Source organism: Pezoporus wallicus, unplaced genomic scaffold (assembly GCF_028554395.1).
Source record: "Pezoporus wallicus isolate ANWC-B61680 ecotype Strahan unplaced genomic scaffold, APGP_CSIRO_Pwel_v1 contig_14547, whole genome shotgun sequence".
Lineage (NCBI taxonomy): Eukaryota > Metazoa > Chordata > Aves > Psittaciformes > Psittacidae > Pezoporus > Pezoporus wallicus.
In genome coordinates this window covers 583-67251 of record NW_026639781.1, presented here as the reverse complement: position 1 = coordinate 67251, position 66669 = coordinate 583, and the positions used below count along the sequence as shown (strand labels likewise).

The 66669-nt window shown below is 52.7% G+C and overlaps 6 protein-coding genes across 10 annotated transcripts in view; 3 read left to right on the top strand and 3 right to left on the bottom strand.

Moving 5' to 3' along the window:
* The window catches only part of ARHGEF10L (Rho guanine nucleotide exchange factor 10 like), a 23016-nt gene extending 20644 nt beyond the window's left edge, over positions 1 to 2372 (bottom strand). The window contains exon 1 of one of the 3 annotated variants that reach the window (XM_057416248.1): positions 2263 to 2372. The gene's annotated coding sequence lies outside the window, so the exon portion shown is untranslated. Of the gene's footprint in view, positions 1 to 1558; positions 1801 to 2262 lie in introns of those variants that run through there. The other 2 variants (XM_057416247.1, XM_057416249.1) reach the window with 2 other exon arrangements.
* A 4758-nt stretch (positions 2373 to 7130) lies between these two features.
* RCC2 (regulator of chromosome condensation 2) lies at positions 7131 to 16701 on the top strand. Its single transcript, XM_057416251.1, has 13 exons — positions 7131 to 7228; positions 7893 to 8218; positions 11038 to 11131; positions 11771 to 11914; positions 12016 to 12147; positions 12253 to 12341; positions 12624 to 12738; positions 12992 to 13158; positions 14531 to 14711; positions 14790 to 14895; positions 14998 to 15070; positions 15205 to 15282; positions 16557 to 16701. The coding sequence occupies exons 2-13, from the start codon at positions 7898 to 7900 to the stop codon at positions 16659 to 16661; spliced, it is 1605 nt and encodes a 534-aa protein (XP_057272234.1). The 5' UTR covers positions 7131 to 7228; positions 7893 to 7897; the 3' UTR covers positions 16662 to 16701.
* Positions 16702 to 19316: 2615 nt separating this feature from the next.
* Positions 19317 to 25940, bottom strand: LOC130602934 (protein-arginine deiminase type-1-like). 3 transcript variants are annotated; one of them, XM_057416266.1, is made up of 16 exons: positions 25150 to 25939; positions 23380 to 23560; positions 23236 to 23308; positions 23101 to 23162; positions 22889 to 23006; positions 22677 to 22802; positions 22231 to 22424; positions 22052 to 22155; positions 21870 to 21981; positions 21685 to 21792; positions 21338 to 21486; positions 21053 to 21197; positions 20880 to 20973; positions 20513 to 20592; positions 19732 to 19860; positions 19317 to 19653 (listed from the first exon to the last, which is right to left on the bottom strand). In XM_057416266.1, exons 1-16 carry the CDS (start codon positions 25239 to 25241, stop codon positions 19420 to 19422), a joined length of 2001 nt encoding a protein of 666 aa, XP_057272249.1. In that variant the 5' UTR covers positions 25242 to 25939; the 3' UTR covers positions 19317 to 19419. The 3 variants fall into 3 exon arrangements, with proteins under 3 accessions (XP_057272249.1, XP_057272250.1, XP_057272251.1); XM_057416267.1 differs by having other exon boundaries at positions 22231 to 22409; positions 25150 to 25934; XM_057416268.1 differs by lacking the exon at positions 19317 to 19653 and having other exon boundaries at positions 20513 to 20620; positions 25150 to 25940.
* A 698-nt stretch (positions 25941 to 26638) lies between these two features.
* LOC130602929 (protein-arginine deiminase type-1-like) lies at positions 26639 to 37278 on the bottom strand. The gene is made up of 16 exons (XM_057416254.1): positions 37155 to 37278; positions 35021 to 35195; positions 34499 to 34568; positions 33124 to 33185; positions 32310 to 32427; positions 32094 to 32219; positions 31295 to 31470; positions 31106 to 31209; positions 30667 to 30790; positions 30042 to 30149; positions 29806 to 29957; positions 28218 to 28362; positions 27877 to 27970; positions 27708 to 27787; positions 27071 to 27196; positions 26639 to 26975 (listed from the first exon to the last, which is right to left on the bottom strand). Exons 1-16 carry the CDS (start codon positions 37244 to 37246, stop codon positions 26742 to 26744), a joined length of 1986 nt encoding a protein of 661 aa, XP_057272237.1. The 5' UTR covers positions 37247 to 37278; the 3' UTR covers positions 26639 to 26741.
* A 5911-nt stretch (positions 37279 to 43189) lies between these two features.
* Positions 43190 to 53654, top strand: LOC130602930 (protein-arginine deiminase type-2-like). The gene is made up of 16 exons (XM_057416255.1): positions 43190 to 43411; positions 44780 to 44966; positions 45045 to 45114; positions 45285 to 45346; positions 45428 to 45545; positions 46152 to 46277; positions 47015 to 47193; positions 47483 to 47586; positions 47672 to 47783; positions 47862 to 47969; positions 50132 to 50283; positions 50564 to 50708; positions 51785 to 51878; positions 52614 to 52699; positions 52859 to 52987; positions 53382 to 53654. The coding sequence occupies exons 1-16, from the start codon at positions 43320 to 43322 to the stop codon at positions 53613 to 53615; spliced, it is 1998 nt and encodes a 665-aa protein (XP_057272238.1). The 5' UTR covers positions 43190 to 43319; the 3' UTR covers positions 53616 to 53654.
* Positions 53655 to 54024: 370 nt separating this feature from the next.
* SDHB (succinate dehydrogenase complex iron sulfur subunit B) lies at positions 54025 to 65478 on the top strand. The gene is made up of 8 exons (XM_057416252.1): positions 54025 to 54164; positions 55679 to 55806; positions 57075 to 57160; positions 60015 to 60151; positions 60446 to 60562; positions 62580 to 62681; positions 62861 to 62983; positions 65253 to 65478. The coding sequence occupies exons 1-8, from the start codon at positions 54090 to 54092 to the stop codon at positions 65328 to 65330; spliced, it is 846 nt and encodes a 281-aa protein (XP_057272235.1). The 5' UTR covers positions 54025 to 54089; the 3' UTR covers positions 65331 to 65478.
* Positions 65479 to 66669: the final 1191 nt, after the last annotated feature.

The following is a 66669-nucleotide window of genomic DNA, read 5'->3' as shown; positions in this document are numbered from 1 at the left end:
TCCCCCCAAGATAAGCCAAAAGATGGTTTTTTCCTCCCTAAAAAAAAGAGGGGGTTACCCAGAAAAAAAAAAGCCAAAAGAGGGAATTCCCACTAAAAAACTCCATGAAAATTCAAGATTCAAGGCAATTTTGTGATGATATCTGAAAAACTCCCACCAAAAGGCATCATCTTCCAGGAAAAGCTTTTCCTCAACACCGTGTTTCCCTCTTTCACCTCAAAATGGTTCTTCTGGGCAAATACTCCAACTAAAGACCCAAACCCTGGAAAACTGCCACCGTTTTCCTCCTGATTTTCCTTTTCAACATCACTGATGAACCGGAAAAAATCTATCCCTTGCCCAGCTCGTGCCGTGAGTGCAAATGCAGGGGAAAAGGGGGGAAAAATCAGTAAAAATTCAGAATTACAGCACTTAAATAAGAAAAAAGAGCCCATTCCGCAAAGATTTCTTATCAAGAAACCCCAAAAGCAAGAAAAAGCCTAATTTAGTGCCAAAAACCTCCCCAGTTTGATGCTTATCCCAATCTCCGCCCTTTAATGCTTTGCAAAGCAATTGCAAAGTTCACCCAGTGCAAAACTATCCTGGAAAGGAATTTGGAAGGGGAAGAATTTAAACAGAAACAACAACAAACGCATAAAAAATGGGGTTCCCCCCCCCCCCTTATTAGTGCTTCCCAAACAATTCCTAACACTTTGGGGTCTGCTTTATTGCAAAGCACCAAATTAAAAGGTTTTGCACCCTTTAAAAGTGATTTTAACTCCTCCCACTGCTCAGGGGTCACCTTCTTATGGCTAAAAAGGGACGCAAAACCCAGCACCAGGCATTGGCACCACCAGATTTGAGCTCATGGACCCCACTATGCTTCATGTCTCACCCTGTTTGGCAGAACCCCCTTCTGCTTGAACTATCAAATATTGTTTTTTTCACCTTCAAAATGCATTTGTGCCCCTTTTTAGGCGGTATTTTGGGGCAAAATCTGTTCTTTGCAAGCTGCCATCTCCCTAAACCACATGTAATACATTACAACCCCCTTGAAGCAGATGGGAAATGATATTGCAGGCACTTCACCCCCTTTGCAACCTTCCAGCAACGCAACCTCGTGCCCCAGTGCAACCAATATCCAAATAAATCACCAAAAAGGGGGAAATTCCCATGATTTGCCAGCAAAATTATCCAGGAGGAAGCTCAACCCCCCCCCGAAATCGTGTTTTCCCGCAGGTGCCGCAAATCCCAGCTGGGAAAAACCCAGGAGAGATTTTCACCCATTGCAGATTTGGGGTGAAAAAGCCCAGGAATGGGTGTGGAATTAGGGTGATGCAGCAGGAACCACCTCCTCTCTCATTGCTGCTGCTTTGGGCTTAGGTATTTAACAGCAATTTAACAGATTTAAGGTATTTCTATAGAAAACCAAAGCCCTGAAGCCCCGGCAGCCGAGGGGAGGCAAAGGGCGACCTCCTCCTCCTGCAAGAGGATGTGAGCCCCTATAGATATGAGGTTTATGCATATGGAGAGAGGGCTTTATGGGCAAGCAAGGGAGGGGAGATGGGGTTTGGCTGACCTGGGAAGGCCGCGGCTCCTCCGGCTTTGTATCCGCATCGGCCGAGCAGGCCCCCGGCGGGGAGGCAGCGTCAGGGAGAACAAGGAGAAATCCCCCCCTGGATAGGGATGGATCCCACAGACCCCTCCAATGGGGTGCCCAGGGTGGGTGACACCCAACCGGTACCCACGCACCCACCCCAGCACCCCCAGATCCCAGCGGCCGAGGGCTCGCAGCCGGATGGCAGCCGCGGTCCAGCGGCTGCACCGAGGGATGCCGGGATTCTGGGCATCTCCCCCCCCCGCCTTCTCCTCCTTCCCAACCAGCTCTGATTTACACCCCTGGTGTTCCCTATCCTAATAAATAACCCCCAGCAGGATTCAGCCCCGTCCTTGCCTTTTAACCCCTTATACGCCAGAGCAACCCGTTAACCCTCTCATTGCCAACAGTGCAAAACCAGCCTGGACCGAGGGGGGGGGGATTTTGCAGCAGGAGCTTCCAAAATGGCCAGGAAAAGAGGCATTTCCCCGGGATATTTTACACCAAAGCCATCAGCTGCAGGGCTCAAAGTCCCAGAAGGTGCCTCCACATCCCCATTCAGCTGCATTTCCCCCACACCACTAAGAAAAGACCCCAAAATACACTATATATTAAATCAGCGCAAGGACCCCCCGTTTGTATGCACTTAAAGGCAATATCCCGGCTACAAACTGCCCCCACCTTACCTATTTCATCGGTGTTTGGGGCTGTTTTCCCCACTGGGAAAGGAGTTTCCTGCTGCTGCCAAGGCCAGCACACCCCAGCTGCTGTTGCCCAGCCCTGCTGGAAAACACCCCTGGCAAACACATTCAGTAGCTGTCAGGTTTATTCCGGCTTGGAACCAGCCAAACAAGCCAGGCAGAAGTAAGCAAATAAATAAACATATATATATATATATATATCCCTATATCCTGGTGCCCTTCGCATGGCTTGCAGGTAGCCAGAAAAGCCCACCTTTTCCTTTGGGATTGCTGCTTATGGAGGGGCTGAGCCCTGCCAGGAAAACCTCTTTGCCAGAGGGAACAGCACCCCAGCATCATGGTGGAGAGGGCTTTATCCCCCCTATCCCAATATCTGGAAAGGGGAGGCCCTCCACAGACCATTCTTGGGGTCTGGGTAGCAGGAAAAGCATCTCAGTGGCAATGATTGATAGAAATTGAAGCGATCAGTTCTAGGTTTTCAGGTGGCATTTGAATCGTGAATCAAGCCCTCCCAAAGGAGCAAAGGGGGGGCATTGCACCCCAAAACCAGCTCTGCACAGCCAAAGAGGAGGGAGCAAAGAGCACCCAAAGTGCCCACCCCTTTTGCAGGCAGAAATGCATCCATGGGGTGCAGACAGCACCGAGGAAGGTCTCAGTGCACCCACAGCTCTACATAGGTACCATGTACCCACAGATCTATGCAGATATACAGGGACTGACCCTCCAGTGAGTCACTGCTGGCTGGCAATTACTCAGTTTGCCACCATGGTTGCATTGGCAAAAGGAGTGAGTTTATGCATGCACCGATTTAGACTGCATCCCCCCCCACCTGGGTGCCCTACACCCGCAGCAGCACCCTGCAACCCCCCTCACCAGGGTGCACCCTGGTGCATTCACCACCCTGAACCCCCAAACACTCACCCCGTGCCCAGCAAAACTGGGAGCAAGTTGGGATTTGGGTGCTCACAGCCGACGTGTGGGTGCCTGGGAGCACTGAGTCAGGCAGGGCTGGGTGCCAGTGGCAGCAGGGCTGGGCCACCCTGGGGTGCTGGGAGCTGAAACACCCCCCCAGAATAAACCCATTCTAAATCAAAGTAGATTAAATATAAACCATCACCCTGCAGAGCATCTCCTCTGCGAGCCAAGGGGCTCGGACCAGCAAAGAGCCCCATCAAACCCCACTTGCAGGGCTGCATCGTTGCACCCTGCAAGGATTAAGGGTGCTTTTCCAGCTCCTTGCATGGAAGGAATCTCATGCACCTCCTGCTTATACACAGAGCAACCTCCTTTTAGCCAAAAGGAGTCTATCAACTCAGTTTTATGCACCCACAAGACACCAGGGATGGAGGTTGTGGGGCTGGAGTCACCCCCAGTGATTTACCCCTGCCTACCAAAGGGTGCTTTTTGCATCAAGGACCCAGACCTTCACCCCTCCAGAGACGGCTCCATAGGAGATTTAGGCAAGCAAACAGCTTACACCCGTTCTCAGCCCTTAAATAAGCATCAGCCTCCTCCCTCTCTTGCAGTGATGCTGATGGAGCCCAGCTGATGGACCCTCATCCTGCCCCCATCCTGCCCCAGCTGCTGGTTCCGGGTTTAAAATGCAAACCCCATGTAAATTACCCCTCCTCCCTCGCTAGGTTCACACCCTCCCCATAAAGCTTTACAATACCTAGCAGAGGAACCCAATAAACCTGTTTTTATGGGTGCGAACAGAGGCTTTTTCAAGGGACTTGAAGTATTCGGTGTTTAAATATCCGCTGGAGCGCACTGGGTGCTGTGTGTGACTCAGGTGATGTGCACGGAGGGAGGTGGTGGCTTAAATGTAATCAATCCGTGTGAATACATACATATATATATATATTTATAGAGATCGATGTAATTGGGGTGATGGAGCCGGTCCAGGGATGCCCTCTGCTGGCATCCTCCCCTGTAAGGCTTTGGGACACCTTCTCCAAGAGGTTTCCCAGCTTCTCCAGAGCTTTTTCCTTGGGAAAGCCTTGCAGGGAGGCCCCAAAAGCTGCTGCCCATGAAGGGGCCGGAGCTCTCGGTGCATGGCACAAGGACGCAGCAGAGCAGCTGGGCTGGTTCTCCCACCGGTGTCCCAAGAAAACCCCCTCGGAGATGCACAAACCCGCCTTGCAGGGCGTGTGGATGCAAGCTTGGGAGCACGCACTCATCCGTTCAGCCCATCCCTTGCTTCCTCCACATCTCCCAGCCATGCAATGCCCAGCAAAATCCTCCTGGAGCCCCATCTCCCGTCAGCATCCCGCTGGCCGGAGGCAAACCAGACCTTCAATTCCCCTCTCACACCTAAGTGCTCGGGGTGTGCTTCACCCGGAGGATAAATCCCCTCCCAAAGCACCCAAAACACTCGCTTAAAGACCTCGGCGGTGCAAAAGGAGTCTGGAAAGGGACCTGGATTCATTGCAGCACCTCCCATGGGATGCACCAGCCCGTTTCTGGCTCCCTGGCTGCGGGCAGGGCATGCAAATGCCCCTGGATCCCATTCCCACGCCGCACCCTCTCCCCTGGACAGCGGGATTCCTGCAGAGCTCTTGCTGCAAACCCCCTTTTCCCATTGCTGTGGGCGCATCCAAGCATCCCCATCCCCAGGGATACCCCAAATACCATTGGCTGGGGATGCAAACGCGGCCGGATCGGGGATTGCAGAAGGCGAAACAAGGCCAAGGTTACCCAAGGTGAGTCGCTCCCCACCCCAGACTCCCTTGGGAATTGACAGGTAAGACCAGTTTTTCCTTATCCAAGTTACAAACCAGTTTAACCCGCAGCCTGATGCAACCGCCTCCAAACCTTCCCATCCACCCTGTCCAACCCAGTGGCCATTCGGGGGGGGGGGGGGGAATCCCATTTTTAGGAACAACAGCCCAGGTTGCAGCACTGGCAGCGTTTGAGTTACACTGTGCTGCTATCAATGTCATGACAAACCCCTAAATAAAGCAAGTCCCCCATCTGCTACTTGGGAGCAACGCTTTTAAGTTTCTTTTTTTGGCCAGAATTAGGGCTAAAAGCTGCCAAGTAATTCCCAAAATATCCCAGATTTTCAGGGAAAGGGGCAAGGAGGTGCCTGGGAGGGGAATTTGGCCGGGCACTCAGGCTGCAGGCTGCAACACATCCCATAGGTGAGAGGCATCCTCACCACCAAATTACTCCTCAGCAGCAAAAACCCTTTTAAATCCACCAGGTTTTTTGGGATGCTGAAGGTCTGAGGCGCCTCTTTCCCTCCTTCCCTTGGGAATACATCCCAGATTTTACCTCATCCAACCTTTGATCTTCCCAACCCAGCCAGAGCATCGGAGGTTGCCGCGCTGAGATGCTTCGTGGATGATCTGGTGAGTAGATGTTCATTTATTTCTCCCTTTTAAAGCACTGAGGAGGTTCTGTTCTGAAGTCACACCAGGGTTTTCCAGCGGTTGGGAATTTCAGGGTGGGATTCGCAAATGGTGCCCACCAGCATCCCGTGGGCCTGGGCCTTCACGTTTGAAAATGCATCACGAAGTGCAAATGCATCAAATATCCATCCTATGGATGAAGGTTTGGGATGAAGGGACCTTAAGGCTCCTCCAGCTCCAACCCCTGCCACGGGCAGGGACCCCTTCCACTAGAGCAGCTTGCTCCAAGCCCCTGTGTCCAACCTGGCCTTGAGCACTGCCAGGGATGGGGCAGCCACAGCTTTCTTGGAATCTTCCCTTGCTTTGCAAGGAGATGAACGTGACTTTGCTCCTCTAAAACAGCCTCCAATAAAGCAAATCATGCAAAATGTGTATTTCTTGGGGGGGGAAACACTCAGCAATAACAGCAGTGAGTGTATTTATTTATGGGGGGGACACTCTGCAGTAAAGGCAAAATGTCCATTTCTTTCATAGGGAAAAATCAGTGCAATAAAGACAACATGCCCATTTATTTCCCAGGGAAGTATCAGTGCAATAAATGCAGCACGTCCATGTATTTCATAGGAAAAAAAAAACAACATTGCAATAGAGATAATATATCAAGTTTATTTTATAGGGAAAAAAAATCAGTGCAATAAAGACAACATGTCCATTTATTTCATAGGGAAAAAAAAAACATTGCAATAGAGATAATATATCAAGTTTATTTTATAGGAAAAAAAAATCAGTGCAATAAAGGCAATATGTCCATTTATTTCATAGGGAAACTTCAGTGCAATAAAGGCAATATGTCCATTTATTTATATGGAAAAAATCAGTGCAATAAAGGCAGTATGTCCACTTATTTATAAGGAAAAATCACTGCAATAAAGGCAATACGTCCATTTATTTATAAGGAAAAATCACTGCAATAAAGGCAATATGTCCATTTATTTATAAGGAAAAATCACTGCAATAAAGGCAATATACACGTTTATTTATAGGGAAAAATCACTGCAATAAAGGCGATATGTCCATTTATGTCGTGGGAGAAAACCCCTTTGCACTAGGGGCAATGTGCTCATTGGGGGGGGGGGGGGTGTGTGAAATCCCTTTGCAACAGAGCCTATTTCCCCCTTCCAAACCCACTCCTGCGCTTTCCCCTTTGCGAACCCCCCTTTTCGCTCTCTTTCCTCCTCCGCTCTCGTCCTCGCCGAGTCTTCCTGTCCTAAAGATGGAGCTGTGCGTGCCGCGCCGGACCCTGCAGCCTCTTCCTTCCCTAAAGCAGGGCGATTTTTGCCCCCCCCTTCCCTTTCCCCTTCCCCTTCCTGCCCGTACATGTGTTTCTGTTTTGTATCGCAGCGTTTTGCGCTGCAGGCTCGTATTTACATTGCAAGTGCATCTGGTGGGTGGGCGCTGAGGGAGGGCGAAGGGGGAAAAAGGGAAGGCGAGGGGAAGATTTACCTCCTTTCTCTCTACGACAGGAAACACCGCCACAAACATTGCCGAGGCCCCGAGGTGTTGCTTGCTTTATGCTGCGCCCATCGCCCTAAAATCAGGTTTGGAATTTGGGGGGGGGATAAGGGGGGAATGGGAGGAGGAGGGGGAAAAAGGGATGGGGGATGGGGTAAAATCCTGGGAAAGAAAAGGAATGGGGAAGGGAAGAAAGGAGAAGGAAGGCGGATCCACGTGGTGCTGGGGCCAGACAGGGATCCCATTGTTCCCAGCGATAATAAAGGGGAAATCAAAGAGTTAAAGTAAAGGGGGGGGGGGGGGGGGGGGGGGGGGAGGAGAAAGCGGGGCCGCGATCGGGTTTGGACCCCCCCCCCCCCCCCCCCAACACCAACCCCTCCAACCCCCCCCCTCCGCCAACCCAAGCCAATAGCAAAGGGCAGCGGCAGCCGGAGCACAAGCGGGGTCCCCCCCGCGAGCAGGTGGGGTTTGGGGGGAGCGGGGACCCCCAACACCATCCCCCCCACACCGTGCACTGTTGGGGGGCGGGATCGCTGCCTCCGGGACGTTTTGTTCCCACCCCCCCGTTAACCCCCCCATCCCCTTCCTCCCAGCGTACCCCCAACCCCCGCCTTTGCCCCCCAAAATCCTCCGTTCCCCCCCTTTCCACTTCCCCCCCAGTGCAGTTGGGGTCTGGGGGTTCCCCCCCCCCTCAGTTCCGCACGGCCTGGGCCGGGCCGGGCCTGGCGGTGACGGCGGCTCCCGCTGCAGGCTCCATGCCCCGCAGGAAGGCGGCGGGGCCGCCCTGGGAAGCGGCCCCGGGGAACGGGGCTGCGGCAGCGGGGAGGCGGCGGCCGGGCCCGGCGGCGGGAGCGCGGCGCAGGCCGAGGCCTGAGCGCGGCGGCGCAGGAGGAGGAGGAGGAGGAGGCGGCAGCAGCGGCGGCAGCAGCGAGGAGGAGGCGCCCCGGGAGCGGCGGCCCCGGGACGGGAGCCCCGGCGGGAGGAGGCCCGGCAGGCCCGGCGGAGGGGGAGCGGGAGCGGCGGGACGGGGACCGAGCGTCGTCATCTGCGAGCCCGAGCACAGCAAGGAGCGCATCGTGAGGGAGTCGGCACCCCGGAACCCCCCCTTGTGACCCCCGGAACCCCCCCTTGTGACCCCCGGAACCCCCCCCTTGTGACCCCCGGAACCCCCCTTTGTCACCCCCGGAACCCCCCTTGTGACCCCCGCACCCCCCCCTTGTGACCCCCGGACCCCCCCTTGTGACCCCCGGACCCCCCCTTGTGACCCCTGGAACCCCCCCTTGTGACCCCCGGAATCCCCCTTTGTCACCCCCGGAACCCCCCTTGTGACCCCCGGAGCCCCCTTGTGACCCCCGCACCCCCCCCCCGTGACCCCCGGACCCCCCCCTTGTGACCCCCGGAACCCCCCTTGTGACCCCCGGAACCCCCCTTGTGACCCCCGGACCCCCCTTGTGACCCCTGGAACCCCCCTTGTGACCCCCAGAATCCCCCTTTGTCACCCCGGAACCCCCCTTGTGACCCCCGGAACCCCCCTTGTGACCCCCGGAACTCCCCTTTGTGACCCCCGGAACTCCCCTTTGTGACCCCCGGAACCCCCCTTTGTGACCCCCGGACCCCCCCTTGTGACCCCCGGACCCCCCCTTGTGGCCCCCGCACCCCCCCCTTGTGACCCCCGCACCCCCCCCTTGTGACCCCCGGAGCCCCCTTGTGACCCCTGGAACCCCCTTGTGACCCCCGCACCCCCCCCTTGTGACCCCTGGAACCCCCCTTGTGACCCCCGGACCCCCCCTTGTGACCCCCGCACCCCCCCCTTGTGACCCCTGGACCCCCCCCTTGTAACGTCCCCTTGTACCCCCAGCACCCCCCATTGTAACCCCTCCTTGTACCCCCTTATCCCCCCCTGTACCTCCCCTTGTATCCCTGGTACCCCCCCTTGTACCTTCCTGCACACTCCTTGTACCCCCCACATCTCCCCCCTTGAAACTCCCCCTTGTACCCTCTTATACCTCTTGTGTCTCCCCTTTATCCCCCCTGTACCCCCTCATAACCCCCCTTGTACCCCCCCGCACCCCCTTATACCCCTCTGTACTCCTTTATACCCCATTGTACCCCCTTGCACACCCCTAATGCACCCCTGTTCTGTACTCACTAATGCACCCCTTAGCACAGCCCCCCTTGTACCCCTGCCTTGCAGCCCCCCACTGAAACCCCAATACACTCTCCAATGCACCCCCCCATTGCACCCCTAATATCCCATATGACACCCCCTTAGCACCCCCAGTGCACCCCACCATTGCATCCCACCATTGTACCCCCATCCTATCCCCCATTGCACCCTCTTATAGCTCTCCCCTAGAGCATCCCATGATGTACCTCCCCCTGCACCCCCACTGCACCCCGTTAACACCTTCCAACACCCCCCTAATGCACCCCCTCTTTTACCTGCCTTCATCATGTGCCCCCAGCCCCTCTCCCAAGTTGCACCCCCAAAGTTGCACCCCTTCTTTTGCACCCAGTGCTCCCCCTTATTGACCCACTTCATTGCCCCCCCCGAGCCGGGGTTGCAGAGGAATGGGGTGCCCTGGCTTTGGGGATGGTACTGCAGAATGTTCCCCCCCCATGTCCCTACATCCCCCATGTCCACAGCATCCCCTGCATCTGCCTTGTCCCCAGAGTCCCACATTTCCCCCCATGTTCCCTACATCCTCCACATCCCAGATGTCTCCTGGTGTCCGCCGCATCCTGATGTCCCCCACGTCCCTCAGATCCCCGGTGTCTCCCATGTCCTTGATGTGCCTCGTGTCCCCTCTGTCCCCCACATCCTGATGTCCCCCATGTCCCTCAGATCCCCAGTATCTCCCTTGTCCTTGATGTGCCTCGTGTCCCCTCTGTCCCAGATGTCCCCTGCATCCTCTTTGTCCCCCACATCCCTGATATCCCCCATGTTCCCCCACATCCCCAATGTCCCACATGTCCCTGATTGTTCCTCATGCCCCCCCATCCCTTTTGTTCCCATGTCCCTACCTGCACATCCCTGTGGTCCCCCATGTTCCCTTCATCCTTGATATCTCCCATATTTCAAATAATCCCCATGTCTCCCATGTCCCCTACATCCTTGATGGTCCCTCATGTCCCCTGTGTCCTCCCAGTCCCCCATATCCCTGATGTCCCCCACATCCCTGATGTCCCCATGTCCCACATGTCCCCCTCATCCCCAATGTCCCCCATGTCCCCTGTGTCCTCCCAGTCCCCCATGTCCCTGATGTTTCCCCATGTTCCAGATGTCCCCCCCATCCCCAGTGTCCCCCATGTCCCTTGTGTCCTCCCGGTCCCCCATGTCCCTGATGCTTCCCCATGGCCCCCCCATCCCCAGTGTCCCCCATGTCCCTCCCGATGTCCCCCATATCCCTGATGTCCCCCATGTCCCTGATGTCCCCCCATCCCCAGTGTCCACCATGTCCCTGATGTCCCCCCGATGTCCCCCATGTCCCTGATGTCCCCCCATCCCCAGTGTCCCCCATGTCCCTGATGTCCCCCCTGATGTCCCCCATGTCCCCGATGTCCCCATGTCCCTGATGTCCCCCCATCCCCAGTGTCCCCCATGTCCCTGATGTCCCCCCTGATGTCCCCCATGTCCCCGATGTCCCCCCATCCCCAATGTCCCCCATGTCCCTAATGTCCCCCCCATCCCAGATGTCCCCGATGTCCCCCATGTCCCCGATGTCCCCCATGTCCCTGATGTCCCCCCATCCCCAATGTCCCCCATGTCCCCCATGTCCCCCCCCGATGTCCCCCATGTCCCCGATGTCCCCCATGTCCCCGATGTCCCCCATGTCCCTGATGTCCCCCATGTCCCCTCTCCCTGGGGCACTGATGGTTTCCTGGTTCCTTGCAGAAGCTCGAGGGCTCCAAGAGCCGGGGGCAGCTCCTCATCTTCGGGGCCACCAACTGGGACTTGATCGGCCGCAAGGAAGTGCCTAAGCAGCAAGGTGAGGGCTGTGCCTGGGTCCCGTTTCCCAGCTCGCTGTTGTTAATTGATGGTTAATTGTGACTGAATTGATACCTGGGGGTTGTTCCTGCTGCAGTCAGGGCCAGCACTTGGGGCTCCTGCAGAGCAAAACGGGGGCGTTGCTGCTTCTTGATGCCTTCATAGGGAATTCTTTGTCCTGTTCATTTCCAATGTGCTTCTATTTAATTGCTTTTATTAATTAGCATCTTGGAGGGGCTGTTTTACAGCTGCAGCCTAAGGCCAGAAGCTGAGGTGCGCCACATCCCCTGCAGCGTGAACTAAAGGCGCTGCTCGTTTGGGGGGCATTTCTAGTTCATTACTTTTCCTGCTGCATTTTAGTGCAGTTCGGTTGCATGTCTTTGTTTCTGCTTATTTTTAGTGCATTTAGACCTGATTAATTCCTTGATTAACTAATTGGGAGGGGAAGTTGCAGTTGCATGTCATAAGCTGGGCCACAACTTGGGGTGCACCCATCTTCTCCAAAGCCGGATGAAGGCGCTGCTGGTTTTTGATGCTTTTCGATTGAACTGTACATTCCCTGCTCCTTTTTGATGCGCTTAATTGGAATTATTGTTTCGTTAATTAATGGCTTTGGGGTTGTTTTGGGTTCCCTTTGCAGTTGCCTATCGGAATCTGGGCCAGAACCTGTGGGGGCCGCACAGGTACGGGTGCCTCTCAGGTATTCAGGTGCGGAGCGTGGTGTCAGGACCCTGCGCTGCTCACAGCCTGCTCATCACCACCGAGGGCAAGCTCTGGAGCTGGGGTGAGCACCGGTACCCCAAAACCACCCCCAGCCTCCCCTTTGGGCACACCAGGAGGCTTCGTCTTCCCGTTTTGCTGCAAAAAACACTGATTTTGGGTTAGGTCGCAATGAAAAGGGGCAGCTGGGACATGGGGACACGAAGCGGGTGGAAGCGCCAAAGCTCATCGAGGTGCTGGGGGGTGAAGCCATCGTGCTGGCAGCCTGTGGTCGAAATCACACCCTGGCACTCACAGGTAAGGAAAACCCTCTCGTGTTTAGGATCAGTTGGCTGAAATCAGCTCATTTTGCCCCAAACGCCTCTGCTTTTTGGGTGTTCAGTTGGGTTTTTTGCCTTGCAGAGAGCGGCTCCGTGTTTGCCTTCGGGGAGAATAAAATGGGGCAGCTGGGGCTGGGGAACCAGACAGACGCCGTGCCCAGCCCCACACAGGTATCACTGCCCCTTCCTGTGCTTTCCCTCACCTTTTTGGGTGAAAAGACAGCAGATTTGGGTTTTTTTTCCGCTGAAAAATAGCCTTAGCAGAGGCCAACCCCCTTTTGGGGCATCCCACTGCGGGAGAGGTCCATTTGCAGCTGCAGTTGGAGAATAAACTTCAGTAATTTAAAATAACTCCCCAAGGTTTGAGGAATTTGGGGGTTTCTGTGTGGAAAATCAGCTTTTTGCCTTTCTCTGCTTGTTTTTCCTACCCTCTTTTCTTGGCTTCTCCCGCAGATCATGTACAACGGGCAGCCCATCACCAAACTGGCCTGTGGTGCCGAATTCAGCATGATCATGGATTGCAAAGGAAACCTTTACTCCTTTGGGTGCCCTGAGTATGGGCAGCTGGGTACGGTGCTCTTTTGGGGTGGGGTTTGCTAATTCCTTGGGCTATTACAGGGTTGGAAGAGGGGGGAAAAGCTCCCCATCTGGGCAAGCAAAGCATCGCTCCTCCCATTCACCCCCAGCAAAAGCAGTGGGGTGGGAGCTGCGAATAAAAAGGGGTTTGCAAGAGAAGAGGATTAATGCAGCTGGTTTGGGAGTAGTGGGATGCGGGGTGGGGGATACCCCGTGTTCATCCCAGTACTCATCCCCCCTTCCAGGGCATAATTCCGATGGGAAGTTCATTGCCCGGGCGCAGCGGATCGAGTACGACTGCGAGCTGGTGCCGCGCCGCGTGGCCATCTTCATCGAGAAGACCAAAGATGGGCAGATCCTGCCCGTCCCCAACGTGGTGGTGCGGGACGTGGCGTGCGGGGCCAACCACACGGTAGGCATTGGCTGCTGCAGCACTAAGGGATGGCGTGGATAAAGGTTTGAGGCCTGGAAAACGCTTGTGGGAGCTTTTAAGGCTAAACGTTAGCAGAGGGCATGTGAGGATAAAGATCCGCAGGGTGCATGGGAGGATAAAGATCTGCAGCACATACTTGAGGCTGGAGATCTGCAGCGTGAGTTAAGGAGGAAGTTCTGCAGCGAGCATGTTAAGGATGAAGATCTGCAGTTAAGGGTAAAGTTTTGTGCTGTGGATTTATGGATAGGTATTGGTAGGGTGCTTTTAAGGCTTAAGATTTGCAGGGTGCATTCAAGGGTCGAGGTTTGCAGCCTGCATTTAAGGATGAAGATTTGCACTGTGCGTTTATAGAGATCTGTGTTGAGCGTATAAGTGTAAATACTTGCAGTGTGCATTTCAGGCTGAAGATTTGAGGCCTGCATTTAAAGATTGAGATTTGCAGCTTGCATTTCAGGACAGAGATTTGTAGCATGAATTTAAGGCTACATTCTTGCGGCTTGCATTCAAGGACAGAGATTTGTAGCATGAATTTAAGGCTACATTCTTGCGGCTTGCATTCAAGGACAGAGATTTGCAGCATGAATTTAAGGCTGAAGATTTGCAGCACAAATTTAAGGACAGAGATTTGCAGCATGAATTTAAGGCTGAAGATTTGCAGCATAAATTTAAGGGCTGAGATTTGCACCCTGCATTTAAGGATAAAGTTTTGCTGTGTACATTTATGGATAGAGATTCGTGTTGTCCATATAAGTATAAATACTTGCAGCCTGCATTTAAGGACTGGGATTTGCAGCCTGCGTTTAGGGACTGGGATTTGCAGCCTGCATTTAAGGACTGAGGTTTGCAGCCTGCGTTTAAGGACTGGGATTTGCAGCCTGCGTTTAAGGACTGGGATTTGCAGCCTGCATTTAAGGACTGGGATTTGCAGCCTGCATTTAAGGACTGAGGTTTGCAGCCTGCGTTTAAGGACTGGGATTTGAAGCGTGCGTTTAGGGACTGAGATTTGCAGCCTGCATTTAAGGACTGGGATTTGCAGCCTGCATTTAAGGACTGGGATTTGCAGCCTGCGTTTAAGGACTGGGATTTGCAGCCTGCATTTAAGGACTGGGATTTGCAGCCTGCATTTAAGGACTGAGGTTTGCAGCCTGCGTTTAAGGACTGGGATTTGAAGCGTGCGTTTAAGGACTGAGATTTGCAGCCTGTGTTTAAGGACTGGGATTTGCAGCCTGCATCCAGCCCTTGCCATACTCTGCCGTCGATGCCGTTTGCTGTGGCTGCCGCAGCTTTCCCTGCACCGAGCCGGTTGGGTCTCAGCTGCTCACGCTCAGAGGTGATGTTTCTCCATCCCCAGCTCGTCCTGGACTCTCAGAAGCGCGTTTTCTCCTGGGGCTTTGGGGGCTACGGGCGCCTGGGCCACGCCGAGCAGAAGGACGAGATGGTGCCTCGCCTGGTCAAGCTCTTCGACTTCCCAGGGCGCGGAGCAGCGCAGATCTACGCTGGGTACACGTGCTCCTTCGCCGTCAGCGAGACAGGTCAGGCCTTGGAGGGGTTTAAAGCATCAATCTGGGGTGGTTTTGGGGTGCGCTGACCGCTGATGTTGGGGTTTGCAGGCGGCTTGTTCTTTTGGGGTGCCACCAACACCTCCCGGGAGTCCACCATGTACCCTAAGGCTGTGCAGGACCTCTGTGGCTGGAAGATCCGCAGCCTGGCCTGTGGGTAAGTCCAGCCCCCTCCCAAACCACCCCAGCTGCGTGGGGTTTGGGGGTGTGGGGTGGAATGGGGGGGACACGGGGTCACCTTGCCTCGGCTCCACTGCAGGAAGAGCAGCATCATCGTGGCAGCGGATGAGAGCACCATCAGCTGGGGGCCCTCACCCACCTTCGGGGAACTGGTGAGAAGGGTTTAGTGGGGACCCCCCCACCCCCTTGATCCCCAATCCCCCCTCAGCCACTAGTGGGAGGGGCTGGGTGCTTCCCACAACTCCTGCATTGATTTTCCCCCCTCTCTATGGGATGCACTTGACAGGGCTATGGGGACCACAAGCCCAAATCCTCGACGGCTGCCCAGGAGGTAAAGACCTTGGATGGGATCTACACAGAGCAGGTGAGCAGGGGGAGCCCCCAGTAAATAACTGCAGTGGCTGAGGCTGTACATAACTCATCACACCCATGGGGTGCTGGAGAGAGGCTGTGTGAGTCCTCCCCTTAAATAAACACAGCAGCTGAGGCCATACACAGCTCCTCACACCCATGGAATGCTGGAAGGAGGGTACATGAGAGCCTCCCCTTAAATAAATACGGTGGCTGAGGCTGTACACAGCTCATCACGGCAATGGGGCGCTGAAGGGAGGGTGTGTGGAGGCCTCTCCTTAAATAAAGAGGAGGGCTGAGGCCGTACACAGCTCATGACACCCATGGGATGCATTAAAGGGTGTGTGGGGCCCCCTTTAAATAGCTACAGTGGCTGAGGCTGTACACAGCTCATCGCACTCATGGGGTGCTGCAGGGAGGGTGTGGGGGGGCCTCCCCTTAAATAAATGTCATCTGAGCCTGGAGACAACTCCTCACACCCATGGGGTGCTAAAGGGATGGCATGTGGGAGGGCTCACCTTAAATAAAGGTGGTGGGTGAGGCCGTACACAGCTCATCACACCCATGGGGTGCTGGAGGGGAGGGCATGTGAGAGCCTCCCCTTAAATCAATACAGCAGCTGAGGCCATACACTGCTCATCACACCCATGGGGTGCTAAAGGGAGGTGGGGGGGTTCCCATTAAATGAATGCAGCAGTTGAGGCAGCACACTGCTCATCACACCCATGGGGTGCTAAAGGGAGGTGGGGGGGTTCCCATTAAATGAATGCAGCAGTTGAGGCAGCACACTGCTCATCACACCCATGGGGTGCTGAAAGGAGGTGGGGGGGTTCCCATTAAATGAATGCAGCAGTTGAGGCAGTACACTGCTCATCACACCCATGGGGTGCTGAAGGGAGGGCACATGGGAGCCTCCCCTCTAAGTAAATGTGTCCGCTGAGGCCATACACAACTCACCACAGTGATGGGGTGCTAAAGGCAGGGTGTGTGGAGTCCTCCCCTTAAATAAAGAGGGCTGAGGCCATACACAGCTCATGACACCCATGGGATGCATTAAAGGGGGGGGGGGCTTTGAAATCCATACAGCAGCCAATGCTGTATGTAGCTCATCGCACCCATGGGGTGCCGGAGGCAGAGTGTGTGGGAGCCTCCCTGTACGTAAACGTGTCAGCTGAGGCCATGCACAGCTCATCACAGCGATGGGGTGCTCAGACATGGCCCTGGATGGAAAGGGGGGGGCAGGAGGCCGTGGCCCCGTGCCTCAGTTTCCCCGTTGCCCTCCCGCAGGTGGCCATGGGCTATGCCCACTCCCTGGTGATCGCCCGCGACGAGACCGATGCCGAGAAGGAGAAGCTCCGCAAGCTGCCCGAGTACAACCCCCGCACCATCTGAGGGACCCCAGACCTGCCGGGACCCCCCCAAACCCAGCCAGGACCCCAGACCTCACCGGGACCCCCCCCAAACCCCGCTTTTCCAAGCCAGCCACGGATTTAACTACCTGTTATCCCATTCCCAAAGCCTTGGGGGGTTTATTTCCCCCTTCCCATGGCTTTCTGCGTTCCCGACCGTAGCAGGATCTTTTGGCACATCCAGGCTTAGTTTCGGGGGGGTTATTTTTTTTGTTTTTTTGTAATTATTTTGATTTTTATTTGTATTTTTCCCCACCTTTTTTTATTTTCCCTTTTCCCCGCTCCACATTCCCTGGCTGCGCCACATTCCCTGGCTGCGGGCTCAGGATACCGTTGGGGACCTGAAGAGCAGCAGCAAAACGCTTCTTTTCCCCCCTCTAATATCCCAATCTTTTAGCATTTTTCCCATATTCCCCCTGCTTTGGGTGCTTTCATTTTGGGGGATTCCCCCCCATGCTCTTCCAGCATCCCTGTTCCCGGAGGGATTCAGGATACGGATCTAACCCCCCGCAATGGGTCAAACCCATCCCCAGCATCCTTTTGGGGCTCCCCTCCAGCTATCGCAGCCCTCGCCCACCCCAGGGAGATCTCAGGTATGAAGAGGGGAGCCCCTAAAAGCTCGTTCTTGGCATTATTGATTCATTAGGGTTTAATTCCTGTTAACTCTGCCTGGTCTCAAGCCCAAAGCCCCTCCTACGACGCTGTGCACTGTGCTGGAGAAACGAGGTGCCTTTAGCAGAGCCTGGCTCTGCCTCCGCGCAACCCAAGGGTGATTTTAACTTTGAGTTCTGTCTTTTTAGGGGTTCTTTTGAGTTATTGGGGGGGGGGGGTGTCAGGGGCAGCATTTGCCCTGTTTGGGGAGTTTTACAGTAAAGCAAAGTGTTTTTTTTTTCATTTTCTTTGGGATTGGGGGTTGTTTTGGGGGGGTTAGAGAGCAAAGATCCGGGATTGGGATTGCAGTTGGGTGGAAAAGTGAAATATTCCACTTTTTTAGCAATAGTCATTTTTGGGGGCTTGTGGCACAAGTGGAGCCACAGCCCCAGTAAAATGGGGTGAAGAAATCACCCCAAACCCCAATTTTACCCCTCCAAAAAGCATCGTTTTGGCTCCATCCTGCCCGACGGCGACATGGTTTTAGCCTGGTTAAACTCCCCTTTCCGGCCACGGGTCGGAGGAGGCTCTGGGAAGGAGCCATGATCCCAAGGCAGGAGGATGTGGGAATGCCGCGTCCTTTAGCAGCAGGGCCTGGGTTAGTGCTGGAATTGTCTTCTTCATGGTTTGGTTTTTTATATTTCTTGGAGGAAATGTTTAAATAAAGGCTGTCATTGTGTACACCCCCCGCTCCCCCCTGCTTGTGATAGCAGAGCTCAATGGAGTGCATTGAACCCAAAGGACAGGGGCAGGGGGATGCCTTTTCTTCCCCAAAACCATTAGAGGGCATCATCCTGCTGCGGACAGCACCCTCCATCCCAAAATACTCCCTCCCCATCCAATATTCTGTATTGCCCTGTAATATTACATGGGCAGGATGCAGACACATCCTGCGCACACAGCTGAGCATTGACATGCATGCACGCGTGGTTTCGTGCATGCATGTGGCTTTACACACATGTACATGTGCGTGTTTCTGTGCATGCCTTTGGCTTTAGGGCACACAGGCATGATTGCATGCATGCATGCATGGTGGGTTTGCATGCACAAGTGATTTCTGCATGCCTGTAGCTCTGTGCAGAGGTGATTGTATTGCATGTATGTGGGCTTGTGCATACATGCATGTGTGTTTCAGCTCATGAACATGGATCTGTGCACGCATGCATGTGCATTTTGTTGCATTCACATGGTTTTGTGTGCACAGGCGTGTGTATTTCTGTGCATGCGCATATTTCTGTACACATGCACGTGCATTTGAGGACATCAGACATGGGTTTGTGCACATTTCTGCATGAACATGGTTTTGTGCACCCATGCACATGCTTTTTGGTGCATGGACGTGGTTTTGTGCACCATGAACATGCTTTTTGGTGCATTAACATGGTTTCGTGCACCATGATCATGCTTTTTGGCGCATGAACATGGTTTTGTGCACCCATGCATGTGCATTTGTGCATGAATATGGTTTTGTGCACCCATGCGCATGCTTTTTGGTGCATGAGCATGGGTTTGTGCACCCACGTGCATGCTTTTTGATGCATGAACATGGTTTTGTGCACACGTGCATTTCTGCATTAACATGGTTTTGTGCAGCATGAACATGCTTTTTGGTGCATTAACATGGTTTTGTGCAGCATGAACATGCTTTTTGGTGCATTAACATGGTTTTGTGCACCATGAACATGCTTTTTAGTGCATGAACATGGTTTTGTGCACCCATGCATGTGCATTCTGTACATACACGTTCCTGGCATGCACACAGCCTTGCACACGTGTTGGGACATACCCATGTGCACTCTGCACCTGCAGCACCGCAGCAGCACCCAGGGCACCCTAACCCCACTCTCCACGTTTCATCTCCCCCTTTAACCATCCTCACTTCCTGGCTGTACCGGGAGCGCGATGCCCACGCGCTGCACCACCACCAAGAGTCACCCCAGGAGCACACCTTCCCCTTGAGGCCCCAGCTGCAAACCCTGCACCAGCAAGAGGAGAAACCTGCAGCCCTGCTTTATTTTGGACAGGCCAACGGCCACCACCGCTGAAGGCACTTGTGGGATGGGGACGGGGATGCGGGGGCTGAAGCCACCTCAAGGCACCATGTGCCACCATTTGAAGGCAAAGGGCTTACGGCGGGCATTGGTGCCGCAATGGACCTCCCCAGAGAGGACATGGTAGGAGAAGTAGTCATCGATGAAGGTGCAGGTGAGGCCCAGGGGCTCCAGCAGCGCCCGCACCCGCTCCTCCAGGCAGCACTGCCCACCCACCTGCGGTCCAAAGGGCTTGGGGATGCCCAAGTGCCTGCCCAGCACCAGCATGTTCACCTGCAGCCAGACCAAAAGCCAGTGTTTTCCACCCAAAAGGGGTGTTTGCAGCAGAGAGAAGGGTGCTGAGGGTCTCACCATGTCTGGGAAGAAAGCTTCAGCGCCATGGGCAGTGTCACCTCGGAAGAGCTGGGGAATGTCGAGGATGTCCGGCTCGGATAGACCCAGAGACCGCTTCAGGATGTCCCTGTTCCAGTTGATGCAGCTCTGATGGGAGGGAGGGATGGACACAGGGATGGAGAGATGGAGGGACAAAGGGATGGGCAGATGAAGGGAGGAATGGGTGGACAAAGGGCTAGAGGGAGAAACAGAGAAGTGAAGGGATGGATGGATGGATGGATGGATGGATGGATGGATGGATGGATGGATGGATGGATGGATGGATGGATGGATGGATGGATGGATGGACAATGGATGGATGGATGGATGGATGGATGGATGGATGGATGGATGGATGGATGGATGGATGGATGGATGGATGGATGGATGGATGGATGGATGGACAAAGTGGATGGATGGATGGATGGACAAAGTGGATGGATGGATGGATGGATGGATGGATGGATGGATGGATGGATGGATGGATGGATGGATGGACGGATGGATGGATACAGGGTTGGAAGGATGGACATAGCGACGGGTGGAAGAATGGAGAGGTGGAGAGAAGAATGGGTGGACAAACGGAGAGATGGGGTGGTGGAAGGACAGAGGGATGGACAATAACGAATGAGGGGATGGAGAGATGGACGGAAGGATGGGTAGAAGAGGGAGGGAAGAATGGAAGTATGGACAGAGGGATGGAAGGACACAGAGGGAGATAGGGATGGGTGGAAAGGAGCCCCCTGCTCCCATTGCTCACCTGCACATAACTATTGAATTTCCGGAGCCCTTCATCAGCCAGGATCTCGGTTATGGTTGTCCTGGGCACCCCTTCCAGCCCTGCAGCACAATAACTGGGCAGGAATTCCTCCCCCAACACTTTGGGATGAGACTCCCGGCTCTCATCCAGGAGCTTCCCCCATTTCAGGGTCACTGTAGTGAGTTCCATCCCAACCCAGGACATCAAATCTGCGCAGCTTTATACTCAGTTCTGTCCCCATCCTTGCTGCTGGCAGCACTTCCCACCCATCAGATGGGTTTAGGGGGGTTGTGCACCCATCTCACTGCACATTGCAGGGAAAAGGGAAAAACGAACCCACTGAGCCCTGTTTTCCATCTTCCCCTACCATGGAACATCGCTGCCTCGCCAAAGCCCTCCTCTTGCTTCTCCTTGAGGAGCTGGTAGCAGGTGCTGGGGCTGGCCAGGAGCAGCCGAAAACCCTGAGGAGGGAGAAGGGATGAGGTTGGGGGGGGATATAAAGGTTCCACCCCACTTCTTCCCCATCATGGGACTCGTTACCTTCCGATCGGGCGCAGGGACGAAGCTGAGGAACTCATCCACGTGGCCAACAGCGAGCCAGTCCGAGAACAGCTCCACCGGTGCCTGCACCTTCTGCGCAGTGAGGAAGTCCTTGACAGCCTTTGCCATCCTCCTGCCACCGAATCTGGGGGGGGCACAAGGAGGCAGGTGACATTCTGGGGTGCCCAAGGGGATGCTCTGCTTGTATCCAACCTCAAACGGTCCATAAAAGTCTTTTTGGAAGCTGTTTTTCCTTTGCTTTGACCCCCTCATCCTGCATCTCACCTGGGGAAGCTGCTGCCAATCAGGATGCGGCCCAAGGGGTACTCCTTGCCCTGCACTGTCACGGGTGGGCTCACCTCCAAATTCCCAAAGGAATCCAGGCTGGAAGAACCCTCCGGTGCTTGCCGAGCCACGTAACCAAAATCAGGGCCCTGGATAGGGGGGAAAAAAGGTGATAAAGGTTAAAAGGAAAAGTCTGTAAGCATCCAAAGTGCATCACTCCCAAATCATCCTCTGTGTTGGCTCTTCCCTTCCCAAAATTGCCAGAAGAATCGAGATTGGTCACATTTTTTTAACGGATTTGCAAAGCTTTATGCATTCTGGGAAGGAAGAAAGAAGGGATCAGGTACCAGGATGCTCTTGACAGGGAAATCCTTCAGCCCCCGGTCACGGGGTGAGTCAAAGACGACAGGGAAGGTCTTGTGGGGAGCTTGGACGTAGCCAAATTCAACTTCATCCTGGAGAAGGAAGGGATGGAGAAGATGGGCAGGAGCTGCTGCAGCAGGGCTGGGGCTGGGCATCATCCTGCACCCACCTGGATCCAGCGGTCCTGGCGGTTCTCCAGCGGCGGGCACACGGTGAGCGGGCACTTGGCTTTCTCGGCCACAGCACCCACAGCTGCCACGAAATCCTCATTGTTGTCCACACTGGGAAGGGAAACAGCATATAGGATTGATCCAGCATCAGGCAGGATGCTGCCACCCACCCAGCACCCACCTGCAGACAAAGACCTCCAGCGGTGCTGCGGTGTTGGGGGTCATGATCCACGGAGCCATGCGGAATACCACGGTGTCCGTGAAAATGGGAGTCTCCAGCAGCCCCTGCATGGCAGAGGGACAGTGTTTGGGCTCTGCTGCCTCCACCACGGCTCAACCCAACCCCACCACTGCTGGTACCTTCTCCGGGCTCTCCAGCAGTGTGACATGGAAAGCCACCAGCCCTGAAAAGCCAACATCAGGGAAGGCGAGTCCCTCCACGTAGAAGATGCTCTCCTCTTGATGCCGGCTGGGTTTGATGGTGTAGGCGAGCTTTGAGCCCCCCAGGACGTGCTTGTACTCCTCCAGTGCAACACTATCTGTGGGTACAACCCCTTTAAGCAGCTGAACCTCCTTTTCTGCATGATTTTAGCACTATTTTCCTTGCTAAAACCTTCCCAAAAGGCTGCATCTGATCCCAGGGAGCAATGCACAGTGGGGAGCATCACCCAGTGCATCAGATAAACCCAGCATGGGATGTAGGATGAATGCTGCAGAAGTGGTACCCACTCTGCTGCAAGGATTTTGCTTGAACCCCAATAATTAGGGGTGTTTCCCCTCCCCAAACCCCAGTGTTGGGCACTCACTGCCGCCGTAGAAAACACCGACTTTATCAGCATCACTGTAGTCCACGTGGAGGACGAGGCGGTGGCCGGTGAAGATGGTGCGGGGCCCTCGGGTGCGCAGCACCATCTGTGACATGTCCTTCAGGTCTGGGGTTGGAAAGGGGTGTAAGAAAGGGAAATCTGGGGGGCAAAAAGTAGGAAAAGGAGGTTTGTTTCATGGGATGTGCTGGTACCGTCGTAAGAGCGGATGGCGGTGTCACTGTTATCCAGCATCTTGGCTGTGGGATCATCTCGGTCGCAGTTCACCAGCAGGATGGCCCCATGTCCATCAGGACCCCATGTCCATGTTGCCTGGCAAAGGGATGGGCAAAGCAGGGCTTGGGGGGTCAGTCATCACATTCCCCATGCCACAGAAGTCCTTGGGGCCTCCCAGCCCGCTTTGTACCTTATCCAGCAACGTCCTGCTCACCGTACCACCACGGGTGGTGTCAGCATCCAGCGAGACCTCTGCAGGGAGAGGGGTGCTGAGGGGGCACATCCCCACCAGCACCACAGTTTGGGGTTCCCCACACTCACTTACCCACGCAGGTGAGGTACAGCATGGCTCTGCCCACGGGCACCCCGCCGGCCTCCCCAAAATAGGAAATCCTGACCTGCAACAAGGAGCGTGATGCTCAGCATGATGCAAAGTGGGACTGAATCCTGCGGGGGCACCAGCACCCACCTTTTCATCACCCACATCCTTGCTGAGAGCATCCATGGACAGCAGCACCTCGGCACCGGCAGCCAAGGGCCAGCGGCTCACGCTGGAGGGCATCTTGACGCTCTGTGTATCATGCACCACATAGACCTTCACTCCTGGTGTTCCCTGCACGTGGAAGGTGACGGCGTCTTTGGGTGCGGATCTGGGGAGGGAAAAGCGAAGTGAGAGCCCCACATGGGGCACTGAGGGAATGCTGCAGTGTGCGACCATCTGCAGGTGATGCAAATCCTGCCACAAGCAGGAAATACTGCACTAGGTAAGGAATCCCACAGAGTAACCATTGGAGAGGGGCTTTGGACAAGGGCCTGAAGGGACAGGCCAAGGGGAATGGCTTTAACCTGCCAGAGGGGAGACTGAGATGAGCTCTTAGGCAGAAGCTCTTCCCTGTGAGGGTGCTGAGGCGCTGGCACAGGGTGCCCAGAGAAGCTGTGGCTGCCCCATCCCTGGCAGTGTTCAAGGCCAGGTTGGACACGGGGGCTTGGAGCAAGCTGCTCTAGTGGAAGGGGTCCCTGCCCGTGGCAGGGGTTGGGGATGGAGGAGCTTTAAGGTCCCTTCAGCCCAAACCAGTCTGTATTCTACGACTCTATGAAACCCTTCAATAAGCAGCAGATCCTGCAATGTGCAATGGCAACAAGTCATGCAAAACACAACTGCAACAAGTTCTTCAACACACAACACATCCTGCAACAGGCAAGTGCTCCAAGTCCTTCAATATGCACCAAATCCTACAGAACGTGATTACAACAAATCCCGCAAAAGGCAACTGCAACAAATCCCAGCAAAGGGGATTACAGCAAATCCTGCTGGAGGCAACAAATCCTGGAGAGCAGCAAATCCCACAATGCACATTGCAACAACCCCTGCGACACACACAGGACCTTGCAATATTCAACTGCATCAAATGCAACAACAACTTCCAATGCAATTCCAACAAATCCTGCAGTTTCCCATCGCAGCACCTTGGAGCTGTTTGGGAGTTGTTTTTTATGGCATTGGCCTTCCCAAATAGTCACATTTCCATGCCCTGAGCAGTTGCATCCCCTTAAGAGCAAAGCAACGCTGCATGGCCGCGCAGGCTGCAGCTCGCATGGCTCCTCCCCGGTGCAAGAGACCACGGGCGATGGGCCAAGGAGCATAAATCCTGACCTGTGAGGAGGGAAGCATGGCAAAACCCACCCCAGGGGCAGCGGGAGAGGATGGGAAGCTGTCAGCAGTGGTGGCGCAGTGGGTTTGGATGTGTTAGAGGAAAACTCAGACCTCAAATTGGGGTTTGAGGAAGCTCGGGTAGGGCTTTAAGGAAACAAAAAGCAAAGCCAGCTGCTGAAAAGCACTTGAGCTTGGGCTGGAGCCAGTGAGGCAGCTGAAACACCCAGCGCCAGGAGGTGACACCCCGGCCAGCAGCTCCATGGTGGTTTCACCCCATGTTCCCCAGAAACAGGGAAATAATTCCTTATTGCAGGAGGCCCTGGGGCTGGGATGTGAAACTCAGCTCGAGGCATCACTTAAAGCTCCCAGGGAGGTTTGCAACACAAAATCCCCCTTGGAGGGGTCACTGCTTGGTGGATGCATCGCAATTCTGAGCATCCCTGTATTCCCAAAGCTCAGCATCCCCTGAGAAAAACACCCCACGCAGGAGCATCCCCCCCCCCTCCTTGCCCTGAGCTGATTTATCAGCTTGATTAATGGGATAAAAGCAAAAGGTTTTAATGTGTTTCCCCCCTCCCAGCTTACCCGCAGACATCCAGGGAGAGCTCGGTGCCCAGCACGCAGACGGTGCTGGTGGGACGCTGGGTGGAAAGCTGGACGCGGCGCTGCTGCGCCATGCTGGCAGGGCCCTGGGGCACCCTTGGGTGCTGTGACGGGTGGCACGAGGGGATTTATAAAGCCTGGCTGCTGGGAGGAGATCAACCAAAGCCTGGCTTAATCCCACCTCCAGGCTTTCAGCCTCCGGGCTGGGTGTGAGCAATGCCCGCCCGTGCTTCCCAGTGATGGAGCATGAATCAGTGCAGGGGGAAAAGCACCCCAAGACACCCACGAGGGGAGGGGGGGTTGCTTTTATAAGAACCTCGGGGGTGTGTTTTTTTTTTCCCCCTCAGCACAAAGAGACACTGATGTGACCAACCACCCATAAACCCACGCTGTAAAATATTCAGTGCGACACAGGAGCCGAGCTGGGGCCGTGCCAGCGCCGGGCTCGGTGGGGTTTTATTTCCCTTCCTGAAGGGCTGCATTTGCTTAGCTGGGAAATGTGGCTTTAATTCTTGTTTTAGGGAGGGTGGAAGGTGCAAGCTGGGTGCTTGCCCCATCCCCTGGGTGCTGCATGGGCCAGGGGGTGGGTAAGTCACCTGCAGTGGGGACAGCCACGGCTTTAATTGCCTTTGTTTTCATGAAAGTCTTGTCCTGGCGTGGGATGCCCTTTGTGGATGCAGCTGTCCCCCACCAACTCCCTGCAGGGTCATGCGCTGCTGGAATTCAATAGCGCTCCTTTGGGGCAGGGGAAACACAACAGAGCCATAACTGCAGGGGAAATGGGGTTAGAAATCATCTTTGGGGCAAAAAGAGGGGTGTAAAGCGGGATGTGTGACCTTTTTTTGGGAGCATTTCCCTCTCCATCTCCAGCATCCTTGTGGCGTCACAGCAGCTGGTGCAGCTGCGCTTTCACACCTCAAGAAAGTGCTGCTTAGAAAGAAATAGCCCCCCCCAAGCGTGGTTTTAGCCCTATAATAGCCCTCGGGGTTGCACAGGGCTAAGTGATGCCCCAGGCAGGGGCAGGTTTCAGTTCCTGGTGCTGGCTCCTGCTGGGTGAGGGCAGAGGGGCCAGGTTGGCACAGGGAAATGCTGTGCTTGGGTTGTGATGAAAAGGTGTCCTGGAGCAGTCGGGGCGGCTGCGAAGGGAGAAAGTGTAAAAGGATTTGCACAGGGAGGGGGCTCTGCATCCCTGTCATGCTGGAGAGCTGGTCTCCCCTGCCAGAGGTGGATTTTTGGTGGATATAGGGGAATTTGGGAGGGATTGGCTACAAACTTGGGACTATGAGACCCTTTAATATCAGCATGGGGTCTCAAAACCCCAAAGCCTGCTGACTCGCATGCACCATGCTCCCAAAGTGCTGTCCCTACCCCATAAAACCAGCACTCCTGTAAGAAAAGCCAGGTTTCAAATGATACTTTCAACCCAAGAGATAAAGGATGGGAGACAGGGAAGAGCTGCACCTTTGGTGTTAATGCAGCTTTATTGGTGAGACCCTCGATTTTTCTGCATCTCCTGATGCAGCAAATGCACCTTTATGCTCCAGTTGCAGGACCTGGGCCCGTTGCCGGGTGCTTCAAGGCACCATGTGCCACCATTTGAAGGCAAAGGGCTTACGGCGGACGTTGGTGCCACAGTGGACATCCCCAGAGAGGACATGGTAGGAGAAGTAGTCATCGATGAAGGTGCAGGTGAGGCCCAGGGGCTCCAGCAGCGCCCGCACCCGCTCCTCCAGACAGCACTGCCCACCCACCTGCGGTCCAAAGGGCTTGGGGATGCCCAAGTGCCTGCCCAGCACCAGCATGTTCACCTGCAGCCAGACCAAAAGCCAGTGTTTTCCACCCAAAATGGGTGTTTGTATCAGGTGTGGGTGGAAAAAGAGGGGAGGAGGTGCCAGGGTCTCACCATGTCCGGGAAGAAGGCATCTGCACGGGAGCCCCTCAGGATGAAGAGCTGGGGAATGTCGATGATGTCCTGCTCACTGAGCCCCAGCTCCTGCTTCAGGAGGTCACGGTTCCAGTCAATGCAGCGCTGTGGAGAGAGGGGACCTGGAATTGCCACCCCTGGCCACGCATGGATCCCTGCGTGCCCCACTGCATCCTGTTTGGATCCTCACTTGCTCCATCACATCCCACTCCTTGACCCATTCCCAACTCAAGGAACCTCTTTTTCCGTTGGTTTTGACATCTCTGCAGTCACCTGGGGCATCTCCCCTGATCTAGTTAAAGATCTCTCTCCTCCTTGCAGTAGGGTTGGACCAGATGACCTTTGTAAGTCCCTTCCAACCCAAACTATGCTATGATTCTATGATCTCCCACTGGGACAACGAGCTTGGGATGACCCAGCACCCAAGGGTGCCTGCTCCTTCATAGCTGCTCTTCTTGCCTGCCTGCTTTCAGACAGCATGGTCCAACTCATGCCCCAGTTTCTTGCTATTCCCCAGGATCTCCCCAAATGCTCCCTGGATCCAGAAATTATCCGGCAGAAACATGCAAACATGGAGAGAGCAAATGCACCCAAATCCACAGCTGCAGAGACCCACCTGCACGTGCCTGTTGTCATTCTTCAACGGCTCATCTGCCAGGATCTCATCGATGCTTTTCCTCTCAGCATTCTTCAGCCCTGCATGGGGATAGGAGAAGAGAGGTGAGGGACAACAGGAAGGGATGCTGGTGGTCCCCACTGCACCACAGGGATGCTCAAATCCTTACCAACAAATAGTGTAGCTTCACCGTGGCCCTGCCTCTGCTTCTCCTTGAAGAGCTTGTAGCAGGCATTGGGGCTGGCCAAAAGGAGCCGGAAACCCTGTGGGAGGGAGTCTGGGAGTCATCACTTTGCTGTTGGTGACATATTTTATCCCACCACCGTGCTGAGAGACACCACACAGATCCCAAAGCCAGCCTCAGGCATCACAGGCTGCATGGGGTGCTACCCAGGGAAGCCACCCCAAAAAGAAGGAGCATCAGCCAGCAGGAGGAGGGAAGACAAACAACTGCAAAAGAGCTTTTTTCTTTGCATTTGCAGGAGCAGGGATGGCTCCAGGGGTTGGTACCTTCCTATCATAGGCTGGGACGAAGGTGAGGAATTCATCCACGTGGCCCACACTCAGCCACTCCGAGTAAACCTCCACCGGTGCCTGCACTTTCTGGGCATACAGGAAATCCCTGACAGCCTTAGACATCCGCCGGCCAGAGGCCCTGGAGCAGAGAGAGGAGGAGAAAGCAGGGGGCCATCATACCCCACCCCAAGATTTACCCCCATCCTTCCCCCAAACATCACGCCACAGGGAGAAGGCGCATTCACACATCCCATTCCTATGGGAAACACCAGGAAGAATCACAGAATAACAGACTGGTTTGGGTTGGAAAGGACATAGAGATCATTCAGTTCCAATCCCCTGCCATGGGCAGGGACACCTTCCACTAGAGCAGGATGCTTCAAGGACCTGTGTCCAACCTGGCCTTGAACACTGCCAGGGATGGGGCAGCCACAGCTTCTCTGGGCACCCTGTGCCAGCGCCTCAGCACCCTCACAAGGAAAAGCTTCTGCCTTGTCTCCAACCTGAACTTCCCCTGTTTCAGTTTGAACCCATCACCCCTTGTCCTGTCGCTACAGTCCCTGATGAAGAGACCCTCTCCAGCATCCTTGCAGCCCCCTTCAGACACTGGAACCTGCTCTGAGGTCTCCACGCAGCTTCTCTTCATCTGAGAAATATATCTTTGTATTATATATAATATCTAATATATATATATATGTAATACCTAGATATATTAATAAGACAGATACCCATCTTAATACCTCTATTATGTATTATTATATTTATATTATGTATTAATATATCCCTATATTATGTATTCATATATATCTAGGTCAAACACATCTATAGGCAATTGTGCCCTGTTCTGCTCAGGCTCCTTTGGGTTTAATGTCCCCTGTCCTGGTGCATCTTAACTCACTCCTGCAAGCAGTGCTTTGCGTGGGGGCGAACTTTTCTTAGACAGACAGCAGCAGGCTGGGAAAGCATTAATTAAACCTCTGCTAATAAGGGATAATTACAGTCCCAGCAAGGCTGGGAAAAGACCATTTACCCTCCTCTGTAACCAAAGCAACCCCCCCGGCTTGCAGAGGGACCGGGATGGGAGCATCCCGTTTGTTATCTCCACTCAGACATCATTGATCTGGATTGGCCCCCGTTGTTATTTCTCTGGGAAAATAACCTCCTTTGTGGAGGATTTTGCAGGGTGCTCTTGTTGCTGCAGGGCTGCCTAGCACTGCCTGCCCAGAGCAAAACAATTTCCAGTTATTCAGGATTTTACCCTTTCCTGGATTTCCCTGCTTTTCCTTTTAATAGGAAATACAAAAATTAAGGACCCAGATGCTTATAGTGCTGTAAGATCCAAGCAGAAGCACCAGCAGTTTGGGAAGGGGTAAACATCAGGGCTGTGGCATGATTTTTTAAGGGATAACAATGTGGTCTGCATGGTAAAACTAGGATTTGATGGGAAGTGGCCTCAAATTCCCATTTGGATGGGAATTGGCCCCACATTCCCACTCTGAGTGGTCCAACCCTTTCTCCTACAAGGATTTTTGGTGCTTCTCCACCTCCTGGGAGAAAGGGCTCAAGCCCCCTCACATCTCACCAGGGCAGGGGGCTGCCAATCAGGATCCTGCCCAAGGGATACTCCTTCCCTCGCACTGTCACTGGAGGGCTGACATCCAGGTTGCCGAAGGAGTCGAGGCTGGTGATCTCTCTCCCGGGGGGCTCACGGGTCACGTAGCCAAAATCCGGGCCCTGGGGGAGAGGGGAGCAGTGACAGAGATGCCCGGGATGGGGGATTTTGTGGGGAGGAGGAGGGGTTGGCATCACAACACACACCAGGATCGTTTTAAAAGCAAAATCCTTCAAGCCTCTGTTCCTGGGTGAGTCGAAGACGACGGGGAAGACCTTGTGCGGTGCTTCCACATAGCCAAACTCCAGCTCGTCCTGTTGTGGGAAGAAGAAGAGGAAGAGGAAGGCTCCTGGCAGGGTGATAGCCATCTCCATGAGGCATGTGGTGAGGGTGGAGCAGGAAATGGGGCAAACCTGGCAAAGACTGGCTCTTGCCCTTAACCCAAGGGGGACAGCTGCCCTGCTGTCCTGGGGGGTGACACCACAGTGCCTGGCACAAGTCACCCCTGGGTCTATGTCCCATGGAGTCTGTCTTGTAATAGGGTCCCTCTTGCAATGCCCCCATTGGGTCTCTCCTGTAGTGTCTCACGGAGTCTCTCTTGCACTGGGATCCCTCTTGCAACATCCCTGTCTGTGCCAGTGGCCACCACCACCAGCATTCCCCATGCTTTAGTTCATGGCTGCCTGGCTCATCTCTTAGTAGCTAGGTGCTTCCCTCAGCAACTCAGCCAGTCCCTGCCAGGACTGTCACCCCCATTGATGGCACCTTACATGCCCCAGGAGCCTGTAAAGGATCAGAAGAGCTGCAATATTACAAGCATCAATTGATGACCTGGATCCAGCGGTCACTCCGGGTTTCCACCTCCGAGCAGATGGTCAGTTTGCAGTTGGCTTTCTTTAACAGGACCCTGAGTCCTTCCAAAAAGACTTCATTGGAATCTGAGCCTCGCTGGATGCTGGAGGAAGAGGAAAGAGTGAAGGCTGCAATAGGGGATCATGAGAAGCACCCCAATCTCCAACCATGCAGCCCATTCCTCATTCCTAACTATACTGGGCAATAGTCCTGCATGAGGTTAGACCTAGAGAGCATCCTCCAGCCTTTCTCCTTGGGGTTGCAATGAGTGCAGCAGTCCCTACCCAAATACTGCCTCCAGTATAACACGCATAAAGCCTGGCTTACCCTACAGCAGCTACATAGCAAGGAAGGGTTGAAAACTCCTCCTGGGAGAGTCCTCCAAAGCAGGAGAGCAGTGGGGTGACATCCCTCCTACCTGCAGACAAAAACCTCCGTAGGCTGCTGGGTGTTGGGCGTCATTATCCAGGGTGCTACGCGGAAAACCACCGTATCCGTGAAAATCGGGGTGCCTGGTGAATTCTGTGAGGGGCGAAACCAGTGAGGAGTCATGGTTAAAATCCCACCACGAGGGGACTTGGCAGGAGATGGGGCAGATCTCACATACCTTATGGGGGACCTCCAGCAAACTGGCGCTGAAAGAAACCAACCCAGAGAAGCCTCTGTCAGGGAAAGCCAAGCCTTCAACATAGAAGGTGTTCTCTCCACTGCCAAAGTGGTCCAGCACGTAGGAGAGCCTGTCCGGGCCCAACACGGGTATGTACTGGGGGTGCGAGTCAGTCCCTGGAGAAACACCGAAATACCCAACCCAAAATGGGGTGACCAACCTGTCCACCAGACTGGAAGGAGGCACCAGCAAGGAGGTGGCTGATGCCAGCATGGTTTGCAGAGGAGTGGGTGTGTCTCTTCTTCTCTGGGGAACACACTTGATCTTTCTTGTACAAAGAGGACTCTGTACCCTCAGGTCCAACCCTTTCAAGGTGCACGGCTCGAGTTAAGCATCTAATGATATACTTGGGTTCCCTGACCTGATTTTCGGCAGGGAGCTGCTGGGGATCCAGCTGCCAGGGTGTTCAAAGTCAAAAGGTGCTGCCTGACAAGATGGGCTGCTTTGGTGGCTGGGTCATTGCCCAAGCCAAAAAGATGCCGGGAGCCACGTGGGAGTTATCCACCCCGTGGGAATGTCAAAATCTCAGCAAGCTCCTTGAGAAAAGCTTTATTTAACCCTTCTTCCCATATAACCCCATCTTCTACAACTGCTTTGGAGGTACACGAGTGTTTCCAGCAGTTGGAGGTGCCCAGCCCTTAGCCACAATGAACTTTTATTTCAGGGTTCATCTGCTTCAGGGTCTGGAATATCTAGGATATCTACAGGGATATCTGGCAAGGAAGGAAGGAATACTTACGGATAGCATGGAAAACTCTCACTTTATCTGCATCCGACTCGGGGACGTGCAGAACCACCTGGTAGTCAGCAAAGATAGCGCTGGGACCTTGAGTCCGCAGCAGCATGACAGACATGTCCTGAAGGTCTACATTGAAAGGGAAGGATGAAGACAGAGACACCATGGAGGTCTTGCAAGGGGGAAACACCCCAGTGAGCCCTGCATATCACACCCTACCTGCAGTGGTCCGTATGGCTGCCTGACCACTGTCCATCCCCACCGCCCCGGGGCTGTCCCGGTCACAGTTGACCAGCAGCACAGCACCTTGCCCATTCGGACCCCACGTCCACTTGGCCTGGAGGAGAAACACCCAAAGGGAATGGAAGTTAGATTTCCCCCATCCCAACCACGGATGGGAAAACCCCACCACCGCAGCCAGGCTTGGAGGCCAACCCGCAACATGCAGCCGAGGCTGGTGGGGAGATAGTAGTGATGCTTTCGAGCCACTGAAGTTCCTAATCTCAGATTCTAGTAGGGCCAGCAAAGACTGTTTCAAACAGATCTTATCTTCTAACAAGCCAGAAAGTACCTTCCAGGACTCATACGGACACTGTGCTGTTTCTAGAAATGCATCTCATCTGATGCGCAATTCGGTGCTGATTGGGCTGCAGGTAATTACCCGGGTGCAAGTGCTGGGGCAGATGCAGATCTGTTGCCAAAGGGGGAAAGCTCTGCTAAAGTTGCAGCTGACTCATTTAGTGGCATGTTTCAAGTTCAAAAAGGAAGAAGAAGAAAAGGAAAAAAGCAGACTGTTCTCTCCTACATGATCCCTGGGGCTGGATTGGAAATGTAGGAGATTATGGAGTAAGAAAATAACCTTTTCCTCCTCAATGTTTAGGTTGAGCGTTTGTGAGGTTATTTGCCCTAATTCAGACGCCAGTGACACCAGCCAAGTCCATCTCCCTCCTGGAGGTTGTTAGGGAAGAGACTGCAAATGGGTACACCCAACACTGACCCTCTATACGTTGCTTACAGCAAAGCTTCTCATTACCTTGTCCTTCCCTTTGCTCTTCACTCTGCCACTACGGCTCAAGTCCACGTCCAGGGATACATCTGAAATATCAAGAGAGAAGGAAGCCATTGGCAGGGGAATGAGCTCTTGGTGGCATTTTGCTTCATCCTTGGCATTAGCAACAGCAATCCCAACTTCACACCCCAAATCTGCTGCAGACCTCCAAAATGCTGATAGGAAAGTCAAATTGCTGATAGAGAAGCCAACCTGACGGCTTTTTCATGGCTTTCCCCTTTGATTGCCAGCTGTCTTCATGCATCTTGTTTCACCAGCAGGGACATACCCACTTCATGGCATATTTTGTGTTTTCACCAATTTCATATTGACTGTAGTGTTTTTCATGAACCCAAAACATGGTGAAGACATGACAGTGTTTCCACCATGGGTGAGTGGGCACCAAAATTAGGCTTGATGCAATGTCTGAGAAGAACTTTTCTTTAGAGAGCTCTTCTTGCCCCAAATCTCTGCCTCTGCTGCAACAAAGTAGAGGTTTACCTGCAGCAACCTCATCCAAACCCTACCTAAATCTGTATTAAGCTTATCTTAATAGAGAAATTCCTCCAAATGGGCTCTATAGTATGTGGAAAACACAGGCATGGAAACCAAGATTGTCTTTATCCTTGATACAGAGAGGAGGACACAGAGAACCTGGAAATGCAGCTCAACATCTAAGCAAGCAAAGAGCATTTATCAGGCAGAAGCCCTGCAGACAGCGGTGGCTCTGGATGAGGCCATCAGTCATGGGACGTGGGAAACCATCTTCGGGTGCAATTTTGGGAGGCATATGCATGACTTCAGGACACAGGTCTGTCTGCCATGTGAAAATCCCAAGTTTAGGGTAATTAATCCATCCAGGTGTAAGGCTCTGTATCCAGACTGGTTGTCTAGACTCCCTTTGTAGTCAGCAGAGGAAAATAGGCATTTCAAGGGAATGATTCATCTCTATCCTAAACTTCTAAAATAGGTCAGACAACTACACTTTGGTGCCTATTCCTCTCCCCTAACTGCGATACAGGTCGATGAGGAGGACACCAGGCAAAGTTGGGGGAGATGGTCCCCTTTGTCTCCTCTTCCGCTAACGCAATGGTGTTGGCAAGCAGAGGAGGATGCTTGGTGTGTGCACTGGGTGGGGACACGGCCCAGCCTCTGTCTCTTTTGCACCATGTAAGGCAGTATAATAGCTTTTTAATTATTTCCCTCTTGCTTGTCAGCATCAGTCAACACCCAAACCCTTCATTGCACATCACAGATGGGCAGCCCGCGCCCCCCACTTAACTCCCATCCCAGGAACCCAACTAGATCTTGGCATCCAAAAGTGTGGCTGGGTTTGGACAAGCGTTGCTGTAATACCTACCTACGCAGGTGAGGTACAACCAAGCCACTGAAAGCTCATTGTCTTCCCATCCGTAGTATGAAATCTTAACCTGTGAAGACACCACCAGATCATGACCCAAGTCCCATGTCCCGTCATGCTGAGTAGGTCTTTCCACTCATTGGGTTGACCAACCAACGCTATACAACCAGCTCTTGGAGGGTTCATCCAAGCCATTCTCCATTAATCATAGTTCAGCTGAACCATTTCTGCCTGCTTCAGCACAAAAACAGGCACAGAAAAAGCCAAGGTTGGAGTATTTTTCGCTGCCTGGCACAAGGTTGCTGGCAGCAGCTTTTGCAATCATGAAACATGATCTCCTTCTCCTTCTTAGTTTCTTTCTTCGGACACGCTAATTACACAATTCTGTTTAAATTTGAGGGTTTTCCCTTGAAAATAAGCATGATGTTAGCACTACTCAGAAGTTCTTGAGTCTTCCCATAATCCTCTTTTCTTTCCTAGGAAGCCTGACTTTTCAGTTTTAGTACATGAAAAACAACTAACCTTATTGTCATTGACAGTCCTGCTGATGACATCAATGGTCACTATGACCTCTATATCGGGATCCAGGGGCCATCTGGAGTTAATCATAGGTTTTGTCATGGGGCTGTGGATGATGTGGACCGTAACCCCAGAGGTGGCATGGACTTCAAATGATGCGGCACCTCTGGGGGTAGATCTGAAACAGAGAGCAGTGTGGGGTTAGAGACCAAGTTGTCCCTCCTGTTCTCCTCTGTGGAGCCAGATCCTTGAACCTGGAATTAAAATCCAGCTTTAACTGGATGGAAAGGACTCAAACCATCTTTGGGTGATGAAATGCATCGCCTGGATTTTATATGTATTATCTCTGTGGTGGTGTTGAGCAAGCAGAGCTCCCACTGGAGCTTCAGCACGTCTGGCCGTGGTTAAGCCCTAGATTGTGAATTGCTGAAGTTTGGACATCCAACCTCCCTCCACAACAGCAAGAAAACCCCCAGAATTTCAACACCCCACAACAAAACCCCAACAAAGAGCCAGGATGGTTCTTTATGCCAGCTGTGCAGGGAGATGGGTATTGCAGGACCATACCCTGACCTGAGAGAGGCTCAAACTGGAGCGAAGCCTGAATCCGAGCATGGAGAACCTGCACCCCACCTGCATGACATCCCTCGCCTTTGAAGTGCTTTCTACCTGCTCATTACAGGCCCAGTACCTCCATCCCAGGAGCATGAGTGCTCCGACCTGTCTGCCATCAGGAGCCAGCCGTGCAAAAAGACAGAGGGTGGTAAATTTTTACAGTGAGAATCAAAAACCACCCACACAAGAGATTTATTCCTGGTGCTGCCCTTGGCATGGGAGTCCTGGTGCCTGCAGTGGCTTGTAAGGGGAGATTAAAATGTCATCTCGCTTGTTGCCCCGTGTATTGAACATCATGCAACATCATAAATCCACCTGCACACTGTGCACACCAAGACTTCTCCAGTTTGGGTCTATTTGCCCTGATTTTACAGCCTTCACACCTCAGCATCACCACCGCATTCCCACTGTACTCCATGATCTGCCCCAAACCAGCCCAAACTACAGTCAAAGCTTGACTCATCCAGCACCAAATTCCCCCTTGTCACTGCTCTCCAGGAACAAAATGATCCATTTCTTTTAGTTGAAAGAGCATCCTCTGTCTGCTTTTTTAGACCAAACCTCAAATTTGCTACCAAGGAGCAAAATCAGCCCATTTTGGGGCTCAGGTTCCATGTTTGAACGGGTCTGAGCTTGCTCCAAGTCCAAATCCAGGGGAAATAATTGCAAATAATAGGGTTTATATATTCCCACCCATTAGATGGGAAATATAACACTATTTTAGGGCAGTTAAAGCTCAACGCAAAGCTCTTTGGGGGGACAGCAGCACATCCTGGCCCAGCTCCAACACACAACCCCAGTAATTGCCCCGCATGCTATGCCAACTGGCTTGTCCTGCAGTCTCTATCATTATAAATATGATTTATTAAATAATAACAGTGTAAGAGCAGGGTAAGTACAGCCTCCTATCTGGCCAATAAAGCAACCCCCAGATTTCATGCTGGAAAAATCTCTTTTGCTGCTGCTGGATTGTTTCTGCCTGAGCCACACATTTTATTCCTTACCCCGTTTTAGCTCTGTCCAAGTTGCTCGTCTTGAATGGCTCTTGCCTAATGTTTTCAAAGCCAGAAATAGACCTCTCTTAGCCAGGGTGTGCATGGGCTTTTGCCTGCAAATCGTCACGGCTCGGCTACGCTTTGACACCTCCTGTGTGCCAGAGCCAACCTCCCTTCTTTGGGTGCAGCTTCCCATGGGACATCATCTCCTAAACCAGATCCAGTGGGATATATCCATCATGCAACAAATGAGCTTGAGTTCATCCTTGGATGAACTTGTGATGAGGAATCAAAATGAGCTCCAGTTTTCCTCCTAGCACCCATTTCTCCTCCAAACAAAGAGGAAGAACACCACTGGGATCTCCCAAACCCCATGGATGAACTCATGATGCAGGCTCAAAATGAGCACTGATTTTCCCCCCAGAACCCATTTCTCCTCCAAACAAAGAGGGAAAACACCACTGGGCTCTCCCCAAACCCACCAACCCTATGGAAAACCATAGGGATCCCCCCATCCCAAGCCTTACCGGCGCATGTCAAGGAAGACCTCGGTACCCAACACGCAGACGCCATAGGTGGCGTGGCTGGTGGACATCTGCATGACATGACGTTGGGGCATGATGTGCCGGGGACTGCGGCCGCATGTGAAGGAAGCTGCTGCCTGGCTTGGTAGGTAAACCAGCAGGACTGGATTAAAAGGCAGGGGAATTTAACTCCTCCTTCCCTCAATGACGGGGTTTAGGCAGGGGACCCTGATGTCTCCACCTCCACCACCCAGCAAGCTGCCGCCCCGCTCAAGGAGATGGAGGTGATAAGGCAGCCCCTGGAGGGGGGGACAGGCAGGTTTAGGGAGGGGACACAGAGCAGAGGGGCAGAACGGGGTGGGTGACGTGGGATGCTTAGCATGGGGGATTATTCTCACCTTTTTATTCCCTTACAGCTCCATATAAGGACTCCAAAGCTTAATGCATTAAACATTTCCACTCCTCCTGGAGTGCAATATGGTTGTTTAGGGTTATTACAATACATGCTATCATTAATATAAAGCATTTTCCTTAAAACAACCCAAATTTTCCATCTGGCCGCTCTGCAGGTGACTCATGGCCTCAGTTATCCCATTAGGGCAATACCTGAATAAAGCCTAACAAAAGGAAATGTTTGTTCAGGTCAGTCCTTCCCATCATAACAACTCCTGAGAGCACGACGGGCAGAAACGAGTGCAGGGAAAACTGGTTATTTGGCAGGCAGGGAAGGGGAAAGCAACAAACAACAAACAACAACACAACAAGAGCCTTTCAGTGGAAATTAAAAGTCCACAGTGTTTTGTTTGGACTTCGTGTTTCAGGGGTATTGGGGTTTTTGGGGCAGGCAGCAAAGCTCCCACGGGAAACATCCCTATGGCTGGAAGAGAAGATAGGCATCTCTCTCCAGGCCATCCCAGGAGGCTTTTCCTGCCTGTGAAGAAGGAAACCACGTGGAATTAATCTTGCTGAAGCCAGGAAAGAGGTCTTTGCTGAACTCAGAGATGGTGCAGCAGCAAAGATGGAGGGAAAAGGCAACACAGGGATGGAGAACACACCAACAACCCCATCACTGCAAGGTTCAGCCTCATAGCAAGGAGGATATGGAGTGACATGGTCACGTCAGTGATGCAAGGGGCCCAAGAGAGCTGGAGCCAGGAGAATCACACTTTTGTGAGCAGCAGGACCCCTTGAAGATGAAAAGGTCAAGGCAAGCTGAGTGGAGCAAGAAGGGCTGGTCCCCACCACTGCACCAAGCTGCACGTCCTCAGCCAGAGGAGCAGCCACCCCCTGTGAGATCAAACCACCTGCTTTAAACATCTCCTGTCTACATTAAAGGGCTCCTTCCACCTTTAATTGCAGCAGGAAAACAAACTCAGCACCGTGTCTCGAACACGAGAACGGCTTTAATAACACTGGGAGCCTGCCAGGATGCTCTAGTGGGGAACAAGAGTGGCATTTCCAGGCCCTCCAGAACCAATCCTTGCTTGAGATTAAGATAAAAACCTGCTTCGCGAAACCCAGCACGAGCCAAACTGCTGATGTTCCTAGAGTTGGGAATTCTGTTGGTTCTCAAGCCATTCTAGGGGTGCATGAGCCTTCACACATGCCTCTGCTTCATCCCTAAGACCCTTCTGGGGTGAAGCAGAGCCAGCACGGTGGGTGAGGAGCTACCTGCATCCCCTCAGGAAGAGGCCGGCCATGGCAGCATCTCTACCAAAGAGAGCTGCAAGTCGGATTTCCCACTCGTGGCTGCTGGTCACACTGGTTTGGACTGGGCATGGTGCTGAGCTTGCTGCCTGCTGTGATTTTAGCATTGTATCCTGCTCGGCTGGTTTGAGCCCTGTGCTGGACAGGGAACACACCTTAATCCTCACGGGGTCAGGCTGGTATGGTCTGTAATCTGGAGGGAGGTGGAGGATGGTGGTTTCGGACTCTCAGTGAGCATGAGGGCTTCAGCAGAGGGTTCAGGAGCATGTGCTTCTCCAAACCCAGACAGGATCACACCCATCCAGAACGGATGGAGACACAGTGCTGAAACCTCATCTTCATTTTGGGCTTGGGGTTTTATTTCGGCAAGTTTAGTCATGGCACATTTGGAGCCACCACGGTCACTGCGGATGCTCGCTCCAGCCCAAAGCACCTCATCTTCATTGGGTGGTACCTACACTCACCTCTTCTTCCTCCTCCACCTGCTATTAGCACCGACATGCCCGTGCACAGGCAGAATGATGATTTTAAGTCATCTGGCCCATTTAGAGCTGAGTGTTTCTTCCTAATAACACCTTGTCCTGAGAAAGTTGCTATTAGATCCCTGGTACATGACAGATGGGACCCTGCCTCTCCATCAAATTGAGTGAGCTTGGTCAGCCTTGAGTTTGGGAGCTCTTTTCAGCTTTTTGTCCCCAATTTCAGCCTGTTTCTAACCATAATGGAGCAAGACTTGATGCCCCAGTGCTCCCCAGGAGCCCCACTAATAGGCCAGACCCCATTTGGGTTGTTCCTTCCTCACCCATCCTGTACCACCACTCTGTCAAGGAAAGTTTGATAGTCTCCCTAAGCTGATAATTACACCTTATTTATTACCCTGCATGTGTAATTGCAGGCAGGAACTTTTAAGAGCCATGTCAGCCTAATTACTTGCAATAGGACAAGGCATCAAACCAGTTATCAAGTCCCGCTTGGGTTTACATGAGGGTTTATTTGCTTTAGGCATGTAGCTGTAACAGCAGAGCAGGAGTATCCAATGCAGTTCCTTCCCGAGGACCTGCATTCCCCATCCCACTCGGAAGAAGGGCAGGAGATTAGTTTGGACCAGCAAAAAATGTTTTAAAAGCTGCTAAATGCAACAAAAAAATCCCCTTTTATCCTTTCTTCTTCCCAAAATAAAGGTGTTTGCTTGCTGGAAGACTTCATAGCTAGCAATGCAAGAGCAATGCACCCCATAAAACTCCTCTTTCACTTGTGCTCCTCCCGCCCACATTCCCCCCAGCTTTTCATTAAATGTGCTGCCCTATAAATATCTGCCTCACTGAGGCGTGCTGGATGCCTCCTCCATAGAGAGCAATAAAGCCATGGATGGGATCTACTTCACCCAAGCTCCTTCATCCTCACCAGTGGGTTGGTTTCGCCTCCAAAACAAAGCCAACACAGGCAGGAATGGGCAGGAACGGGCAGTGCCTCGTGGCTCAATGAGGCCAGGCACCTGTTTGCACCTCCTAAACATGAAAGGTCAGCTTGAAAGGACTCCATAGGGGAAACATTTCCCTCCCACTCTTCGCAAGAAGGCACGTGCCTGCAAGAAAGGAGCCACAAAACAACCCCCAAAACCTCTCAGCAAGCACCCATGGAGCTTCAAACCTGCATGAAGCCAGCAGCTTGGTGCTGCTTGGGGAGGAGATGTTGGGTGATGCGCATGTGAAAACCCTCAGGAAGCAGCTCGCTGGGGTTGTTTGCAAGCACCAGAGCTGGGATGAAACGAGGGCAAGCAGGGATCCATGAGCACAGGGCAGTTTCTGCAGAGCAGCTCGTCAGCTGCCAGATCTGATGTTTAAAAAGAAAGGGGAGAACTCCCCTGACCAGATTGACTCCAGCCATGAAACCACGAGCCTCCAGACATCTACGTGTGTGTGTATAAATATAGCTCTCTCTATACATGTCCTGTGATGGTTTACCATGGCTGATCTCCTACCTGATAGCATGGGGCAGAACCTGCATTGCTATGAGGCACTTCTGCCTCCTGAAAAATCCCATTCTTGCAGCATAAACCAAGGTTTATTTAGCAACACACAGGGGAGTCACCCAGGCTGTCATTGCAATGGGGACAGGCAGGTCCTTGCACTTGTCCCCAACACCAGATGGAGAGGATACCTCATCTACCTCTCTCCTTCCTCCCCACAGATGACATTGCAATGAGTGGGTGCTTTGCCAAAGCTGCAGCAGCTCCATAGAGACCTCCAGAAGCTTGCAAAGACCCCAAGAAGCTTTGAAAGACCCCATATGGCTTGCAAAGAGCAAACCTGGTTTCCAAAAACCCCAGGAAGCTGGTAAAGACCTCATCTTACTTCCACACTAATGTCTCAAACACAGAGACCAGCGCAGTGGAGGGGAAATGGGCTCTGGCAGCCCCTTCCCCACACAGTCCAGCTCTCCTCCAATTTTCCCCCAAAACAGGGCATTCCCCTCTTCTTTGTTTCATTGTGTGCTCCCAAGGAGGTGCAGGTGAGCTCAAGCCTGGCTCCTCCCTTTGGGAATTCAGGGCCACCCAAAAATCCCCAGAGCATGTATGGTTTCAATCCCATTTTGCCAGCAGATAACACTTGCTCCACAGGTTTCCTCCTACTGGCAAGTTCCAAGGGGTTCTACCCATGCCAGCACCATCACACCAGCCAGGCCATGGGGATATAAATACGCTTACATAGGATATATAAAACAACCCCCCAGTCATGCTGCTTTAGAAGTCACAGTGACCTTGGCATCTCTCTGTAAGATAGGAGGCATTTGGGGTTGTTTTTGAAGGAAAGAAGGATTTCAATACCATGTGTTTTCCTCACTGACAACTGAAAGACTAAACCAGAGAAATCAGGAACTGAAAATGGTCAAAAGAGAAGCTGCTTTTTGCTCATCTTCTTCCCAACGGATAGGTTTATACCTTGATTTCCCAGCCCACAGGTCCCCACAGAGCAGAGGGAGGTGAGGCCTCCCCAGCCCATGCAATGCCAGCTGCTCTCTCTGCTTTGGGGTGAAAAGAGGGAAAATAAGGCCCATAGAGTGCTGGAAACAGAGCCTGCTTGTGCAAACATTATGTGGGTTTGGTTTCATTTGGTTCTTTCTAAGTTTCAATGATTTCTCTTCCTGGTTCCTCTTTCACCAGTGTTTTTTACTACTGGTGGTTTAAATAGGCAGTAAATAGATAAATCATGATGCTTCTCTAAAGAAGGAATATTTTCCAGCTAGATTATGGTGTCTAAACCAGATACACAGCAGTGATGCTGCCCTGACCATGATGTTCCATGGAAGGCACAGAGGTTTCTATCTTCTTCTATAGAAGAATAAAAGGTTAATAGAAGGTTTCTATTTTCTTCTATTCCTCAGGGAGAATGGAATGGCCTTGACTAACACACACCCCATGCACCCCCCACCATTGCCCAGACCTCCATTTTCACATGCAGAAACCCAGCGAAACTGCCTCTTTTTGTGCTTAGCAACACAAAGTCCTCATTCACATTTGTTCAGGTCATGGCAAACACCCTCCAAAACCAACCAAACCCAATAAAGTAGGATCTGCTTCAGATGGGAAACAGGGTTTGAGTTTCCTTCCTACACCCCAGCCACGGAGGGAAGAGAGAGCACTAAGAGGAAGAGGGAAGAGAAGCCCAAAAGGGATATAAATAGGGAACATCAACCTGAACATTTCTGCTCCTCACTAATTGCTTGTGGCTTTCCAAATCTGGGGCAGAAGTTTGGGGTTTAAAATAAGTATTTAGCTTGATGTTAATATATAATGCAAAGGCCTGCGTGGGCAGCAATTGCTCCTGACGTGTGGAAAACCACCTCTGATTTCCCCACCTCAGCAGGTGCTTCCCTGCTTCCCTTTGCAAATAAGCAGGGAAAAAATCAAAAGGAGCGTCCTGCTCTAGCCTAAGGGCTGGAAAATTGTATTTCTTTCTTCCCAAGAGCAGCCAGAGCTGCTTCTTAAAGTGTATATAAAGAATGGGTAACCCACAGGTGCAAACACCAGCCAAAGCACTGCAAAATCACCTCCGTGTTGGGCTGCTCGTCCCTGTTTGGGGTCAGGGAGATGCTGGAGGGGAGCCGGGGACAGCTGGGGGAGCTGCTTGCATAGCGCTGGGAGCTGGTTGGGCTTGGCTGCCCACCCCCTCCATCCCTTCCCTCCCCTTGGAGATCATTTTCATGGGGCTTTAGAGGGTCCAATCCAACTGCTTCTCTCCTTCGGAGCATGGTGGGGGCTGCAGAGTTGTCATTCCAAACTCTGAAGGGCTCCCAAAGCAGCTTGATTTGCTCCAGGGTCACTTGAGGAGGAGGAGGGAGGCGTTGCTAAGGGGGAAGGAGAAGCAGCTGGGTGCTGCTGGGGGGCTCAGTGCCACACAGAGCAGGTGGGAAAGGGTGTGTGTGCCCATCGTCGGGGTGTCTGGGCGGCTGCAAGGGGAGATGCCGGGGGACCGCACGCTCCGGCTGCAGCACGGGAACCGCATCGAGGCCCTGTGTGTGCTGGGCACCTGCATCTCAGCTGATGTCTATGGGTGAGTGGCACACCCCAACCCCCCGTGTCCTCTTCCATCTCTGCACCCCACCTTCCTGCCTGTCTTCACCCCCCATTTATCCCTCTGCAAATCCCCCCTCCTCGTTTTTCCTTCTGCTTCCCCAAACTCCACAGCCCCAACACTGTGATTTAATGCATTTTGTGGGCAAAATGCTCCCTGGGCTTTGCAAAGCTGGACAAGACCCAGGAAAGCTTCAAGCATCAGTGTTTGCATGATGTGGTGCTTACCTGATGGTGATGGGTTTGAGCCATTTGTGGTCAACTGATCCAGTGTCATCTTGGAAAGCTGCTGCAGCAGGAGCCAAGGGGATGGGCTGCAGAGCAGGAGATGCAGCTGGGAGAGGGGAGGGAAACAAGATGTAGTTAGTGACCAAGGAGCACCCCCACACCACCAACCCTGCTCCCCTAAGTCAAACCAAGCCCTCTACCTCCAGATATATTTCCCCCTCTCCAAAGGTTGTTTCTGGTCTTTGCTGCTTTTGCAAAGCTTACCCTCAATGTTCAAGCCAAGCAGCACAGTTACAACTCATCTGGCACCTCTCCAGGTGAAATCTCCTCCCAGTGGGATTCCCAAAACCCAGAAACAAGGAAACCAAACCAGTTTTTCCATGCATAATTAAATGTAATTTAATAACTTCAGAAACACCCAGGCAGCAGCAAAGGAGCACTCAGATTTCCTCTCCCCACTCCCAGTGCAGGCTGGGGGGAGGGGGGCTGTTGGCATCCAGAAACCCAATAAATGATGCTGTAACAGTGATACAGTGTTAGCCCTTGGGTGTTGGGATCAAAGGGAGCTGCAAATAACAACCCTGGAAAGATAGGGACATTAGGGAAAAGGAGCCAGGAGAGGGGAAAGAGATGTGCAGAGCAAGGGCTCATTGGACTGGGAGTGGTGCAACTCCTGCTTCAGGGTTGACCAAAATCACCCCCACAATTAGAGTTTCCCATGGTGAAGTCCAGCTGGGTTGTCCCACTGTCAGGATGAGCTGTTAAATGCTGGGTTTGTCTCAGCTGGAAAATAAACATGGATTTCTCCCCTGAAGTACAAACCCAAGGTCAGTTCCAACAGCTCTGAGTGCTTTGGACTGGGGTTATTACAGATTGTAATCTGCACCCGTGGCTATAAAATACCCTCATTTTGTTAAAATAGCATGTTCAGTCCTAAAAAGCAAAAGTATAAAGACACTTGAAGCATTCCCAGGCAGGGAGAAAGGGCAGGAAGGTGCCAGCGGGGAGCGTGGCGACGCCAGCGTGCCTGGTCTTGGTTGTGTTCTGGGCAGTGGAATTAATTGCAGTGAGAACCAGGTGATTTTGGTGCAAAGCACTTACACCAGCGTGGTTTTGGCAGGGCGGCCCCAGCCGGGGCAGTCTCCTTCAGTGTGAAGCACACGGAGGGGGTGAGTGTGGAGGTGAGATGCCAGAGCCCAGCGGAGGTCGGGCCAGCCCCTGGCAGTGGGACGCGGTGGCCGCTGGACAAGGGGACGGTGCTGAGGTTCAGCATGAGCCGGGCCAGCACTGAGGTCAATGATAACAAGGTGAGAAGTGGGGTGTTGGGGTGTGGGATCTCCAGAGGGAGAACTTCCTTCCCAAACCAGGGATTTGGGGGTTTGCAGGTAACAGTCAGCTTTTACGCAGAGGGAGGGCAGCCCATCAACCAAGCTGGGGTCTTCCTCACTGGCATTGGTGAGTACAAAGGCTTCTGTGGAGCAATCCATCTTCACCCCCTTGATCCCTTGGAGGAAGGTGCTGTGATGTGGGGGGCAGAGATGGACCCAAGTTTACTGGATCTGGGGAGCTCTTGCTTTACCCAGCCTTGCTGTACCCTGGGATGAGGGTGAGGTCTCTCCATCCAGGGATCTCTCTGGATGTCGACGCGGATCGCGATGGCGTGGTGGAGAAGAACAGCCCCAACAAGGTAACTCACCCTCTTGCACTGCATGGGAAGTCCATGGGCTTGCAGAGCCTGAGCTCACTAAAGCCCAGTGAGGTGTTTCAGGCAAGCTGGACCTGGGGTCCTGAGGGCCATGGGGCCATCCTACTCGTCAGCTGTGACAAGGAGAACCCCTTCACTGTGGCATCAGACTGCGATGATGAAAGGGTGTTCAGCAGAGAAGGTAACTACAACGTTCTATGTACATATATATATAAAGAAGGTATCATAGAAAGCAAAAAATGCTATGTTATTCCCCCTCTTGAACCCTTTTGGAGGTGAAATCTTGCTTGGAAACCAGCTGTCCGTGAGCTGCTCTCTACCAAGCTGCTGAGTAAGCTTCCTACATGGGAATTCTCCTTGTTTAATGCCATCCAAACTAATTGCGGTCAAGCAGGGCACGAAACCCAGCCAGAAGCACAGCAGAGGTGCCACTGACAGCAGAGCTTGGCCCAGGGATGCTTCACACGGGTGAAAGGAGCTTGGGGCAAGGCATGAGGCAGGAACACACCCAGGTTCCTGGAAAACTCCAACCACACGGAGCCAATGCCCATCACCTTTTTGAGGCCAAGGACTGGCTGTGCCAGGGCTGTGAGGGGAGGGAAAGGGGCACTTGTTTCAAAGCACAAGCCCCAGGCTTTGTTAGCAGCTTGTTGTTCCAGCTTGCAAAGGCTGGTAGCAAGGGAAGAGCTTGGTAGGGGAGATGCAAAGCCCAGGAGGGAGGGTGCAGACCAGCCAGAGCTGCATGGTGCAACAATCCATCATCCAAGTTCCTCTTCTTTGCACCCAGATTTGCTGGACATGTCTCGGATGGTGTTGAGGACTGAAGGGCCCCAGCGCCTGCCCCGGGGGTATGAAATCATTCTCTATATTGCTGTCTCCGAAGCTGATAAAGTTGGGGTCTTTTATGTGCAGAGTAAGTCCTTCCTCACCTCCTCCTCTATCCCTTCCTCCTTGCTTGTGGTGCTTTTGAGATTCCTGCAAGCCCTTTGCTTTCCATCTCTGCCCTTGTCCTCTCCATGCTCTTCAAATGGCACTTCTGAAGGCCTCTGCATCCCTTTTCCAGTTTTTTTCCAGCGCTGAATATTCTCTTCTCTACCAAATGGAAAACTGGACATGAACAAGCAGAGGCCCAGAGCCATAAAGCCATTTATCAAGCTCATCCAGCACAGGAGTAGCAGAAAAAGCCATGTGTCCTGCCACCCAGATGTTTTATTACAATCACAACACACTCTACAACACATTTCCCCTGCTTGTTCCTTGTTGTGGCCACAGTGATTTATTTCCTGTGACCAAAGCCCTCATCCAGCCCAGAAACGTGGGTCTTCTCCCTCCATGCAGAGGTAGTCCTTCATCAGGAGGGGTGGTGGCATTGTCAGTGGGGGCTGAAACAGCAGAAACCCCATGAAAACACCTTCCCAGCGACCGCTCCATCCAAGGAAAGGCTGAGACACTTCTTCCTCACCCTTCTGGTGCATGATTGCCAAACTGAAAGCCCCTTAAGGTTTTAAGGTCCTTCTTCCAGGTGAAGTTGTATCCACCCATAGAGGCAGAGAAGATCCAGCACAGAGGGATCGCGGTACCTCCTTGCACACACTTGAAACCACCACAGAAACATTGGAGGTTGCCACCATCCCCTTTCTCCTCTTGCAGACCCCTTCTTCGGGCAGCGGTACGTGCAGGTGCTGGGCCGCAGGAAGCTCTACCACACGGTGCAGTACACTGGTGGGGCTGCTGAGCTCGACTTCTTTGTCGAGGGGCTCCGCTTTCCTGATGACACCTTTCCTGGGCTGATCTCCATCCATGTCAGCCTCCTGGAGACGCTGGCTGAGGTCTGGGGGCTCCAGGGAAGGGGTGAAAGTGGGAGGCTGCAACAGGGGCATGGAGAAGGGGATGGGGATCGAATGGAGAATGGTCCCCACTAATTTACCCCAAAAATGACCTCAGGGATTGGGTATTAGTATGAGGTGTCCCTGCCCATGGCAGGGGGGGTTGGAACTAGATGACTTTAAGGTCATTTCCAACCCTAACTATTCTATGATTCTATTCTATGATTCTATTTAGGGGGGATAGTGGTAAACAGGGTATGAAAGCTCCCCAGTTTCTGCTTGCCTCCCCCAGGGTATCCCTCATGCACCAATCTTCACTGACACAGTCGTGTTCAGGGTAGCACCGTGGATCATGACCCCCAACACTTTGGCACCGGTGAACGTCTTTGTCTGCAGGTAAAGGCCAAGGGAAAAGTGGGGAGGCAATGGGCAGGGGAAAAGGCATCTTCATCCCCATCCTTCCTGCCATCCACTTTCCCAGTATGAAGGATAACTACCTCTTCATCAAGGAGATAAAAAACCTGGTGAACAAGGCTGGCTGCGAGCTGAAGGTTTGCTTTGGCTACATCAACCGTGGGGACCGCTGGATGCAGGTAGGTGGGCACTGGAGTGGGGACAAAGCTTTCCCAACCTGCTGATGTGCCCCACACAGGTTTTCCTCCCTTTTTTAGGATGAGATTGAGTTTGGCTATACCCATGCTCCCCACAAAAGCTTCCCAGTGGTGCTGGACTCCCCTCAAGATGGAGGGCTGGAGCGATTCCCCATCAAGGATCTACTGGTAAGAGCAGGACAGTTGCTTGTATTCCCTGAGCAGCAGCTGAGCCTATTCCACCACTCCTAAAACCCTACTTGAACTTGGCTCCTTGGAGGGCCTACAGTGAATTTGTTTGAAACATGAGAGTTTAACACCTCTGCATGGAGATACCACCCCACCCATTTCCAGCTGGGAGGATGCCAACAGCCTCAACCCCTCAAACCAAGATCAGAGCCTAACCCACAGCCCATCTGGAAAGCCTTTTATCCAGAAGGTGCAGGATGAGAGGGAAAAGGAGGCTGTCATGCCTCTGGGAATGAAAGATTCCTGCCAAGCTCCAGGAGGAGAGTGGATTTCTTCACCCTAAGTATCCCAGCAATGGGCTGGTTTTTCTTTTTCTCCTCTATGCCTGTGAATATACAGCAGCTCCCAAGCAGGAGAGGAAGGGAAAACACAAGAGGAGTCAATTTACTTCCTTGAAAGAGAACAAGATGCAGGCAGCTGCCAAAAACATCCCTGTGGGGCTGCTTTGCCAAGGCAAAGGGCCAGCCATGGGCAGAGTGTGCAAAGCAAGCTGTCTGGGAAAGCAGTGAGCATTCAGGGAGAGACCAGGAAAGACAAGCAGGGGAAAATGATGGATTGAACGATCCCTTTGGAATACCACCATGCAGAAAGGGCAGAGCATCCCCAGATTGCTGCCACATAGACCCAGCCAGGCAGCAGCAGTAAGGGGAGAAGAGGGCAGCTCACTTTGTGCTGCACACCACTTTGGGGAAGGTGAAGAGCTTTCTAAAGCATTGAAATGCATCATTTCTCATCCCTGAAATGAGTACACCCAGTCCCAGAACCATCAGGCAGGATGGGAATAGCACACTGATCCACTCCTATCCATCCTCATTAGGAATTGTTTTGCTTCATATTTAGGAAGCAATTTCAGCCTCTGGAGCTGCTAACACTTTATACTCCAATTGCTGCTCTGAAGGCTTCTCTAATCCCCACTCTTCTCTTTCCCATCTCATTTTCCAGTTAGGAATATTTAGCCAGACATGACACATACTGGTCCTGTCCTCACCCCAGCCAAGCCCAAAGCCGGTGGGACCCTGTGCCAGGGAAAAGGAGATGAGAGGGAATTAGCCCCTCAAAATCAGTCTGGAACTGATAGGACTTGGATGTGACCCACAAACCTGGGATGAACCAGGACCTTGACAGTTGAAACCATACCAGCTCCGTTGTTTATTACACTGATACAAGCTCAGAGCTTGTGTTTCATAATCAGTCCCCCCTACAGCACCCAGGGAAAGGATTTAATCCTCAGACATGCACCCCAAAAATGCACAGGAGGTCTTGGGGAAAGGCAATCCTGGTGCACTTTCCCAATCCCAGCTTCTCAAACACCTTTGAATAACAAAAAGCAACTTCTAGATCACCTTCAGCTCTCTCTGCTCATTTTTAGGAACCTGCATATCTGTTTTACCCCACAGAAACCCAACACTGGCAAGTGATTGGGACTTAATGCAAACTCAGCAGACACCTGATCTCATCCCAAGGCTCCTGGGAGCTCCAAGCCCATACTGAGTTGATCCAGAGTTCAAGGACAGGTTCGAGGCAGGATTTTTGTCCCACCTCTGTCATTTTCACCCTGTTTTTAGCATTGCAATCTGCCCCTTGGGCATTCCAGCCACATCACCACAAGGGTTCATTACCCCTGCATGCACAACGCCTTAAACCCCAAATACATTAAGTCCTGAAAATCAGAGCTTAAGTAGGATTTAAGTGAAGTGCAGCCCTGATGCCTGGGGTGGATTTCCCCTACGGGGCTGAAGTTCCTCTAGCTCAACAAGAGCCACCCAGAAACTCAGCTTCAGGGCTACCCCAGCACCTAATTAGCTTAATGCAGACACAAAAACATTGGCTTTGGGACAGCAGAGACCTGTCCCACCTCTGCCCCTGGCATTTGCCACTTACCACTGAGCCCAGACAATCCAGAGACCGTTATCCTCTCACCTTTCCTCTATTCTTTGCCTCATCTCTGACACTTTCTTGCCTCTCCCCATCCATGGACAGGCTTCTCTCTTCATGGTTTGTTCCTACTGGAGTAGGTCTGACCCCAGCAGGAAGGAAAAAACTAAAGACATGGAAGCAGGGGAGACCCAGGGCAAAGCTCACAGTGATTTCTCTTCCTGCAGGGCCCTGACTTTGGCTACGTGAGCAGAGAGCCCCTCTTTGAAGCCATCACCAGCCTCGACTCCTTTGGCAACCTGGAGGTCAGCCCACCCATTACCGTGGCAGGGAAGGAGTATCCCCTGGGAAGGATCCTCATTGGCAGCTGCTTCCCCACGTAAGAGCTGGGAAACCATTTGGGAGCAAAGGAACCACAGGTACCTCCTAAACATCCTCAAAATCATGTTAATGGGCTGAATTAGCTATTCCCTGGTGAGCTGCACATGTGGTTCTCTATGGGATGGGTGCACTCAACAACCAGTGCTCAATCTCTGCCATCATATTGCACATTCCTTTCTCTTCTCCACCTCAGCAGTGATTTATGTGTACATACATATTAATGCATTCATATTTATCCCCCTTATCCCTTTCTCTTGGGGATATTTCCCCCCCTCCAGCTCTGCAGGGAGGAGAATGACCAGAATAGTGCGGGATTTCCTCTGTGCCCAGCAAGTGCAGGCTCCCGTGGAGCTCTACTCAGACTGGTTGGCTGTGGGCCACGTTGATGAGTTCGTCACTTTTGTGCCCACCTCTGACAAAAAGGTACCCCAAAACCCCCACACCCCTCTCTGCTGTCTCTTCTGAGATACTAATCCCATTGGGACACCTTTAAGGAAAACCCCAAAGCACATTTCTTTGATAGACCCAGCCAGTATTTGCTTGGGGGTTCACTCCTGTCTCCAAAACTGAGGATTCTGAAAGTAAAAAGGGACTTGCTGAGGTAATAATCAATACAAAGAGGAGAAAAAGGCACCTGCAAAGGCAGTCCGAGAAGTTTAAAGCTCAGGATCCACATGGGCTGGCCAGGGCTCTCAGCTGCTCAGCACCTCCCAGGTGTTCTGAGAAGCATTTTTCTTTGTCACTGGTTTTAGTGTTTCTGATACAAGAATTTTCCACCTGAGGAAAAAAACCCACCTTCACCTGGATGGTTCAGAAAGGGAGTATTTATACACACATCCACCCCCAAACCTTCCATGCAAGCTTTTAGCCCTCCCCGGGACTGTACTAAGCCCCCATAAGAGATGCCATCAAGACTGCAGTAAGCAGCTTCTAGTGCTCCACTAAGGAGACCATTTACAACTAGTAGGAAACAAGTCAGGTCACACATGGCACTCAGACCCTACAAATCCATCATTCCTATGGGATTAGCTTAATAATGATTGTTGGCTTCTCCTGAGGAAGTCAGAGCCTGATTAGTCATTTGTTCCATCCTTCCCCCTGAACTGCAATGCCAGAAACAAGACACAAAACCCAGCTTAACAACAGCAGTGCTCCTCACCCTCAATCTCAGCTCACCCAAACCTCCATCAAACTCACTCAGGGGGTTTACAAACCCCACTTGAGGTGGGCAGGATTGGACCCAGCTGCAGCCAGGCTGCAGTTTTCCTCCCTGCCCCAGTAGCAGTTTAACCCCTCAGGGTGTGATCTGGTCCATATTTGCCAACAGCATAAATCACTGAACCTCATTCCGATATAACCTGTCACCATGCATTAAAAAAAGACACTGAATAACATCAGAGACACCTGATTTTAAGAGTTTGAGCTCAGGTTCCTTGCAGAAATAAGCCCCTGAGGTCCCTGGTGACTGCTCTCCCTCCCTCTCTCATCCTCCACCCCAGCGGTTCCGGATGCTGATGGCCAGCCCTGCGGCGTGCTACAAGCTCTTTCGGGAGAAGCAGAAGGAAGGCCAGGGTGAAGCCACCATGTTCAAAGGCAAGGGGACAACGGGTGGCTTTGGCTGAGCTTTGATGTCAACTGAGACAACTGGAGTTGTCCCCATAGAGCAGCCGGGCTGAGGGCGGCAGCGCCTGTCTGACTGCGGGGACTGGGGGACATGGGGACCTTTTCCCACCCCATTGTCCTTCAGTGCTGGCAGGCGGGATGCCTGCCCACCATTCCCAGCCTCCTCAAGCCCTATTTTGGGAAAGCAAGTGGGATGGGAGGGATAAAGCCCTCTGCATGGAGGGGATGCTTGCTTGGTGGGATGGAGCATCTGTAAATGCCAGCACGGAGCAGGACGAGCACTCCCACGTCACTTGTCCTTCCCTCCCTGCAGCAATGACATTTTGGTCACCAGTTTGAGCACCCTTTAATTGTGGTTTTGAACATCATGCACCTGCATGGTGTGGGGAAAAGGTCTGCATACCTCCATGGGTCTCTCTGGGTCACTGCCATCCCCAAACAAGGAGCACCTCTGTGGAGGTGGCAGCTCCGAATGGAGCTGAATGGAGAACTTTAGCAGATTATGAGTCCTGTGGGATGACAGAACTTTCCAATGCACTTTCCAACAGCCAAAGGTTTTCTTCCCACCCAGTTTCCCAATAAACTAAGAATTGGGACCCCAAGCTCAGGAAATAGGGATTCTGGGGACTTTTCCCATCTCTATTCCCCATTTTAAGCTGGAATTTCACTACCACCGCTTCATTTGAAGGGAGTTTGCCTTTGTAGGGTACTCAGGGACAGACACAAAACGAGTCACCATTAACAAGGTCCTTTCCAACAACATTCTGATGCAGCAAAACCAGTACGTTCAGGTAAGAAGTGATATTTCTGGTAAGAATTGCTATTTCTTGCAATAACTGCCCCAGGGGGGTGCAAACCCTTAAGGGAGGTGTTGAATTCTGGCTCTCCTCCTGTGGTAAGATGCTTTGGGGACCATATCTACCTGTGTCCCCCCTCTCCATCCCCTCCAGCGCTGCATCGACTGGAACAGGGATGTCCTCAAGAAGGAGCTGGGGCTGCTGGAGGAGGACATCATCGACCTGCCGGCCCTCTTCAAGCTTGACAAGCAGGGCAAAGCCGTGCCGTACTTCCCCAACATGGTGAGGGGGAGCCCCGCTCCTTGGGTCCTCTCCAAAACCCAGCTTTTCAGTCAGGATGAATCCCAATTTGTCCCCATAAAGCACAATAATGACACCTGCCTGGAAAGAGAAAATATCCTCAGCCAGGCCCAGATGAGTTCAAATCTGCTCGTGGCGGGGTTAAACTGTGTCATTTTGGGGCAAAAAGAGGGAAAATCACACAGCATGGAGTGAGTTTAATGATAAAAAATGGGGAAAACAACGTTGGGTTTGGAATCCTGGGGGAAAGCAGCTGCAAAGAGCGCTGTGGATGCCCCATTTTGGGGTGAGGCTGCCGGAGGAGGGTGATGAGCACCTTCCCTTCAGCTCCATCAGCCCCAGCGCCACCGGGGCCCCTCTCATGTCACCCCTGCAGGTCACCATGATCGTCCTGGCCAAGGACCTGGGCATCCCCAAACCCTTCGGCCCCATAACGGGGGGTGAGTGCTGCCTGGAGCGACAAACCCGCTGCCTCCTGGAGCCGCTGGGGCTGCGCTGCCGCTTCCTCGAGGACGTGTGCTCCTACCACGGCAGGCTCGGGGAGGTGCGCTGCGGCACCAACGTCCAGCGCCGGCCCTTCGCCTTCAAATGGTGGCACGTAACGCCATAGCCGCTCCGCCGCCTCCTCCTGCTCCTTCTCCCACCCCGAACGGCTTCTTCCGTGTGTGTTGCTTAATAAATGAATTTGCTGTGAGGAAAGAGGAGGGAAGTTAAAGAATAATGGGGGATAACTGTAAGGGGAAGGGAGGGAAGCCCTCGGGGATGGTGAGGCAGGGGAATGCCGTTTCGCCCTTGGCATGGGGTTGGGGTAGGTGGGGGGGTCTGAGCGCCTCCCCTGCAAACAGAACGAGACTGGGAATGCACAGAAGGACGCACTGTTTTCCCACTTCCCAAAAAAAGGTGGGATCTGGGAATCCCGGCCCCGCCATCCCGCCTCGTACCACAGGGCGCGCCGCGCTCAACATGGCGCCTCCCCTCAGGCCGCCGCCACTCCCAAGATGGCGGCGGGCAGCGCCCGGCCCCTCCTTCCCCGCCTGAGGGAGCACGGGAGCTTCCTTCCGCCTCGGAACTGCGCAGCGCCAAGATGGCGGCGGCCGTGGTGGGAGTCTCCTTGAGGCGCGGCGTCCCCGCGCGGCTGCTGCGGGCCGGGCCGCGGCCGGTGAGGGGGGGGAGCTGCCGTGAGCGGGGCAGCGGGTGGAGGGACCTCGGTGGGGGGCGACGGGAGAAGGGGCTGAGGGCTTGGGGCGACAGAGAAGGGCCTGGGGGGCAGGAGGGGTGCAGAGGGCGCGCTGGGGGGCAGGAGGGGTGCAGAGGTGTCTGGGGAGGAGCTGGGGGTCAGGAGGGGTGCAGAGGGGCCTGGGGAGGAGCTGGGGGGCAGGAGGGAGTGCAGTGGGGACTGGGGAGGAGCTGGGGGGCAGGAGGGGGTGCAGAGGGGTCTGGGGAGGAGCTGGGGGGGCGCGGGGGGGAGCAGGGGGGCCTGGGGAGGAGCTGGGGGGCAGGAGGGGGTGCAGAGGGGTCTGGGGAGGAGCTGGGGGGCAGGAGGGGGTGCAGGGGGGTCTGGGGAGGAGCTGGGGGGCAGGAGGGGCTCAGAGGGGCCTGGGGAGGAGGTGTGGGGCAGGAGGGGTGCAGAGGGGCCTAGGGAGGAGCTGGGGGGCAGGAGGGGCTCAGAGGGGCCTGGGGAGGAGCTGGGGGGCAGGAGGGGGTGCAGGGGGGTCTGGGGAGGAGCTGGGGGGCAGGAGGGGCTCAGAGGGGCCTGGGGAGGAGGTGGGGGTGCAGAGGGGTCTGGGGAGGAGCTGGGGGGGCAGGAGGGGGTCCAGAGGGGTCTGAGGAGGAGCTAGGGGGCAGGAGAGGGTCCAGAGGGGTCTGGGGAGCAGCTGGGATGGCAGGAGGGGTGCAGAGGGGCCTGAGCAGGAGCTGGGGGTCAGGAGGGGGTGCAGAGGGGTCTGGGGAGGAGCTGGGGGGCAGGAGGGGGTGCAGAGGGGCCTGGGGAGGAGCTGGGGGGAGAGGGGAGTGCAGGGGGCTCAGGGGAGCTGGGGGTTGTGGGGGGTCACAGAGGGGCCTGTGGAGCAGGAGCAGGTCCAGCACGCAATACAGGGTGCGAAGATGGTTCCGAGTGGGTAGGAGAAGGGGGACTTGGGGAAAGAGGATGTAGTGGGAATATTGGGGAAGATCTGGGGACAAAATAGAGTGGGAGCGGGGTTGGGAAAGGGTTTATGGGGAGATAGAGGTTGTCAGGAAATGGGGGGTCTGTGGGAGGCCCAGACGGGGGTTGGGAAGAGATGTGGGAACAGGAGGAATAGGGATGGGGGGTAATCTGGGGAGAGGTGGGTAGGGGCAGGTGGCTTGGAGTGGGAGTGCTGTGAGGAGGTGGTTTGTGAGCCTGGAGCTGGGTAGGGAAGTGCCTGGGAGCTTCTGAGGGCAGTTTTGGGGCAGGAAGGAATGCCTGCAGGCACCTTGTTTTAGCACTGTCTCCTCTCCCGCATGGAGGCAGCTGCATGCGCTAGGATCCAGTGCTGCAGCAAAGCCTTGCGAGGCTATCCCATAAACTGCCCAAATCCAACGCAGCCATGGCTCCTGCGGCTCTCACCCCAACCGTGTGGCCTCGGGTCCTTTTGGTGCCTGGCTAAAAGCCACCCGAAGGGACCTCAGGGCTGCTTTGCTTGTTGAATGCAGGTGTGCCGGGGAGCGCAGACGGCAGCCGCGGCATCGCCCCGTCTCAAGAAGTTTGCCATCTACAGATGGGATCCCGATAAGCCTGGGGACAAGCCCCGCATGCAGACCTATGAAGTGGATTTGAATAAGTGAGTGTGGCCCGGGAGGGAGAAGCTTTGCTGCCAGGCAGACGTGCTGGGGCTGCCTGGGCACGCAGGTACCTGACAAGTGGTAACGGAGCAGCGCTTGAGCTGGCAGCTGAAGGTGTCAGCAGTCTCATTAAGCTTAAACTGTGGTGGAGTAGGCAGGAAGGTAGCGCCTCAGCTTGTGTTACAGGGCACCTTGTCCTCAGCACAGTTGAGATCATCACTGTTTCCTCATAAATCTTACTAGCATCATGTGAGATGATTTCCCCTGCCTCATCTGTCAGTGCTGGGTGTGATGAATTCAGGTGTGCCCTGAAGGCCAGTGTCTCTAGCTGTCAGCAGTAACATGGTCACTTTGTTTTGTCACTTCCATGAGGTTTTTGCTGTGTTCCTGAGTTGTTTTGAAGGCTTGAAGGTGTTTGTGGCTTTGTTAAGCTTTATTTACATGGAAACTCTTGGGGTATGTTTCATAGGGAAACTGGTTTATGTATAGCTGGCAGTCCCAAACCTGCAGATAAGATGGAAGCTTCATCCAACTCTTCACATAGTTTTCTTCCCACTTAGTTACTTCTGATACGTAGATCACATTGAACTTGCAGTAATGACCTGCACACCTTGGTGTGGCTGTCACCCAGAAAGCTCTTCTCTGTGGCCCTGTGAAGGGGTGCAATCTCATCTGTGGTGCAGACACCTTCACATGGGCACGTGTGCCTTGATTTCCCTGCGCTCCAGTTGCTGCTGTGCCCCTGCCAGAGGGATTCCCCTTGTGTCCTTTCTGAAAGCTCCACATACAGAGCCACCCAGCTCCCTGCTTAAGAAGCACATGGTGGAGAGCTCAAATTTTGGGGTGACTTGCACCAGTTAATCATTTGTGGGGGGTGCCTTCTCTGCTGTATCACGTAAGTTGTCTGGGAGTGTGTTTCTGTGCACAGCACTGCCTCTCGTGACCAACAAGGACAGGCAGGCTTGTTAAAACCTCACCCAAAAGGACAGGACAGGTAGAGAGGTGCTCGCTTTCCAGTTGTGCCCTGTGAACCCTCTGCAGCTGAGCCAGGTCTTCTGTGCATTGGCAAGAGAAAGGGCTTCTCTTCCACCAGAGGCACATGGGCATGTGCTGATCAAGAGATTTCTATCTTGATGCCTGGAATTGGAAGAACAAGTGTGGTTTTAATTGTAGTTGAGAAAAGTGTTGCTTAGTTGGTGCCAGAGATCTAGCACTGAGGCGGGGAGGGGGAATTACACAGCTTCACTGACTCTGTTTTTTGTTGCAGGTGTGGACCTATGGTGCTTGATGCTCTCATCAAGATCAAAAATGAGATAGACTCCACTCTGACCTTCCGCAGGTCGTGTAGGGAGGGTAAGAAGGATTTTCCCCCTGCTACACTGGAGCTTGTCCTTGATTTGTTGTGATAGCACCCATGTAACCACTAGAAAAGTCCAGGGCAGATGGCAGTGTGCTGCTGTCCTCTTCAGTTGCTGCATATGAAGCTCCCAATGAATCAAGTAGTAAAGTCAAAGCTCATCTTTGTAGGGTGTAATCACACCACACTGAGCCATGAGCAGTGTGTTTAGACAGCCCCAGTCCTTCCAGTTTGTCCTAATCTTGTTCATCTTGCTGCCCTCCCGTGACAGACTGCATCGGGAATTCCAGCCAGGGAGATGACAGCAGCAGAATTGGAGGGGCAGACATGAGTGGGATTGAATCCTAGGGGCTGCTGTGGCAATAAGGAAGGGTGTAACTGGAAGAGTACTTAGGACTTCTAGGAATAGCTTCAGGAATCTTTTTTTGGCCCTTTGACTAAGTGAAAGGACTGATTGAGGAAGAGGCCATCTGGTGGTTTTCCGTGGCAGAGCTGGTCCTCAGACAGGTACAGTTCAACATGTCTGCTTAAACTGCATTAAAACTTAGCTGTAAAAACTATCCCGATTCATGGGTAATGTTGGGAAGCTCAGCTTAAAATGCTAGCTGAGGAAGTGTGAGAAGGGAGGATTCCTTTATAGCTTGACTTCTGATTTAATTAGGTGGGGTTGGGAGTATGAGAAATTGAGGTGCAGTTGATGCCTTCAGATGTTTTGACTTGGATCTCAATGAAAAGCTGCTTTAAAGCAGCAGTTTCCTCTAGGATCTGCATAGCAGGTGGAGGAATTCCATGCAGTGTGGTTGTTCTCAGAGTCTGATGTTGAGATAGTCAGCAGCTGACTTGCCCTGAATACTTTACTTTGAGAACCTGAAGACAGATTTTCAAGCTGGGCTGGTTCAATCTTGCCCCTTTTCTGCCACGTGGGGTTAAGAAAACCACCTGATCCCACATTCCTGTTGCATACTTGTGGGCCTGTGTCTGCAATCCCAATTCCCTCTCCAGTTGACTGGAAAATACTTGTAACCATCTCTCGAGTGGGAGGAATAACCTTGTTCAAGTGCCAGCCTTTAGCTGGCAGCGAGGGAAGGCCAGTGTGTCTGAGGCTCATCAGTGTGAGGAGCAGTGGCATTTCTCTGACTCATATCAGTTGATATGTGGCAAATCCCCTGAAATTAGAATTTTGCCCTTTCGACATTTGTCTTTCTTCTAATATGATGATTTAGGCACTGATTGGAATTGGACACCCGAGCTCCTGACCTGAGCAGTATCTGTGACAGTTCTGGGGTGCTGCTTTTTTCTTGTAAACCTTGGCCTTTCCTGGGCTTCATCTGATCCTTCTGTTACTGGGAGATCATTATTGGTGTCATTTAATCCATTTGTTAAGCTATTTATATGCTGTTTGTTCTGGTGAGTGTCTGTCCTCTCACCTCTGAGAGTTAATAAATACAGTTTGTGACACTTCTCTACCCTGCTACAGAAGGCACAGAGAGAAGCTTCTGGCTTAGAGACTTTATCGTATCATAGAATAGTTTGTGTGGAAGGGACCTTAAAGCTTGTCCAGTCTCAAACCACTGCCACAGGCAGGGACCCCTTCCACTAGAGAAGTTTGCTCCAAGCCCCTGTGTCCAGCCTGGCCTTGAATACTGCCAGGGATGGGGCAGCCACAGCTTCTCTGGGCACCCTGTGCCAGCGCCTCAGCACCCTCACAGGGAAGAGCTTCTGCCTAAGAGCTCAGCTCAGTCTCCCCTCTGGCAGGTTAAAGCCATTCCCCTTGGCCTGTCCCTACATCCCTTGTCCCAAGCCCCTCTCCAGCTTTCCTGCAGCCCCTTTAGGTACTGGAGCTGCTCTCAGGTCTCCCCTTCAGGAGTCTTCTCCAGGCTGCCCCAGCCCAGCTCTCTCAGCCTGGCTCCAGAGCAGAGCTGCTCCAGCCCTCGCAGCATCTCCATGGCCTCCTCTGGCCTCGCTCCAGCAGCTCCACGTCCCTCTTGTGCTGCTGCCCCAGAGCTGGATCAGGGCTGCAGGGGGGGTCTCCCCAGAGCACAGCGGAGGGGCAGGATCCCCTCCCTGAGCTGCTGCTCAAGCTCTGGGGGTGCAGCCCAGCACACAGGGGGGTTCTGGGCTCAAGCACTCACTGAAGCTGGGTCATGGGGAGCTTCTCACTGACCAGCACCCCAAGTCCTTCTCCTCAGGGCTGCTCCATCCCGTCTCCCCCAGCCTGTAGCAGTGACTGGGATTGCCCTGACCCACATGCAGGACCTTGTGCTTGGCCTTGTTGAATTTCATGAGGTGTGCACCGTCCCTTCTCTCCAGCCTGTCATGATCCCTCTGCCTGGCATCCCTTCCCTCCCTCCAGCGTGTCAACTGCACCCCACAGCTCAGTGTCATTGGCCTTGTTTTATGTTCCTCACCTTCAGGGATGCTTTAGACCATCACTGTAGGGCAGATGGGGGCTGCACCTGGTTCCCATGTTATAATCTTGGTGTTTGCTGCTTCGCATCGATACAAGCTTGTGCTTCAAACCTGTGAATGAAGCCGAATGGTTTCTCCACCCTAAGTAGCATGTACAGCTAATGAGTGATGCGAAAGGGATGAGGTGTCCAAGCTACTTGTTTTCTGCTGTGGAAGAAAGCTCAACACTGAGAATGAGTTTTGTCTTTAATGAAAGTGACTCCTGTGTTTGTTCTTTATTTAAGTAGCAACATGTTTGGGCCAATGGCAACTTCTGGCGTTTTCCTTGTCACGTACAGTTTCCTGAAGACAGCCTGGGGGCGTGCTTGGGGCCAAGGAGATCTTTCTTGAGTAGGATAAGAGGGTAAATATCTGATGCTTTACTCTTTTTCTCCCACACAGGCATCTGTGGCTCCTGTGCCATGAACATTGCTGGTGGAAACACGCTGGCCTGTATCAAAAAAATTGACCCTGATCTCAACAAGATCACTAAAATCTACCCTCTCCCCCACATGTATGTGGTGAAGGACCTTGTCCCAGTGAGTATCTGCCTCCTTCAGCTTGCCACCCAGGATGGTGCTGTTCCAGGCAGCATGGGGTTTGGATTGGGTTGGAAAGGGAGGTGCCAACAAGATCAGGTCTCACAGTTCACATGTTACTCCTGTTTTCTGGCTTGGGTGGGTCGGAGCCTCACAGCAGTGACTAAGTCTGGCCTCACTTGGAGGAATGTGGCAGGTTGAGGTTGAAAATGCCACCTTCCATTGGAGGGGTAGCAGATGTTCAATGTCATGCATCAATTTAGCTTAATAAATGTGACCTCTTTTGACTTCTAGGACTTGAGTAACTTCTATGCACAGTACAAATCCATCGAGCCTTACCTGAAGAAGAAGGATGAGTCAAAAGAGGGCAAGGAGCAGTACCTGCAGTCCATAGAAGACCGTCAGAAACTGGTCACTGCTTCTTTTCTACCCTTGAAATCCTTTCCAGATGAGACCTGGGTTAAACACTTAACATGCAGTAGCTTCTAGTTCCTTTAATGACCAAGCTGTCTGGTGCAAAACGCCACGTGGGTGGAATCTGCTCCTGAAATGCAGCATCCTGGCACACTGGTGTTGCTGAGGATAACATCTGCTAATGAAATGCAGTCATGGTTGTGATGGGGACTCTGATCTCATTTCCACTGTCTGTAAAAACACTATAAAAGCTACAAGCTTGTAATATCCTAGTGGAGATAAGGCACTGCAGTTCATGCTGGTATGCAGGCTGTCAGGCTTGGCGCTCTCTTGTCTAGCTGCAGCATGCTAAGCAGTGCTTTCATGTTACTGCTTGCTGGGTTTTACCCTAAAAGCAGTTTTACCCTAAAAACTAATGGCAAACAGCTAAACCCTTTTGGATGTGGGGCACAAGCATGATGTGTTTGTGCATGAGTTAAATGTCTGGCCTTTGAGGGGATTTTTCTGGAAATAGAGTGGTGTTGATCCAAAGCTTCTGCAGAAAGCTGAAGGGTGTCTGAGGAACAGCTGAGACATAGCAGCCTTTTTAAAAGGCTGATAGTGTGGGTAAGTTCTTGTCTGGATTTCCTTGGCTGCCCCAGGAGGTAGCAATAAATCAGCAGTTTCTCTTTTGCCTCTGACCCGTCTTGATCCATCGCCTCACAGATCAAAGCTCAGCCTGTCGCTGCGTAGGCACAAAGCGGGCAGGCAGCCTCCGTTTTGGCAAGTGGTTAAAGGTGAATATGAACAGCAGAGAGGAAGGCTGATGAAAGGAGATGCAATAAAACCCATGAGCTGCAGTCATCTTGAAGGTTTTCTATGAGGGGTGTGCTTGCTGCAAAGCTACAGGGCAGTGAATAGACCCATCATGTGCCCCAGATGTCGGCAGTGTCATGAGACTGGTGCTGTGACATTCTCAACAGCCACAGGGTTTTACAGTCTGAAAGAATCTTTATCTGAGGGCAACAGATAGTTCTCCTGCACCACTTCATGATGTTATCTGATCTCTTTTATCTTGTTGCTGAAGTTCCTCTTGCTGTGAGAACAGTGCAGGAGAAGTGCGGATACAGTTGGAAAACCTTCACCTTTTCCTTTGCATCATCAGTGATTTGAAATGTTACAGTGAGAAATAAGACAAATTTGAGGTGAGAAGGTAACTCTGGCTTGCAGAGTTCTGGCAAAGCTTTCTGAAAGACTAATGCAGGTGACTTGTTAAAGCTCTGGGAGTTCTGGCATCAGGTACTTTTCAAAGCTAAATGTAATGATACTTTTGTCTGAAGAACAACATTCAGGTACATAAATTAAGCTGGACTGGACTCTGGCTCTTACCCTGGGGGGTTGATTGAGCTACTAGGAGGCTTGGGAGAGTTTGTGTTCTGCCCAGTGCCACTTCCATGTAGGTCTTCAGTGCCTTCATCTCTGTATAAATGATGACATGGCTCAAGGCTCGCACCATTCCCATTCTCTAAGTGCTTGGGGATGCCCTTGAAGCACATGCTAACCTAGAGCTCTTCTCCCTGAGGCTGTGGGGCAGACGGTGCTCTTTTCTCTTCTGCAACACAGCCTTGAATCATTACTTGGTAGCACATTTATTCCTTTCCTCAGCCACTCTCTGGGACAGGCTGGAAGGATGGAATGTGAATGCCAGAGGATGAAGGATTCTGTGAATGCCAGAGGATGAAGCAATTTCCTCAGTTTTCTTCACTTTATGCTTTTTCCCCCCTGTTGTCACAAACCCCTGGTTTATTATATGGGTTCAGTTGGGAGGATGGAACGTGGGGAGGACCTGCACGTAGGAATTGCTTTCTTCCAGCAGCGCTGCTTCAGTGTAAGGTTTTCAGAGCCACTCTGTTGCACCAAGTCACTAGGGGGGAAAAGTGGCGAGGGAAGCACATGCTCCTGTAAATCCCCTCTTTAAAAGGGCTTTGTCATGGGTTTCTGGAGTGACTTGGCTGCGGTCTCCTACCCCATGCAGGACGGGCTCTACGAGTGCATCCTGTGTGCCTGTTGCAGCACCAGCTGCCCCAGTTACTGGTGGAACGGGGACAAGTACTTGGGTCCTGCTGTGCTGATGCAGGTAAGGATGGATCCTGTTTGTCACATGGGGCTGCCTAAAAGCAGGACAGATAGGTGGGACAGTATTGCACAGTCCACATTTTGGGCTGGAATTCCTGAGGGAGGTGTTGCTTTTAATGCTTCCCACTGGTTACAACACCTTGAAGAAGCATTTGGTGTGTCAATGGCTCTGACTTCCAGGCCTATCGCTGGATGATTGACTCCAGGGATGACTACACAGAGGAGCGTCTGGCTCAGCTTCAAGACCCGTTCTCTCTCTACCGTTGTCACACTATCATGAATTGCACAAGGACTTGCCCTAAGGTATGTGTGTGTCCTGTCTGTGTCCCTTGTAGGGTTCCTGGATTGTTTCCAAGCACCCTGCTTGAAAACCAACAGGGAAACACTCACTTAAGCTGGCTCTTTTTCCTCAAGCTTGCCTTGGCTTGTTCAGCCTCTTGGAACACAGCAAGTTACCAGCAGCTGTGCTTACAATAGTGGCTGTACAAGAGGACATGGCAAAGTTTGTATTACACACTGCAAGAACATCTCTTCCTTGTGAGCAAGGCTGTGACTTTAAGAACCTGTTTCCAGGCTTTAGAGTGTGACAATAGGGCGCTGGTCATGAGAGGGACACTGACAGAAATGGTGCAGGGAGGTTTGTGCTGTGTGGTCCAGTCAGTGGTCTGAGCACCACAATACTCTTAACCCTCCACAGTGCAGCCTTAAACTCCAATAGCAGCAACTATCCCTGGTGTATTGTGCAACTTGCGTAATGGAGAAGGCTGCAACAAGCTTTCAACACCTCAGAGGGACGTGTTTTATGCTGACATCCTGCTGTTAGGACATTTCCCAGATGGTCTGGTTCTCTGGTATTTCTTTTGAGAACTGAGTAAGCTTTCCCAAACCAGAGTGTGCCTCTTCCTCATCTTGCAATGACCTTGTGCCTGTTGTTGGGCAGATTATTGAGTTTTGCTTTCCTGCCAGTTGTGCTTTGCACAGCCTTTGCACCTGGTGGTGGAGTAATTCCTGAGCTGTGAACTAATACGAAGGTAAATATTTGAGCAGATGACAGATGGGAAGGGGAGGTGATTGAGATCTGGGCTGACACCGTGCATGCTCATTTCTCTGTGTGTTTCTCAAGTGATGCCCTGACTACAGACAATTCCCCCTTTGTAAAGGGAGCTAGCTCCTGATCAGTGTCAGCTGTTCAGCTGAAGGTGAAGGTTCAACTTGAAGATCTGGCTGTATGTAGGAATGTACACAGTGTGAGGAAACAGCTCTTGGCCTTCAGTTTGAGACACCTTTGTGGTTAATAACACACTGCCCCTCACATGCTCTAATCCTGTCAGTTGTCTTCATCAGCCCTGACAGACTGCACGGTGAGCTCTGCACCAGGGGCAGTTCCTGTTCCATTCTCAGCCATATTCTTATCTTGAGATTAGCCATGATCAGTGTGGTAGCAGTGCTGCAGGATGAAGGGCCTTTGTGACCTGACGTGTCTATACTGTAGGAAAACCTCCTTAGGAAAGCTTGGCTGACTTGTGTGGGGAGCATTTACAGCTGGCAATTTTGTTCTTGGTTACTTCCCCAGTGTTCTCCAAAACAGTTTTATTTCTGGTAAGGAGAAAAGCCGCATCAGCTTTTCCCCATCTCAGCCTGGAGAAGAGAAGCTGCATGGAGACCTCAGAGCAACTTCCAGTGTCTGAAGGGGGCCTGCAAGGATGCAAGAGAGGGACTCTCCATCAGGGACTGTAGCAATAGGACAAGGAAACAGGAGAAGTTTAGGTTGGAGATAAGGCACAAGCTCTTCCCTGTGAGGGTGCTGAGGCGCTGGCACAGGGTGCCCAGAGAAGCTGTGGCTGCCCCATCCCTGGCAGTGTTCAGGGCCAGGTCGGACACAGGGGCTTGGAGCAAGCTGCTCTAGTGGAAGGTGCCCCTGCCTGTGCAGGGTTTGGAACTGGATTAGCTTTAGGCTCCCTTCCAACCCAAACCATTCTTTATTCTCTGGTCTCTTGTACCATCACTGTCAGGTTTTACAAGGTGGTTTCCTGTCTCCAGAACTCATTATAACCCCTATAAAACTGTTGAATTCCACCCTGCTTAAGCTTTGTTAGAAGTTCCTGTCCCTCAGCTGCTCACTTCTCTTTGATCCTCGCGTTGCTGATTCAAAACCAGTCCTCCAAAGTCAAATGAGCAGTGGGCAGTGCTGCTGGCTCAGCCTGCAGGTAGAGGAGGTGAGCTCCCAGCACTGCTGCTCTACTCCACACTGCCTTTTACCCTTGTAAATTGAGCTGGAGTGCAGCAAACCTGCAGCAGCGTGCTGAAACCCATGGCTCTACGTGCCATGGTGCCTGGCCTGCCTGGAGCCAGCTCTTCAGAGCTGCCTCTCATTATGCTTTAACCTTCCAGCGTTGAAAAGGAAGCGCAAGATTAGGCTGGACTCCAGCTTTTAGGGGGGGAAAAAGGATGCTGAGCACCTCCTCTGCCAGTTATTTGTGTGAGTAGCAGCACATTTGTGACCTTACCATGACTTAGATTGGGGTGAAGCAGGAGGTGGGGGCTTTAACGTGCTGATTTTCCTATTTTTTAGGGTTTGAACCCTGGTAAAGCAATTGCTGAGATCAAGAAGATGATGGCAACTTACAAACAGAAGGCAACTGCTGCGTAATGCTGCTCCCTAACTGGAAGTGGAACACACAAACATGCTTTACCTGAAAGGAATTTATACCTGATTGAGCAAGAGAAGGTTCCAGCAGGCAGTTTGGTTTTTTCCCTATAGGTTTGCACGTACAATAAATACTGTAAAGAACCAAAAAGAGCTGTTACTTTATTAACAATATTGAACTGATGCTTCTGCCTCTGGTGTAGCATCCTTAGGATCTCTGGGATGGGGTTTTGAGTGTGTGAGGAGTTGGGGTCACCTCTGGGGCTCTGCTGTGGATGAGGATATGAACATGGCCCCATGGCAGAGATGAATGGAGACAGGATATCTGTGGTGACCTTGATCCCATGTCTTGAAAGCGAGTGCATGTGTGGGAAGAGACCTGCAAGTCATAAGCCCTGTGGCAATGAGCAGGAAAATGATGGAAGTGGCTGGGAAAGGGGGATGTTGGAAGAATCTCATCCTGTTCTGGAATCTCCTGGGAATCCCTTGGGCACCTTAGTGAGGATCTGGAGCTCCCAGGGTCAAAGGCCAGTGGTAGTGCTGTTAGAACAGAGGTGTCTTGCCACTGCACTGCTTGTTGGGCTTATTTTCTATTCCAGCTCCTGAAGTAGATTTATTAGAACAGGGTTGAATCTTCCTCTGTGCTCCAGCACAAGTGGTTTTGTAGCTCCTGATTGCCCCAGCTTGTGATGCTCAGGGTGGGTTGTTGCTTGAAGCAGCAGTTTTTGGTCTTAGGGGGATGGAGAGAGGGGAAGTGCTTTGTTTTGCCCTCTAATAGATAAATTTGTATCTAGATGGAGTTAAACGCTTCTGGAAGTGTCGTGATGCTGCTTCTGAGATGTGCTGTGCTCCCCAGGATTCTGCCAGCGGGCAGCAGCTGAAGACACAAGTGGCAGAAGAAGCTGTCTACAAGGTTTACTCCCCAAATGACCATGGTTGTTCCCTATAGCTAGCTATCCCACAGCAATGGAACCTCCTGGCTGCCTCAGGAAGCTCAGCTGATGTTGCTGCCTTCATAGTTGTAGGAATACTTGGGGGGGCTGCAATTCTGTGTCACTGAATTGCCCATCTTTTCTGTGTCTTGAATGTTGGAGCACCCTGCTCTAGTGGAAGTGTCCCTACCCATGGCAGGGTTTGGAACGGGAGGAGCCAGGGAAAACATTGGCTTTATCTCCCTTCCTGGCACAGAAACCAAAGCTCCCTTGTGTAGGGATGGGGGCACGGCCGCATTTGGGGTGAGGGGGTCAGAGCAGCCCTGCTTATAGCATTGGTTTGCAGTGGTTGGAGCCCCACAAGCAGAGCTTTGGCTGGGGGGAGGTTGTGCTCTGCTCTAGGGAAGCAG

What these genes read in the sequence shown, in the direction of transcription:
- LOC130602934 (XM_057416266.1), bottom strand. Translation starts at nt 25,241, where the DNA reads ATGGCGCAGCAGCGCCGCGTCCAGCTTTCCACCCAGCGTCCCACCAGC. An exon ending in TGCTGGAGAGCCCGGAGAAG is followed by an intron (nt 22,156 to 22,230) that starts GTACCAGCAGTG and finishes TCTGCCATGCAG; the next exon opens with GGGCTGCTGGAGACTCCCAT. An exon ending in TCCCTGCGCCCGATCGGAAG is followed by an intron (nt 20,974 to 21,052) that starts GTAACGAGTCCC and finishes CTCCCTCCTCAG; the next exon opens with GGTTTTCGGCTGCTCCTGGC.
- LOC130602930 (XM_057416255.1), top strand. Translation starts at nt 43,320, where the DNA reads ATGCCGGGGGACCGCACGCTCCGGCTGCAGCACGGGAACCGCATCGAG. An exon ending in AGAAGAACAGCCCCAACAAG is followed by an intron (nt 45,347 to 45,427) that starts GTAACTCACCCT and finishes GAGGTGTTTCAG; the next exon opens with GCAAGCTGGACCTGGGGTCC. An exon ending in TGCCCACCTCTGACAAAAAG is followed by an intron (nt 50,709 to 51,784) that starts GTACCCCAAAAC and finishes CCTCCACCCCAG; the next exon opens with CGGTTCCGGATGCTGATGGC.
- RCC2 (XM_057416251.1), top strand. Translation starts at nt 7,898, where the DNA reads ATGCCCCGCAGGAAGGCGGCGGGGCCGCCCTGGGAAGCGGCCCCGGGG. An exon ending in GGAAGTGCCTAAGCAGCAAG is followed by an intron (nt 11,132 to 11,770) that starts GTGAGGGCTGTG and finishes TTCCCTTTGCAG; the next exon opens with TTGCCTATCGGAATCTGGGC. An exon ending in CCGTGCCCAGCCCCACACAG is followed by an intron (nt 12,342 to 12,623) that starts GTATCACTGCCC and finishes CTTCTCCCGCAG; the next exon opens with ATCATGTACAACGGGCAGCC.
- LOC130602929 (XM_057416254.1), bottom strand. Translation starts at nt 37,246, where the DNA reads ATGCCCCAACGTCATGTCATGCAGATGTCCACCAGCCACGCCACCTAT. An exon ending in GTCTTCCTTGACATGCGCCG is followed by an intron (nt 35,196 to 37,154) that starts GTAAGGCTTGGG and finishes TCTCTGTTTCAG; the next exon opens with ATCTACCCCCAGAGGTGCCG. An exon ending in GAGAGTTTTCCATGCTATCC is followed by an intron (nt 31,471 to 32,093) that starts GTAAGTATTCCT and finishes GTGTTTCTCCAG; the next exon opens with GGACTGACTCGCACCCCCAG.
- SDHB (XM_057416252.1), top strand. Translation starts at nt 54,090, where the DNA reads ATGGCGGCGGCCGTGGTGGGAGTCTCCTTGAGGCGCGGCGTCCCCGCG. An exon ending in TATGAAGTGGATTTGAATAA is followed by an intron (nt 55,807 to 57,074) that starts GTGAGTGTGGCC and finishes TTTTTGTTGCAG; the next exon opens with GTGTGGACCTATGGTGCTTG. An exon ending in CCGCAGGTCGTGTAGGGAGG is followed by an intron (nt 57,161 to 60,014) that starts GTAAGAAGGATT and finishes TCTCCCACACAG; the next exon opens with GCATCTGTGGCTCCTGTGCC.